This window comes from Hyperoodon ampullatus (assembly GCF_949752795.1).
Source record: "Hyperoodon ampullatus genome assembly, chromosome: 1".
Lineage (NCBI taxonomy): Eukaryota > Metazoa > Chordata > Mammalia > Artiodactyla > Ziphiidae > Hyperoodon > Hyperoodon ampullatus.
In genome coordinates, this window is record NC_136914.1 from 93068164 (window position 1) to 93140252 (window position 72089).

Here is a 72089-nt window from a genome sequence, read left to right on the forward strand (position 1 = left end):
CATAAAGAAGCAATCAGAAGCTCTCTACATACAACACTGAAAATACAACCATGGAGAAAGTTGTTACAAAACTAGTTTCTCTAGTAAGAAAAGGATATCATTGTTTACTAGTATTCAAGGTTGAACACTTGTTGATTTTAGGCTAAAATTACATGTTTATATTTTAAATGGATGAAACCTAGTCATTAAAAAGTCTTAAAAAAGCATCTGATGACCATTTGATATAGGTGAAGTTGTGAGAGAAGGGCATATCTACCTGAAAAGCTAAATGTGTCACTTCAGTTTTACTGTAGTCATTAGGTTTTGGAGTACATATTTTAACCCAGGTATATAAAAGTCATGTACTAAAATATAATAAAATTTGCAAAGTACATTATTTGATAAAGGAATGTTTCTACAAAGGGATACTGGACTAATTGTAAAATGCCAGTAATATATGAACAAAGATCATAAGTATAATCTAAACATTAGATTTTCTGCTAATACCTTTCCTTGGCCAGTTTTACAGGTACTATGGTTCATGTCTCACAAACTTTAAGTCAGAAAACAGAAACTAAAGATCATCATTTAAAACACTTTCTTTGGACTAATGTTCATATAACACAGGCATCTCTGACATTCCTAATTTCCAGTAACATGGGCACTTAAATTCATGATTCAAGAAAGGGTAAACCAGAGGGCTTACACTGAGGGGTACTAATGAAAACCCAAGCGTGAAAATCTAACTCCTCAAAGCATCACTGGCTTATGGTAATGCCACATACTAAGCATTCACAGCTCTTTTCTATATATTCATTAGAAATATAAGAGTGCCCATTTCTAGGGAATCTTTAAGCAACTGACATGTTGATACTTCTCAATAAAATTAGGAAAGTTTTTAAAAATCCTATACTTAATATTATCAAGTATGAAAACTACCTTACTGTTAACAATATTCTTATGGGAATATAATAATGTCAAAATTATAATATATAGAAGAATAATAGGAGAAAAAAATATGCCTAAATAGGTATAGTTCTTCCTATAAAGCTGATTAATATGGTGCTTTACAAATTTACAAAATTTTAGATTTGGAAAACTGTGTTGCATAGTCTACACAGTCATCATATTTTTCTGTTCTTTCGGAATCCTGAGGCAGAATTAGCATTCTCCATTCAATAATCTGTCACAGGGAAACCACAGAGGAATACTAGAGTTTCCGAACAGCATTACCTTTTAATTTGCACTACTTTAAGGTGATAGGACACATCGAAGACACAAGGTAAATAAAGTGAGAAGTGTATGAATCCTTTGTACTTTGAGCTTTTCATAGGAAAAGTGTTTTATAAATTCAAGTTGGTGTTTTTGGAGGCAAAGAAAACAAATAAATCTCAGACCAAAAAAAAAATCCTAGTTTTTAAGACAGTTCCTAATGTCCAATATAGGATATAAGATACTGGCATTCAACTATCCAAATTTACATAGAATAGTAGTACTTTGGAGAAATATAAATAAATACTTTTTAAAAATACAGGTATATAAATTAATGAAACTGGTATTTAAAAGATTTAATACAAGGAAAAAAAAGTATTATATAGTGGTACCAATTCTTAATACAAATTAAGCATAGTTTATATAATTTCAAAAGTTATTCACATTATTGCTCGATACCACAGTTGTACGGAACAAGTTCTTGACACACACAAAACTTGTATAATTTCAGGTTTATAAAAACAAAAATTTATACATAGGCCATTCAGAAATTTAGAAAGTTTTAAAATGCATGGAGATATGTACAACCAAAAGGAGAAAAAAATGTATGTCTGTACATATTTGAAAGAAACAAAGTGATCTGACTCAAACTTGTATGTCACACTCTCAATCAAAAAAGTATACATAACTGGACTGAAAGCAAACTAGTGGACTAAAACAGTACTAAATATGCCCTTCATTTCTTAGTAATAATCTGTTTTAAATATTAATGGGGTATTAAACACCAGCTTACTTTAATTCTACAACTTTTGCTTTCTTTCAAAAACTTTTCAGAAACACATATCCATTCTACAATTGTGTTAGACTGGGACAAATATTTTCCTTAGAAATTTTTTAAAGGAGTATTTCTATACTTTTGTATACAAGATTTGATAAACAATAAAAAATAATCCAAATAAGGCCATTATTAATATCATCTTGATCAAAAATATACAGATTGTAATGCTACTATATTTTGTGATCCTGAGCTCTAGTAACCATTAGATGCATGCATACCATTCAGGGATTTGTCTATTCTAATGAAAATAATTTAATCCTGCCTTACTACTTTTGAAGACAGAAATACCTTCAAAACTTTTTGATACGTCTTCATAATGTTACAGATATTTCTGCTGTAAACAGAGCATTAGGAATTGTATGAGAAAATATGTTAGGGTTCAAAAAGCTATGAAAGAAAATTTACTATTTTAAAATAATGACAATAAATTTAAAAAGCAAGAAAAATAATACAAAGAGGGTACTTGCTAGAACAGATAAGTAGAGTCTTACAAAGCTCTTTTTCTATATTAAGGAATTAATAAATAAAGGACTGTGTGTACCTTGGTGGTAAAATAAAAAAGGCTGGCCACTTTTTATGCTAAGTTCAAATGTATTTTTTTGATAATACAAAAAAGTAATCCTTGAAAATCAGAATACATAACATAAAAGAGCACAATAACTTAAGTATTAAACATCTGTATGAAATAACTGTTGCAAAGTCTGACAAAAATGCACACTTAGAACATGCGGCTATTTAAAAAAACAAAAACGGAAAAAACACCACACGATTCTGTAGAACCAATGTTATGTCACCACCAGGAGAGCACCAAGCAAGGCACCATTGGAAAGACAACATACTTGGAAAGTCTCTATAAATAAAGTAAATGCTAATCTGGTCGAAAAATCGGTGTCTTTGGTAAAAATTCTATGAGGATGACCTGTAGAAGGAGAAAAAAAAGTTTTAAAAAGATTTAAAAAAATTTTTATCTTAAAAAAACTTCAGTTATATTCCATCACTTAAAATGATTTTGATAGTGCCTCTGATAGACAGAAGGAGAGTACATGCATGAATGAATGAGAAAAGGAAGCTAGCATTTACTGAGAACTAACTACACACCAAGTGTTTCACACCATATGGATCTATTTAATCCCAACAATTTTCTGTGAGGCAAGTATTGTCATACTCATTTTATAGATGAGAAAACTGATGATCCGAGAAGTGTAACACCATGGATTGTGGAGTCAGTATTTGAACAAAGGACTGTCTTAACTCCAAAGCCTTGCCCTTTCTACTGCCCTATGGTGGCTGTAGCTGACCCAATATTCACTTCCTCGGGCTTCCTCCCTTTTACCTAGAGTTGTTCTCATTTTATTGTACCAGGATATGTGATCTCTAGAAAAAGAGTTGGTCCTCTTTCTCTTAATTTTTTTAAAAGTCTTTTCTTTTTAGGTTAGCAAAATTAAAGGTTAAAATTTGTTCCAAAAGACTTTTTACAAGAAAACTAAAGGAAAATCAACAAATACAAAACACAGTAACACAGAAAGACACAAGTTGACCAGAGCTGATTTTTATTCTAAACTTGGAACTGTCTTAAATTACAATCAATTCTTCCTCTTGTTCCAACTCTATATGGAATAGATGCTAAACAAAAAATTATTTGAACAGTTTCCAAGTTTGATGAACTCCTCATTCTTTTTCAGAAACTGTGTCTTGATATGACCTCCAGGTTTGGATACTCTTCTACATTTAGCCACCTGGGCCAGAAACCTTCATTTTCACTCTTCAGTTCTGGCTTTTGATCTGTCTCAATAAGGAAGGTATTTCTATACGTGGCTCCAAAATATTCCTCTCCTAGTTGACTTATCCTTTGGTGCCCCCTGGGTCACTCTCCTGACTTGTTATTTGCCTACAAAATGTTTATTAGCTTCCTATCCAGCTTCTTTATTTGAGCTAGATTCCTCTGTTTCTCAGTTTCCTCATCTATGAAATAAAGGGATTGGAGAGATGACAAGATTCTTTGTAGCTCTAAAATTTGATGATTAAATTACATTTTACAGTATATACTACATAATGAATAATAAAAGCTATCTTTGACTATACTTGAATTATTACTAGTTTTTAAAGAATATATCTTACAAACTTTTCCCTTCAGAAACCACACATAAAAATTAACCACTTGTCTCATTTCTTCTAGATCATACTGCTCTGCCATATCTGAATTAAAAAAAGTTGGTATTTTTCATAGATTTACTCCAATATTCAAAATATAATCGAGGAGAATTACTTCCCTTTAACTAACAAATGAAATTTCTGTAAGTTAAATAAAATCTGAGGTCAAATAGATATACATGGTAGATTACTGTTTTAACCTTTCAAAACTATTTTTAGGGGGTTTTTAAAATTATGTTTTTCCCCCATTCAACTATCACAAACATATACATATACATACACACACACACTCTCTCTCTCCAAGAAAACTTAGAAAAATACATTTTTTAAGCAATTTCTATTGTTTTTTAAATGACTCTTCTTAGTAGAAGTGTTTATCTAAAAATTTATGATAATTAAAGGAAACTATTTTACAAACACAGCACATAAGTTCAGAATGTTTTGGAAGGTTAAATTAAATTATTTTATTTTAAGTAATAATAGAACATCATAAAAATAAACATGAATATAATATGCATATTTTATGAATGAATGACATTCTTATAGTTCTATCTGGATATAATAGTATTGGGAATAACTTTTATGTTTTGCTTTCCAAAGTAAATTTAGAAATGTGCAAAATAAATAAACAAATAAATAAAAAGCTCCACTTTAAGCTTAGTGTTTGGGTTTATAAATATAGCAAATATTTTTTTCACAAAATCCTTTAAATCTCTTACATATCCATCCCTCCTCACAAAATACATAAACTCTCTCACCATCTATGATGAAAATATAAGACTAGCATATTCATAGGTCAATCTCAAAACAAGTTATTTGAATGTGCTTTTATTATTATAAAGAAGTATCAAGTGCCTTTTTATCATCATAAATTAACATGCTTAATATAATAGATAATGATAAAATCTACATTATTTGGTTCACTGAATAGAGATATTCTATGAAAGAAGAGACATTTTAAAGATATCTTTTATGTTCAAGGCTAGAAATGGGACTTGATTGTGTGCTAATGAAAGAAGGAGAAAATGCTACAGAGAAAAAAATTTTATGACAATTTCCAACTATTTCCAGTATCTAAGCACTGTTTTCATCAATCTTTTATACATACACACACACACACACACACACATACACATACACAAACACAAAACCTATGATGTCTATAATGTTTCAAAGAATAGACAAAATCTGTCAGAATGATGTGTCAGGTACTTAACTCTTTCTCAGATCTTTTTATTTTTGTATATTACCTTTCCATATTTAAAATAAAACACCCAAGCTCGAGGGAGAATAAATAAAGATTCATAATTTTCTATAGTATTCTGAACTTTTCAGAAGGAGAAAAACTGTTCAAGTAAATCAAGTAGTCAGTAAATTAAATCCCATTCTAAGCTCTAAAATTCATTGTATATACATGCCCATTAGACATCCTTTAAAGAATAAACACAGGATGAGCAACATCTCATCTCTTGTTTACTTTTAAGATAATTTTTACAAAATAATATTCCAATAACACTTTAAAAGACTCTTTAAAGGCCACTGAGGTATGGGCAGTTAAAATCTATAAAGGCTAAAGGTTTCTTAAGCTCCAGCGGCTTGACTGAAAGGTTTTCTTCCATACTTGGAAACCTGATTAGCATTATATAAAAAAGCCATATCTGACTTGCTGCGTAACCAAAGTTGTGGTTATTCTTTATACAGCATCTAAAATTTCACACTCCATCAACACATGTTCAGCCTATTTTATCTTGGCAATTAATTTATTATTTTTCAGAACACAGTGAAGCGTTGTTTTCAAGTCATTCATAACTTTATAAATCAGTCTTGCACATGAAACCATGCATCTGTGAACCGTAGAAAATCCTTGCGCTCAGGAGATTAAGCTCCTGACACCTTTGCTGATTAATAATCATGGAAAGAATAAGATCAGAAGCAAAATAAATGATCATTTAATAGAGAAACTCACAAAACAGCCCTTTAACTTACATATTCCATCATGTTATTCGTTTCACATTTCCTTTTGCTCAGTCTCCAGTGCAAGCACAGCTAGACAAGAAGGAGAGTAAAAGAAGAAAAATGAGCTCTATTTTATTGCAGCACACAGGCTAACCCATTTGTCCACCTTTCATATTTTTAGTTCAACAAAAGCATCTGTTTCCATACTGTGCGATTCAGATCCCAACGGTACGAAGCTGCTCCCTGTGGTACTCACCTTGTGGTATAACCTATTGTTTTCCCATTCTAATAACTTCTCAATCGATCTTCGTGTCTGGAAGACAAATGAGAAAAAAGTTTACTCTTGACTGGTTTTAGAAAAACTTTGTTTTGCAGCTGCTTTTTGTGTGAAAAGGAAAGAGGTATAAGACAGTGACAGAGTATAGGGTGGTCTATAACACTATCAATATGCAAGCATTAAATTGTAGCCTGAACAGAAATAGTATTCTATTTTGATAAAGATATGGTTTTGTTTTTTGGCATTGTATTTTTTAACTGTTTCGAACTTGCTAGCCTCTGATTAAAACCATCAGTCTAAACAGCTAATGTTATCTACCAAATGACACAAATTTAAATCCCCATTTCTTTCAAAAATATTTTTGTAATACTTAAGTAGTAAAACAAGAATACCTTAACATATATATTTTAAAACAAAGGTTATTTACACATTAGTTAACGAAATGAAAAGGGCCTTTATAGTAAATTTAAAAAGGAAATAATTAAAAGTTAATAAAAAAATCAATTTGCTAACAAATCAAACTAATTTTTACCTCATACTTAAAAATAATGTCCAAATTTAAAAGCTAGTTTATTAGTCCACAGATAAAGATTTTCAAACACAGGCAAAACTGCATTTAAACCAATCATTTTTGTTGGTTTTCAAACAAAATTGTGGGGTTTTTTTGAAAATCAAACTCTTTATTCAATACTACTGTTAAAGGAATCAACTAAGAAATTTATATTTAAGATCACTTGATTTTTGCAATATATACTATGCAGCATGAAATGTTTCTTGCTTGGGAGGAATAAAGGGGAGGATAATTCATGGTGCCAGGTGTTAGGATGAGACTGACACAGCTGCAGGTGCAAACAGGACAGTGTTGCCACAAGAAGCAACTGCAACTTGCTGCAGCTGCAGCTTCCTTGCAAGGAAAGGAAAAAAGCATACAGCTCCATTAATGTGGCACAACTAAATAAGTACTAATCATCAAATATGAAAATCTTCATGTCAAACAAGGATGAGCTAGGTGAAAAACTGTTAGGATCAAGCTGGTTTTGAATACTTGAATGTTACATAATAAAATGTTTAATATTTATTTCAAGTACCTACTATAAGCTAGTTACCATATTACCTCTTAGCATGTTAAACATGCTAAAGACACACCACAGTCACAGAGGTGCCAATTATAATTCATAACTACTACTTACTGCCTTACATTTCTAAGCGTATGTCATAAAAATCAGAAAATCAACTAACTCCCTGGATAATAATATGCCAATGACTAATTTATTACATTACTTTTTTTGAACAGTTTTTTGGCAAGAATTTTAAAGGAAAAAAGTGCCCTTGTTAACAATGATCAGCAAACCTCACTTGTTTCTTTGTAAAGATAGCCTTTTAGAGGCAGCTCTCCTTTTAAATGAAAATAGGGCAGCAGTTATGGTCACACTTTTTGTTAATTTAGTTGCCAGTCAGCCCCAAATCAAAAGAAAATAAGGCTGCAGAGTGTAATTAACATTCAGTTCAGTCGTTTTGTCCCTTGTCTAGCCCCCAAGCTTTGTTAAAATTGCCATCTGAATGCTGAAGGCTGTAGGGAAATCGATTTGATTCTAATCGCACCATGAAAAGAACATGATCTAACTGCTTTCAGCCCTCCGTAAATCTGTACTAGGTCTTTAGCACAATGCAACTTCCAATTTAAAAAGCACTGAATGTCTCGTCAATGACTTTGTGAAGAAAAAAGAACAAGGAGCAGACATAAAAATTCCAATAGTTGTTTAAGCATTAAAGTTCATTTGCATCACAGCGAACCTGAAAAGGGCTGACCTCTCAAACCGCCTCTCAGGTCTATGAAGTTGTAGCCTTGACAAGCTCACATTGACAGAGCTCATTGACTCTGAAAGGCTACTCTATCAATGGTGAAAAATGGCAATAGGTTCTACTCTGAGCAGGCATCTGCCTGCCCACCCGCTGCTAAACCAATGGCAAAACCGATTCAAAACCTGAATCTACCTTGTAATCTTCCTTTCTAGGACCTTTTAATAATAGATTAAGATTACTATACAATTTGAGGTTTTACTTTTTACTGATGGTTTACAAGGGGGGCAGGGGGTATGAAAGAAGTAAGGTGGGGAGAACAAGCTTTCCAAGTCTCTTGTTTCATATTAATGTATAAAAATTAAAAGTTTAACATTACATTCTGCAAATATTCATTACTCACAGAAAAAAGTGTAGCTACCACAATCATCGTTTCATCACAAATTTAAACCCATACTATATTATAACAAGAACAAATCTCATTATGAATGGATCTCATGGTGTATGATACATACACACACACATAAATTTAGAAACTTAAATATTTACTTTAAATAAATCAATTACCAGTATTTGAATAAAAGGTAATTATAAAGTATGAACCTTAAATTCCAAAATATTTATGTAGGAATTCTGAATTTATCCTTTGCCTCTAATTGGAAGTTTAATGACAAGGTTTGATATAATAATTATATCTTACAATATTTAAGAATTCTAAACCAAACAAATGGTGGTACGCCATATTCTAAGTAAGCATCTAAATATAAAATATTTTTACACACTTGACAGTCTGGAGTAATAGCTGTGAATTAGCACCATCTAATCTTGCTATAAGACTTCTTTCCTGCTTGACAGGTGAAAAAAAAAGCACTTGCACGTGCAGCTTAATTAATCATTGCACTTGACATCTCAATGATTTACAGTGAGGAGCAGGTGAGAACATACAAAACCAGAAAGGAACCCTTCATCTGAGTGGAACATTTCTAGCACACTAAGGTGACAAGTATATAGATTGTAACAGTCATTAAAAAAAAAAAAAAAGAAAGAAAAGAAAGAAAGAAAAGAAACTGTGCCACAAATTATTTGTTAGTAACAACAAAAGCTCAAATTAAATGGGGGAAAAAAAGCTTTAACTACTGAGAATGTTTAATACTTTGTAATTATTTTAGTTAACAAAATCAAAATATATTTTCACAATTAAATACAATACCAATTTGGCAGATATTAAAAAAATATATGACACTTCAGCATTTATAAAAGCTATTTAAAGCCTTTAAACATGAAAAGAAAGTACCTTATTATTGCAGTAATCTAGAAATAAAAGTTAAGAGTTTATGTCCACAGGGTTGTCAGATAGCTATTTCTAATGAAATATAAGATTTAACATTGCCAAACTCTGTAATTACTACTGGACAAACTTAACCATATAAAAATCTGTCCTTGATTTTTAAAAGTTTGTATCGATCACCAAATTCAACATAAATTAAAGCAAACTAATATGCGTCAGAAAAAAACCAATATGTATAGGGTCTGTCAACATGAAGTACCAAAAAATAAAATCATCTTTCAGTATTCTAGGCCAGTGGATCTAAAAATAAGTCATCTTAATTTTCTTAAAAGAATTTGGTGCTTGTGAAAAGCACCAGATTGACAGTCATGGGAACTAAAAACCTTCTGTTTAACTGAAAGAACAGGGGAAAGGGCAGTGCAGGCTTCAGTGCAAGCTCCCTACAGTGGGCCTTAATCCTTTTCAGTGCTCACACCCTGGGGGCGAGAGGACAGGTTAGTGGTTCTTAACCAATGAATCCTCAGTCCTTCTGCATAAGATGATCAATAAGAAATCTAATTTTATCATGGATTCTTATCCTTAATTAAAAGCACCAAGACCATCAACTCATACCATGTAATCAAAACAAGTTTTTTATGAGAATAACATCATGTCAACCAACCTGGTTGGGAAAAGGACTGCTCCAAGCATCTGGACTCCTACCCATCTCCCTCATCAGAGCTCTCACTTTAACTTCTTTTTTTTTTTTACACATTTCCTCATTTCAGCACCTTGCTAATTATATTTTTCTCACTGGTGAACTAGTTCTAATATAGCTGTTCAGCAATGTTAAAGCAAAAAATAATAGAGGTTTAAAAACATCATTACAATTATAAATAGACTTATTTATTAAATAGACTCAACTTGAGTAGTAAGTAGTAATAACAGGAGGATAGAAATTTTGGCTTCTACTCCTTTGGTTCCTTTACATTTTTGGTAGAATTGTGGAAATAAGTCAAAACATGCAAACTGCAAAAGAGGTAAAATAGCCTGGATAATTCACATAGGAGGCTAATTAAATAATGATTAATCAACAATTAATATTAGGTATGATATAGCCTTATCAATTTCCAAAGAAGCATCTAGAGTAAGCTTACAATAGAAAAATACATATGAAACACCTAGATAAAGTTAAGTTACTGCAATTGAAAATTAGGATTTCCTGAAAATTCAAATTTGACTTATTATTAGAAGAAACATTTTTGTAATTTTTTTCTAATATCATACTTTCTAAGGAATATGTTATTATTCCCTTTAAACAAATTATGTGCCACTAGATATAAATAAGTCTTTCAGGACAGCAAGATATCATTTAGAAAATCTTCAATGTATTACTTCCCTACTTTGTTACCACTATTACTTATCAGCATACTCATTACCAATGATTCATTTACTCACAATCGTTTGAAAAAACGGTTTTTCAAAGAAGTAGTTTTCTAGAACTTGCTAATAAAATCAACAGAAATCTCATAGATTTTAAAGTACTTAAAACCAAAGGAAAAATGTTTAATGTGGAAGCTGTAACAAAATTTCTCTGAATTTTTCTCAAAGAAATGGCATTCTTATCAGTCTTTAGAACATAAGATGCTAAGATATGTTAACAAAACGTATAAATAGGGTAGCTCACTAATAACTATTTGTAAAAGTTCAACTACTTAAAATTAAAGCTTATTTGAATAGGACTTATTCATAACATCACAGAAGGTCAAAGTGCAATTTCAAATGTTCAATGTCTTATTTAAAACAAGTTTTAGTTTTAAACTCCTAAGTTTATAATGCATTAATTAAGCTTTAGCTAGAATAATGCTTTGAATGTATTCATAATTTTTTAAACTTTTAAGTATTTTCAAATAAGAACTATACTTATCTTTTGACATCTGTGCAAATTCAAATCATTAAAATAAGTAAAACAAAAATGTTCTTAGTTATAAGTCATTAGAAAGAAACCATACAAAATTTTAAATAATTATTTTAACTTAAGAGAAAATTACTTGATTCACCTCTGTCTGTTCTGGATTAATATAAATCTTATACTGCAGTTATGTGCAGAAAATTAAATGGCATATCTCAGTATTATGATACATGAAAAATCTATATTCACCAAAAGACAAGCTAGAATATGATTAGATTCCTCAAAAGGATTTTTAAACAAATTCCCTTCCCGTACTTAAAGGCCGCTTTTAAAATTTTTATGTGAATATTAACTTTTAAGTAACCTAGATAAACTAAATATCCACTAAAGTATATTCAGAACAATCTTTTTCATACTGTTTGTTAAAAGTACTATTTTTAGGGCCTCCCTGGTGGCGCAGTGGTTGAGAGTCCGCCTGCCGATGCAGGGGATACGGGTTCGTGCCCCGGTCTGGGAGGATCCCATATGCCGCGGAGCGGCTGGGCCCGTGAGCCATGGCCGCTGAGCCTGCGCATCCGGAGCCTGTGCTCCGCAACGGGAGAGGCCACAACAGTGAGAGGCCCGCGTACCGCAAAAAAAAAAAAAAAAAAAAAGTACTATTTTTAGATGAAGATAAACTAAACAACTGCAAATATTTTGTGTATCAAAAATGCCCTTTTAACTTAGTACTGAGCAGTGACTTACAGGTACTAATCTTAAACAAGGTATGCTTAAATACAATTTAATCAAGAGTATATGGCTAGGGCTTCCCTGGTGGCGCAGTGGTTGAGAGTCCGCCTGCTGATGCAGGGGACACGGGTTCGAGCCCTGGTCCGGGAAGATCCCACACGCCTCGGAGCAACTAAGCCCGTGTACCACAACTACTGAGCCTGCGCTCTAGAGCCCACGAGCCACAACTACTGAAGCCCGAGAGCCTAGAGCCCGTGCTCCGCAACAAGAGAAGCCACCGCAATGAGAAGCCCTCACACCCCAATGAAGAGTAGCCCCCGCTCGCCGCAACTAGAGAAAGCCCGTGTGCAGCAAGAAGACCCAACACAGCCAAAAATAAATAAATTTATATTTTTAAAAGAAAGAGTGTATGACTAGGCCTGTGGTTCTTAACTTTTTAAGGTTACTCTGACTACTTTGTGAATGATAAAAAAGGCACTTATGCAGCAATATGTAAAATGTTGCACACAATTTTAAGGGGTTATCCACAAACCTCTGATAACTTTTCAGAAAATACTGATAACATCTCAAAAAACTAAAACTGAGTTTCAATTGACAGCAGAAAATTAGAAAAATTATTCATAAGACAAATGAATTTCACTAAGCTAATACAGTCAAATGTATTACTATGAGGGATTTAAAAAATCTATATAACTACACAAGGAAGAATCACTGGCTAGAACCAACAGGTGGGGTAAAAAAATATTACTGCTGATTAATTATAATGGACAACTGGAGAAACAGAAACAAAAAGGAGTAAGGAATAGTATTTGCTGATCCTCACTTTGGATGTGACCCCATGCCATGTGTCTTCCCTTTGTTACCTTATTTTTTTTTTTTTTTTTTGTGGTACGCGGGCCTCTCACTGTTGTGGCCTCTCCTGTTGCGGAGCACAGGCTCTGGATGCGCAGGCCCAGCGGCCATGGCTCACGGGCCCAGCCGCCCTGCGGCATGTGGGATCTTCCCGGACCGGGGCACGAACCCGTGTCCCCTGCATCGGCAGGCGGACTCTCAACCACTGCGCCACCAGGGAAGCCCCTTTGTTACCTTATTTAATCTTCACAGTAAACCTAGAAGGCAGCTTGTATAACTTTTATTTTACATATGAAAACTGTGTCTTAGTGGGGTTAAGAAACTTAAAGCTACACTAGGAAATGGTGGAGCTGCGATTTGAAACTGGGATTGTATGGCTTTCAACATCATGCTCCCTCCATTATTCAACGAACTATGAATTTGTAAAGAATTTGTAACTTGTTGAATAACATGTCTATGACACGCAAGGTATCTTAAGCCACTAACTAGGCTATCGGCCTTGAACAGCCACCTTAATCTAAAACTAAATTTTCTCCAGCTCTAAGGTCTAGACGTACTCATTCTACTTTATTCTTAAGTCTCAATGAGATTTATCCAAAATGTATTTTGTTTTTGTTTATATCTTGCTTTGTGCAACAAAACATGAACTGAGGTATATTATTATTTTATAGATTAAGTACACAGGCTTAAAGAAGTTAAATAGTTTGCCCAAGGTCACACAACCAGTAAGGGTAATGACAGGATTCAAACTCAGATCTCTAAACTTTAAACCCAACATTCTTTTTACTTGGGATCAGCAAGCATAACTATTTTTACTTGCAACTGAATTAAGAGACATCAATTTACAAATACTCCCATTCAAGGCACAAACATAAAATGAATACAATGTCCTTAAAATACGATTTCTTCAATTCCAAATATGAAGAAATTTCAAACAAAATGTTAAAAAACAAGATAGTGATAATCACACCATTCTTTCCTTCCCAACATGCAAACAGCATAATCTTTATGTAAAGTCAAGGTAACTAGAGACTTATATTTCTGTGTAGGATGTCAAACTCAAGCCAACACTCCCATCACAAATAGAAATGGATAAATTGAAGAAGAAAAAAAAAACATTATTTTTAAAACATCAGAAAATTCTGGAAGCAACAAGGACTAGATGAAATAAAATCCAGAGAAGGAAAGAGCCCTTTCTAAATCATGTGATGATTACGTACTGGCCATTTTCTTTGTTGATTAGAGAGGTCAGCTGAGGATTAGGCTTGGCACCAGTGGGACTCTACTAGGGAAAAGGGAAATCAACAGAGCTTTTGTAGGTTGTACAGCCTGGCCCAATGGACTGGAAATTAGATGAACCCTAAAGTGCAAAGCCAGTTTTCCCTAGAGACACTACTGAATTCCGGGGCAGCATGGAAGGATGGGGGACCAAGACAAAAAGGCAAAGAAAAATTACTCACAGTCTCCTAGTATTTAGGAGACAAAATTCTGCTAGATGGAGAAGGATCTGCAACAAACTCATGATTGGTCTCCCCCTCAAAACACCTGAACCTGCATAAGATGGAAAGCTAAACTCAAAATATCCAAAGGATACAACCTTCTGAGAAGAGGAGACAAAGACCTGCCAGGCCTCAATCAAAAGTCTGAAAGGGTCATACCCAAGAAATAGAAAACCAGAGATGGACTGAATCTACTAAACTTGCAACCCAGCCCAAACCACCTCAATCTCTGATTAGATCAAAGTGATCGTTCTCCTCAAGCTATCTGCCTAATACAAGACAGATGGGACCCTTGATTTTGGAAGATTTTTTCTGGAGTTTCTACTTCATTCTGTTTATAACATCTAGCATAAAATTAAAAACTTTAAGAGCCAGGAAAAAATGACCAACAATCAAAACAAAAAACCCACAGAAACAGATCCACAGATAATCCAAGTACTGGTATTAGTTGACAGGAATTTAAATTAACTATGATTAGTATGTTCAATTAAGTAGAGGGAAAAGATGGACAAAATGGGTGAAAAGATGAAGAATTTCAAAAGAGGACTAGCCTTTATGAAAACATCAAATGGACCTTCTAGAACTGAAAAATATACTATCTGAAATTAAGAACTCATGGCACGGGGTAACAGCAGACTGGACACTGAAGAAGATGAGGAAATCTTTCTATAAACCACCACACCAATACTATGTTCTAAATATTCAGAGGGAACTGAATGTCAGTCAGCTCTAGGCAAAACACATTTTAAAAGGAGCCTAACATATCTTTAAAGTCCCAGTGCCATCTCTGCGCATTTAAGACTCAAAGTTTACACTTCTTTCTTGCATATCCTCTTTCATAATGAGAATTTAATTTAGTAACATGTTTTTACTCCAGTTAAAAACAAATCGTCAGTGCCATTCACACTAACGGCAGTAATTTATTTAGCTTATGTAAGAATCAGTTTTCTAAGTTTCAAGCCTAAAGTATTCTTTAAAATGAAACAGCAATAAACATATTCTTCTGGTCCTAAGAAATTTTTTTACATGAGATCCCCTTTCCACAGCAATTGAAGTAAGATTTCAAAGAGGTTAAACCTATTTCTTTACCCTTATAATGTGGGAGATACTAAAGAAGAGGCAAGAAACTGCAAACCGAACACTTAAGGATAAATGGGTGTTAGAATACCCGACTCTACCTTCAGTGCAAGTCCCTGTCCCTCCTACTTTGCATTAACTCCTTACATGACATTCTCAGTCTCTCTAAGAGTAAATACACAAGTTTTAAGGAAGGGTGTAATATTATAAAAAAAAAAAAAACTTTACCAGAAATAATGTGTACTTATTTATTAGGGAGTGAGAACCTGAATTTTTCAGACAGGGATGTTGATTTTTGTTTTTATAAAAGTAAAATAGAAGCAAAAGCAATATATCAACTCTTAGTTGTCCAACTGGAACTTTGTATAAAATCTGATTAAAATATACTGTTTTCCTGCATCTTTACCTCCTTTATGGCCTCCTTCCTTTACTGTTAGTTTGCATTTTCAAGAAATACATGTTTGTTTAAATATTAGGGAAAAAATAATTGGAAAGCTAAGTCTGCTGAAAAACTAAAGTACTGCAAAAGCTAATATAAAATGCTTGAACATTGTTACCATTTATAAATCAACTGGATAAACTTACAACACTCAATGGGCCTGGATCTCCTATCTGTGAAATAATGATCTTTTAAGTTTCTTCCAAACCTCTAAAATCCCCCTGCTTCCAGGTATAAAATTAAATTATGATAAGTAATAAAAAACAGCTTGATTTTGTATCTTTATCAAAGAGTGAAAAAAAAAGCATATCTGAGGCTTTAAGCCTGGGGTTCAAATTATGGCCTACTTTGTAGACTGTGGGATCTCAAATAGATTACTTAACTTCTGAGCCTCAGTTTTCTCATCCTTAAAATAGGAATAATATGAATGCCTACTCTTGGAATTTGGGGAAGATTGAATGACACAATACAAGTAAATTGATTAACTCAATGACCCTGGCATAAAGTGAACACTCAAGATTAGAAGAGAACGTATGGGTTTTGCAATATATATGTGTATCAGATCATCATGTTGTACACTTTAAACTTAAGCAATGTTATGTGTCAATTACATCTCAGTAAAGCTGGGGGTGGGGGAAGAATGCATGGGGTAGATCTTACGTTAAATATTCTTGTCACACCTACACACACAAAAAAAGAAGGAGGAAAGGAGTGAATTAATTAGAGGTGATGGTTGGGTTTACGGCATCGCTTATAATGTTGGTTTCACAGACGTATACTTATCTTGAACATATGAAAGCCCCTATAAATATGTTATATTTATAGGAATAAAGCAATTGGATAGCATTCGTTAAAAAAAGTTAGCACTGGTTTTTCTATACTTTCTATTAATAATAATGACTGTCATAAGAATACATTTAATTCATCATCTCTTGTTTACCAGAAACTTTTCAAGATCGCCCTTCACTAAAATTTCATTATGATGTTTTTAAGTTTGTTTTGCTTTCATTACCTGAAACATGTTAGAGGCATTTTTCTTTATCTAATTCTTCATCCAAATGTTCACTGACATTCTCATCTTATGATTTAGAGTTACTGAATACAAGTGCTCAAATCCCAAACACAGAGTAAATTAGAGTTCTAAAAGTTTTGGGTAACTTTTAATACTGTTAGTATAACTGAGTAAGTATACTTCAAATTCCTCTCATATACAAATATTTGCAGTTCTTTGGTATGATTGTCCTAGGTTCACTTTCCCTTGATTTTTTTTAAGTCTTACACGGCTGCATTCTCACTCAAAACCCTCTACTCTTGACCTCTTCCATTTGGATTTTCCACCCCTTCTATACCCCAACCAAAGTAACTCACAATTATTGGATAACTAAACTTGAGGTTGAGAGAAAAGATATCTAGAAGTAAATCTAAGCATACTACAACTTAAAGTAAAAGAAATACAGTTAAATGAGATACAGGCCTTTTTTTAAAAAATCAAAGTTTCAAAACTAAATAGCAATTATCCAAAAAAACTCAGATAAGCCAAAAAAGTAAAAGAAAAACTAAAAAAAAAAAGAAAGAAAGAAAATATTTTACTAAAATGTTAAATCTTTAGATTTGAAATAAAAATCAATATTGAGAACTTCTTCACTTAGAGCTTGGAAATAGCGATGTTTTGTAGACCTACACAGCTCAATTTTCAAAGGATTATAGATTTTTAGGGCTGGAGAGTACCTAGATAGATCAGTCAGCCTCTCTTCTTCTGAGATTAAAAGAAAAAGAAGGTGTGGGGGGGATGATGGTGAAAGTCCAGGCTCAGAGAGGTTTTAAGCGACTCTCTCAAAGTCACTCAGCTTCAAACACTAATTTACTATTGTTTATACTTTTTTTTTTTTTTTTTTTTTTTTTTTTTTTTTTTTGCGGTAGGCGGGCCTCTCACTGTTGTGGCCTCTCCCCTTGCGGAGCACAGGCTCCGGAGCACAGGCTCAGTGGCCATGGCTCACGGGCCCAGCCGCTCCGCGGCATGTGGGATCTTCCCAGACCGGGGCACGAACCCGTGTCCCCTGCATCGGCAGGCGGACTCTCAACCACTGCGCCACCAGGGAAGCCCTACTATTGTTTATACTTTATCACACTGCTCCTGCAGGAAAAAAAAAAAAATGTTATTTACTCTAAAAGACAAGATGTTTTTATTTACTTAGGAATCTTATTTTGAATAGTGAGGACTATATCTTCTAAAATGTTACGTTCTTACTACTCAAGAATTTCAAAAGCCAAAAGGCACATTCATTCAGCAAATAATTATTGAACATAAAGTAGATGAGAGGCACTGTGAGAGGCACTGGGGATATAGTAGTTAGCAAGACAGACACTGGGAAGAATAATAATAAAATGATATTAATAGCAACTGCCGTTAACTAAGCACACACTATAGCCAAAATACTATACTAAGTACTCTACATGCACTTGCTCTAATTTTTAAAACAACACTGCAAAGAAGAGATTAATGCCATCTTAGAGAGGTAAAAACTGAGGTTTAGAGACAGTGAACTGATCAGTCATTCTGAGTAAGTACCACTTTCCAAACCAGTTCCTCTAGCACCAAAGTGTAGGTCCCAGCTACCACATGTTGCAGCCTATTTCCCTATTCCTAAAGAAATGATTCCCTGATATAGGACGACATACAAATAAAAGTATAAAGGGAATGAAAATATACACTATTTACAACAAATCCATATAGAGAGCACTTTTAGAAAGCCACACAATTTTGGTCATCATATGTAAGAGAGAGATTAAAGCACTAAAAAAAGGAGGTAAGACAACTCATAAGATTAAGAAATTGGTGTATAAACATTCTAAAACTTAAGAGTTCTTCAGTCAGAAAGGATAATGGCTGAGAGCATATATAAACAAAGTCTATAAAACCACTAAATGTGGGATATTTTATATATATATGCAAAATCTTAGAAGACTGAAACTAACAGTTACTTTAGGATGGAAAACAAACTAAAACAAAAAATACTGTAACACAATGTACAGTAGAATTATGAAACTTGTTTCCTCAATAAATGAGCCAGGCTGAAAGCAAAACAAGTCATAAAGAGTTCACTTACTTAGACATCAATTTTCAAAACTATAATATTACAATTAAGGCACAATCAAAAAGCAAAGTATAATCACAAGTATCAACAAAAATAAGCTTTTGCAAAGTAAAGGTCATAAAATCTATTTAATGAAGCTGAAGCATTTTATTTGCTTGTAAGCCCCTCAAGCTCTTACAAAGAACACCAGAAGGCTGAGGTTTTCTGTTTTATTGTCTTCCAAGCACTTATCACTATTTGTAATTATCTCATTGCTTTCTGTCTACTTTTTAAGTCTACAAGAGGAAACATATAACCTCTAAACAGTATCTAAACAGCATCTTAAACAGTACCAAGCCCACAGTGCAGCTTTAGAAATATTAATTGAATTAATGAATAAGTAACTTCCAGAGAATGGCATACTAGCAGCATAAAGAAGTAGTAGCTAAAACCAGCAATTTCATAAGACAGATATGCTTATATTCTAAGAGTATCAACTTTATTCAATAAGTCATTTTAAACATTTTCTATTAAAACAAATATATGTTATGTAATAGAACGTAAAATTCAGATGAGTGTCTGAGATGTAACACAAGACTTCAAACATATTTTGTGATTGCAGGTGGCTACTTCATATTTCTAGACCCTAAGGACATATATTTATTGTCTTTTGTTATTAGAGCTACTTCATGAAAAACATGACAAGTACTTACAAACTTAAACTACCTCTGCACTCATCTAGCCAATTCTCCAAATAGACTACATGCTCTTTGAGTATAGCGTTAATATAAATCTTTCAATCCGCAGCACAGTAGTTATTTGTCAAAACACTTCTATAAAAAGAGGACATTCAGACTTTCATTTTCAGCAACAATGCAGCAATAGGCACCAGATTTACCCTCTGGCCTGAAACCACCAAAACAAACAAACAAAAAACCAAAATACCCCTCAAAGCATATGAAATTGTTTTCAAGACAATGGACAACAGACAACGGAAAGACCAAAATTCCTGGGGGACAGAGACAAATGGGAAAGGCTCTATGATTTCCCATGATCACTGATGTCAGAGAGCTTCCAGGCCACAGTGAATGAAGGGAGAGCCCAGACAACGCCTGGCAACTCCGAGTTAAGGAGACTGAGCTGAAAATCTGAGGAAACCAAGGCAGCTAGAAGCCACAGAACAGAGTACCAGAGAGGAAAGTGCTGCAAAGAACTCCAAAGATCTGCAGATAGTCCCTACAGAGTATTAAGGTGAGTGCTGAGCAGCACATGTGGGTAAGGAAACTACCAAAGGTAGAGCAAAGAACTACTAGAAAGGATTACAGGAAGAGTATCCAAAACTGACGAATATCCAGCACAAAGCCTCTTTCCATGAGCCAGACTAGAGAACATCACAATTAACAAGCTATTGAGTAAAGTAACCAGGAAGGTCTTGCCTCACTAGTGCTCAGCCCTCGACTAAACACTGCTCTGATTCCTCGAGAAGTTAAGCACAAATTGTGATATATATGCATAATGGGATATTATTCAACCATAAAAAAGAATGGAGAATTGATACACATTACAACACAGAGGAAGCTTGATGAATGCTCCTAAAATTTAAGGAAGAAATAATGCATATTCTGCACAAACTCATCCAGAAAACTGAAGAGGAGGGAACACTTCCCAACTCATTTTGTGAGGCTATCACTACCCCAATGCCAAAACCAGACATTACGAGAAAAGACTACAGAAAAATATCCCTCATGAACACAGATATAAGACTTCTAAACAAACTTATAGTCTATCAAATCCAACAAAAATATTAAAAGAAAAACAGACATGACCAAGTGAGGTTCATTCCAGGAATGCAAGGTTGGTTTAACATCCAAAAATCCAATCAATTCCACATATTTCTAAACTAAAAACAAAAAACCATATAGCCACTCTAAAGAAGCAGAAAAGGTATCTGACAAAATCCAACATCTATTCCTGATAAAAACTCTCCACAAACTAGTAGAATAAAACTTACTCAGATGATAAAGGACATCTACAAAACCCTGTAATTAATATGATATGGAATGATGAAAATGAGAATGAATTCCCCCTAATATCAGGAGCAAGACAAGGACATATGTTCTCACTGCTTCTAATCAGTGTTTTTCTGGAGAGTCTAGTCAGTGCAGTTAGAAATAAATGAACAAATTAAATCCAAAGCAAGGAGAAGAAATAATAAAAATAAGAGCAAAAAATCAGTGAAATTGAAAACAGAAAAATAGAGAAAATCAGGCCTAAAGGAGTCCACTCTCATCACTCCTTAGAAATCCTACTCAGTGAAAAAAGAGAAAAAGAAATAAAAGGTATACAGATTAGAAATCAAGAAATAAAACAACATGGTTATCTATGTAGAAAATCCCATAGAATGTACAATAACATTCCTGAAATATAATAAGATCACAGGACACAATGTCAATATACAAAAATCAATTGTATTTTTTATGTACTAGCAATGAACAACTGGAAATCAAAAATTTTAAAATACCATTAATAGCACCAAAACCAAAGAAATAAATACATATAAAGCTAACAAAATATGTGCATGATCTGTATGCTATGAAAAAAATTACAAAATACTGATGAAAAAGAAATCAAAGAAGACCTAAATAAATAGAGGTATGCCACATTAATGGTTTAGAAGACTTGTTGTTAAGATGTCAATTTTCTCCATATTGATCTATAATTTCAATCCATCAAAATCCCAGCATATATTTTTAGACACAACAATCTGATTCTAAAACATATACGAAAAATGAAAGAAATTAGAATAGCCAAAACAATCCTGAAAAAGAAGAATGAAGTTTGGAAGACTTGCCCTACCTGATTTCCACACTTACTATGAAGCTATAAGGTACTAAACTATACATATATATATATATATATATGTATATATATATATATACACACACACACACACACACACACATATATGTATATATATACACACACTAGATACTATATATACATATATATAAATGTATCTTGTATATAGTACTTTATAGTTTTATAGTAGGTACTACAGCACTATAGCATATATATATATACTATATACTATACAGCTATAAAATATTATAAATAAGACCACATGGTATTGAAATCAAGATGGACACATAGAAGTCAATAGAACAGAACAGAGTCCAGAAATAGATCCACATAAATATGGTTGATTGACTTTTGACAATGTACCAATACAATGGCAATTTACTGGAAAAAGGATAGTCTTTTCAACAAATCATCCTGGAAAACTTGAAGTCATATGCAAAAAATGAACTTTGATCTACTCATACCTATACAAATACTGACTCAAAATGGGTGATAGATCTAAAAGTAAAATGCATTAGAGATCATAGGAGAAAAATGTTGTGACCCTAATTTAGGCAAAGAATTCTTAGATATGACACCAAATGCACAATCAATTTTTAAAAAATTAACAAATTGGACTTAAGCAAAATAAAAAACTTTTGCTCTGCCAAAGACAATAAGAGGATGAAAAGACAATTACAGACTGCAAAAATATATTTGCAAATTATATATCTGACAAGGGATGTCCTTCAATTGGTGAATGGATAAACAACTTGTGATACATCCATACAACAGAATGCTACTCAGCAATAAAAAAAAATAAACTATTGATACATGAAACAAAATAGATGACTCTAAAATGCACTACCTGAATGAAAGAAGCCAGATTCAAGTGGCTATATACACTGTATACTTCCATTCATACAACATTCTAGAAAAGGCAGAACCATAGGGATAGAGAACAGATCAGTGTTGCCAGGGTTTAAGAACTGAAGAGGGTGTGACTGCAGTGGGACAGAAAAAGGAAGTTTTTTGAAGTGAAAGAACTGTAATGTATCTTGATTGTGGCAGTAGTTACACAACTCTATGCATTTGTCAAAAATCATAGAACTGTACATCAAAAAGAGAAAATTTTACTGTATATTAAATAATTTTCAAACATAAGCTAAGGTAGTTTTTTTAAAAGGAAAAGGCAGACTTCCCTGGTGGTACAGTGGCTGAGAATCTGCCTGCCAGTGCAGGGGACACGGGTTCAAGCCCTGGTCCAGGAAGATCCCACATGCCCCGGAGCAACTAAGCCCGTGCACCACAACTACTGAGCCTACACTATAGAGCCCGCAAGCCACAACTACTGAGCCCACACACCTAGAGCCCATGCTCTGCAACAAGAGAAGCCACTGCAACGAGAAGTCCGTGCACCACAATGAAGAGTAGTCCCCACTCGCTGCAACTAGAGGAAGCCTGCACGCGGCAACGAAGACCCAACGCAGCCAAAAAATAAATTAATAAAAAAAATTAATTAAAAGGAAAAGGCAATTTGGAAGATCTAAAAATAATAATAATAGGACAGATTAAAAACCAGGTCTCTGGAACATGGCCAGGTCATAAAAAGGATCACTCATTTGGGGGTGGGATTCAAAGGCAAGGCAGAAATCTAGTTATTCAAACTATTAAGTAATGTTAGGAAGGTGAAAACAGTAAGCTGCATGCGGAGTATGCCTTTGGTCCTGATTTGCCTTAGAGTGAGACAATTCTAACCGTATGAGACGATTCCACATCACAAATGAGGACAAAGCAGAGGTTCAGAGGCTGGCAATCAGGCTGGGTTTTAGCTTTTATTTATACTAGTACCTCTAAATCAAGGGTTCTTAACAGGGAATACCTAGATAGAATTCCAGCAGTCTGTGAAAGTGGACAGAACAAAAATTCATCTTTAATTTCACTAACCTCTAACTGAAATGTAGTATATTTCCTTAGGCTATGAATGCATACAACTAACTGTGGTAGTTTAAATAGGACCTGTATATTTATCACTCATAGAAATCACAAATTTTTCCTATCACATCATACTACCATGAGTCCCCTGCTATCTTATTTTGCATGCATTAATAAATATTTATAAATCACACATTTGAGGGGTTTTAGTATTTTGATAACTATGTAATTGGTTTCCTGAATAATCCAATATATTTGATTTTACACATTTAAGATACATTAAATCTTTCCAAATACAAATAAAACATTATTCTAAGAAAGGGTTCATAGGCTTCCCCAGACTCTCAAAGGGGTCTATGATAAATAAAAGGTTAAAAATCCCTGCTCCAAATCATCCTGCCCCCATCTTACAAAGCACCCCTTTTTCAGGGCCTCTAATACTATTCATACATGCATGAAGGGTCCCTCTCTCCAATTATATAATAGTTTAAACCCTTGACAGGGAAATGCACAGTTTTTTAAGCAGTAGACAAATTTTTTATGCCCACTGGACAGTAGAGTCCATATAAAATTAAATCATATAAATACAAGAAAGACCTTATATGTAATAATACACAGTTGAATGAAATGTACTTTCTGAAACTACAGACTGAAACAACCTAAAAAAGTCAATCTACCTTATGTCTCAAATAGGAAGGAATTTAATGAAAGCATCTGAAATATGATCTTCTTACTAAGAATTCATGGAGGAGGGTAGGAAGTTTACTTTTGTTTTCTAAATCCTACACTGTGTGCACATTGCAATATCTTGTTTACTCATTTAAGAAGTAAAAAACAGAATCTCAAAACCTCAAAAAAATAAAAATAACTAGGTCACAAAGGTTTCTACAGTAATAAAACTCTCTGATTCCTTGGGTTAAATAACAGCAAATGGCCAACCAAGTAAGATATAGCAGTCACTTAAACAATGGAAATGCCTAAACAGTAGGAGGGAGTGAGAGGCTCTAAACTATAAGAGCTACAAATTCAACTGTGGATGCAGGGACAACCATATATTTTTTTTTCCTTTTAATCTATCGTAGGAAGATGATCTGGTGAGAACTATGGGGGGAAAAAAGAAATATTCTTGGAATATAAAAAAGTAAATATTACAGTAAATATTACAATAGTAATTTTATTACGAAGGCAATATCTACTTCCTATTAATAAAATGCACTAGTTAAATATTTTTCCAGTAGAAATATACATCTTATTATGTAAAACAAAAAAGGACAAATAAAATTTGCTTTTCCATATTTCCTATCATTTGATGACAAAATGAAATGTAGCCACACAAAACTATACATTCAATTTCAATGTAATGGTATTTCATTTTTATACATTTAATTACCACAATTTTTTAAAGCTTTTTAACAAAAATATAACACATTCAATCTATACTAATTTGCCTTATCTCTACCCACATCTTGGAAATTTTTTATTATAAGCAGTCAAAATTATTACACTTTAGATCATTTTTTTCAGATTACAGGATTACTATGTACTCATCACAGGAAACTTGTAAAATAACAAAAAAAATTTCTTTAAATAAAAAAAGAAAACAGAATTCCCCATAATTTCACCAAATAAAAATAAGCACTATTACCATTTTATTTCTTCTATGGGTACTATCTTACATATCAGTAATAATGCTATTAATTAATATATATTAGACTCTTACTCTGAGCTATTCAACTAAAAGCTTTACAAACACTATTTTATTTTATCCTTGTAACAGTGCTATTCAAGTAGGGAGGTTAATATTGCCATTTTACAAATATGTCAACTACAGTTTAAAGAGGTTAGGAAGGGACTTTCCTGGTGGTGCAATGGTTAAGAATCCACCTGCCAATGCAGGGGACATGGGTTCAAGCCCTGGTCCGGGAAGATCCCGCATGCCACAGAGCAAATAAGCCCGTGCGCCACAACTACTGAGCCTGTGCTCTAGAGCCCGCGAGCCACAACTACTGAGCCCACGTGCCACAACTACTGAAGCCCGCGTGCCTAGAGCCCGTGCTCTGCAACAAGAGAAAGCCACCACAATGAGAAGCCTGAGCTTTGCAACAAAGAGTAGCCCCCGCTCACCACAACTGGAGAAAGCCTGCACACAGCAACAAAGACCCAATGCACTAATAAATAAACAAACAAACAAATAAATAAATAGGTTAGGAAACATGCCTAGAAGGTGAGAGATAAGTGGCAGACCTGAACCCAAATTTTCAATTACCACCACAATGTATACATAGAGAATGCTATATTCTACTCTAACGTCATGTCCTACATCATAAAAAGTATAATTTTTAGATTGCTATTTAATATAACAGCATGTGGACGTAACTTAATCACTCCTCTATTGGATCAAATTATTTCTGTGTAGTATTCAGAATAGTGTGACGCATTCAATACAAAAAATAAAAACTAGGTAAATGCAAGATTTGGCTTGTCAACTTCTATATTTAAATTAAAATATATAATTCAACTTACTCTTTTACTGAGGCAAATAACTGGCCACATACTGCAACCTAGTGTGCAGCAGCAACAAAGGCAGCCACAAAGTAGCCAACGTACATTAACAGGAAGGTTCTTCTTAAGACAACTGTTAACTCTGTTGATGCTGGCTTTAAATTCTTCAGGAGCTACCTAAAGAAAAATTTTAAGAAATAACAACACTGCAATATTAATGTCAATAAACATGTCTCATTAGCATAAATTTTTCTAATTTTTTAGGAAAAGACTTTAGTTTTGAGGCATATAAATAATACCTAAATAAATGACACTCACTTTTCCAGTTAATGAAGAAGGGAATTCTGATTCAAATTTGTTGCTCAGTCCAAATCTATTTTTTAAAAAAAGAAAAATATGTTATTACATGTCATTGTTGCAACAAATACACCATTTAACTTAATCAAAGGTCAAGTAAATAGAGTGTAACTTTATACACAGAATAACAATGGAAGTTTGAGACACACTGTCATCAGCAATTTATGAAATGTAACAAGCAATTTTAGCAGCTGAATCAAAACTTTTATACAAGAGGCTGAGAATATACAAAGACATGACTTCTTTGGAGCTATCTTTGTGAGCCAAATAGTAATGTGGAAAACAACACAACTGTCCAATTTTGTCAAAATTACTAAGATTCTTCCAATTAAGTAACAGAAAGCTAAAATCTCTGCTATTAATTACTCTTTAGGTCAAGAGCATTTTGTTAACTCTCAAAAAAGTGATAACATGTCTAAGAATGCAAATTACATTTTCTGAGATCAGCATATCTACACTGCTATTACAGCTACAGAATGTTAAAAACACCTGGAACAAAACGGCTACTTCGACTTTCAAATACCAAGACATTTGCTACACATACCCCCAAAGAAATGAAACCAAGGTAGTGCATTTTAACATCTTTAAGCTTTTAAGTGTCTTCAAAGATCATGAGGATTGACTGGGCACTTGACTATTTCTTTGCATAAGTTAGTGGGAAAGAATAAAACATTCATAGACAACATTGGTAATAGCAGATTGCACCCTGGAAATAAAATTGAGATGCTTACATATGATGACTTTTAGTGGACTCTGGAGCCAAATTTTTTTTCTGGTTTTATTGAGGTCTACTTGACATTTAACACTGCATTAATTTAAGGTGTACAACCTTAAATGATCTGATACATGCATGCATTGTGAAATGATTACCACAGTAAGTTTAGTTCACATCCATCACCTCACAGTTACATTTTCTTTTTTCCTGTGAAGAAAATGCTTAAAATTCACTCTCTCAGCAACCCTTGAATACACAATACTGCATCTTGGGTAGCTGGCACTGGTAAGAGGGATCCCCTAAGATATTCTGTATGAAACAGCTGGCCAGGTCAAGGGTTTCTAACTCAACCATCAGTGGAGCTAGAGAGAGAAATCAAATAAGGTAGGCTGTGTGAAGTCAATAAGGAGTGGTGGAGACCAGCCAAGTAGAGGTATACAATTTGTGTGTGTGTGAATGTAATGAGTCAGAACCAGCTGATTACTGTCACACTAGAATGCAGGCCCACTTTGACAGGTTGTATTTTTCTTCTTCTAAGAGGAGCTGGCAAACCAGATTTCTCTGCAAAATTTCCCACCTTTATAATACTGTGCAAGTCAATCACAACACTTCTGTGGGTCAGGTTGTCATTTGCATCATGATCTAGACTTCCTTACAACATGGAGATGGTGGCATCTGAGACCATTTTGTCATCATCTTAAAGTACTTTCAAAAATTACTTAATAGCAGCATTGAAATAACATCAATATGTCTTTATAAACAATGGATACTATTTATGAAAAAAGTTTTGACACTAAACGTAAATTGGCAACCACTACTGTTTTTTTTTTTTTTTTAACAAAACAAAAGACACTTTAATGGCTCTCATCAAAGAAAACTCCAGGAACAGTGGTGGAAGACCAAACATATGTTTCTCATTATCAATCACAATACCATGACATCCATTTATCTCTCTCTGCTGACACTACTTTCGTTCTGGCCCTCCTGATCTCTCCATGAATCACCATAACAGCATCCTCATCTCCCACGTTGAATTTAGTCTTGTTGCCTTTACCTGGCCTCCAGAGACGTCTCTCTGAAACACAGACCTATCTCTGTAACTCATTTACTTGAAACTCTAATTGTCTCTCATTCTACTTACCATAACATCTAAAATATTTGGTGTGTTCTACAAACTTGGCAAAGTCTGGCCTCTGCTTATCCTACTGAAGTGGGTGCTGCGGCATGCTGGCCAAATCTACCCTTCAGGATAAGGAGACTCATTCCCTCAGTTGTGTGGGTGTTGCCGCTAACAGCTCAGAGCTGAGTCCTTCTCCAGGCCGTGTCCTCAGCCCTACTGTTTAATATAATTCTGGCATTGGTGATATTCTCTTTCTAAGACTCTGAGCTAAACCTGTTTTTTTCTGTGGGGGCCTCAGAGCAATGTGGTTCTACTTGAAAATGCCCCTACAGATAACTCACCTACAACTGTAAAGGCCCTAGCATGAGGAAGAGGTATGCAGTGCTCACTGACAGTTCTATGAGGTCTCTAGATAATGCACTCCCTTTTCATCTATTTCGCTTAGAGGAGATACCATTCAACAAATGTTTATAGAATACTGGACCTTCCAGATTACACACTTCCATCTCTTGTGTTATCTCCCTTGGTCTGAAGATCTTCTCCTTCAAGCAATAGGTTTCATTTCAACCATGTTTATTATTGCAATTAACCATCTCCTCCCAACTGGTCCTCAAAGTTTTTTAGAAAAGCAACAACCAGATACCTCCAAGTCTCCTAAAGATAAGTATCTTCCCCTTCCATCTTCAGCCATTAAATATTTGGAGCAGATGTTATCAAATACCTATAGTTTGTCAGTAATATGCTAATTTAGAGGGAGCAATCCAGTATGAGTATAAACCTTAATTTCCTTTCTTTTCCAAGCCTAAACACTTCCTTATAATAAGGCTGAGTGTTGATGCTTTGCCCAGGGAGCACTACCAGCTAATTGCCCTGCTGTTCCTGCAAGTCAGGGCTCCTTTTAAGTCAGGCTAGCAGTTATTCTTCTGAGTAAGAACTAGGAGTTCCAAGGACATTCTTTAGGCACTCTCCTCTTCAGTCATAATTTTGTTGTGTCTTAACAACAGACAGTAATCCTTTCTCTTTCTTCATCTCACCCCCAAAAGAATGACATGGTTGGGCTTCCCTGGTAGTGCAGTGGTTGAAAGTCCGCCTGCCGATGCAGGAGACATGGGTTCGTGCCCCAGTCTGGGAAGATCCCACATGCCGCGGAGCGGCTGGGCCCGTGAGCCATGGCCGTTGGGCCTGCGCGTCCGGAGCCTGTGCTCCGCAACGGGAGAGGCCACAACAGTGAGAGGCCCGCGTACCGCAAAAAAAAAAAAAAGAATGACATGGTTCACAATAGATGCGTGTGCTTAAGCTTTGCCACCAGCCTTCCCTTCTTCCCTCCTTTCTTTCTTCCTTTATTTATTTATGGCTGCACTGGGTCTTCGTTGCTGTGCGGGGGCTTTCTCTAGTTGCGGCGAGCGGGGGCTACTCTTTGTTGCGGTGCAAGGGCGTCTCACTTTGGTGGCTTCTCTTGTTGCGGAGCACAGGCTCTAGGTGTGCGAGCTTCAGTAGTTGTGGCACGCAGGCTTCAGTAGTTGTGGCTCGCGGGCTCTAGAGCGCAGCCTCAGTAGCTGTGGCGCACGGGCTCAGCTGCTCCACGGCACGTGGGATCTTCCCGGACCAGGGCTCAAACCTGTGTCCCCTGCATTAGCAGGTGGATTCTCAACCACTGCGCCACCAAGGAAGCCCCATTTCCCCTCATTTCTGTTTCCCACCTGCTGAACAAGAATACCTGTAAAGAGGGGCAAGAAGATGTTGCTGTTGAAGGCCTTGGAGTCTCCCCAGCCCACAGGAGTGAACCCCAACTGCAATCTGCTTTCACTTTAAAAATGTTTAAAGACATTTTATATTCAAATCAAGTACTTCATGATTACAGGCAGATTGAGCCATGATACCCAGGCACCCTTTCCTCATTTCCATTTGGAATATAGTACTCTACTATATTCAAACATTTGGGTGAACAAGGGGTGTTCAAACATTTGGTGTCAGGTCTTCTTTGGTCTCTTAAATCCTTGAGGACCTCAGTGAGCTTAAGTTTATGTGATTTAGATTTATCACTATTTCAGATTATACATTAGAACTGAGACATCTAAAACATTTAAAATTTTTATTCATAAATGAGCCCAAAATGCTCATTTTTATGCTAACAAAAATAATGTTTTTATGAGAAATATTTTTCAAAACAAAAAAACTTTAGTGAGATTTTCACACATCTCTTTAATGTCAGACAATGGAAGACAGCTGAATTCTCACATCTCTTTCTGCATTCAATCTGTACTGATATGCTCTTTTGGTTAATGTTTATAAAGGAAATTGAGTTTCACCAGATATGTAGTTGGAAAATTGTGTATATTCTTTGATACTATAACAAAACTTGACAAGTGCTACCTTATTAAGGATTTCTTGTAAGGAGGAAACAAGCTGTATCAATGAACTCTGAATACTCTGTTCAATTAAAATCCACTGTATACCTTGCATTTTAAATGGATTTTTTTTCTTACCCATACCTGATTTTATAACTTCATATATTTGTCCCTTGGAAAATACTGGTAGATTGAGTTATGCAGATTTCCAAATGTTGACACACTTCATCGTGTGGTATCAGAATCATCACATTCATTAATGGGACCACTGATCTCATCGTAAGTATTGAGAACCTGTCAAGCTCACAGAGGCAGATGTAAGTTTTCCCAAATTCCAATTTTCATCTGAAAGCTGGAATTATTGACAACAAATGCTATCAGTTGTTTTACTTGAAATGATAGTCTTGCTTTACTTAAAAAAAAAAAAAAAAGAGGCTGAATGATAACTAACCAGCACTATATGAACAAAAGAAAAAAAATGGTTAATTTGAGCTACCACCTATACCTTAAAACTAACTTCAAAGCATATTATTTTAATATATAGAATGGATAAACAACAAGGTCCTACTGTATAGCACAGGGAATTATATTCAATATCCTGTGATAAACGATAATGGAAAAAAATATGAAAAAGAATGTATATATATGTATAACTGAATCTTTTTGCTGTATAGCAGAAATTAACAAAACATTGTAAATCAACTATACTTCAATAAAATAAATTTTAAAAAAATAGATGAGTTTTTTTTCCTAGCTTTGAATGTTACTAATGGAGATAGGCAATGGTTGTGGATTTTAATAGGTGTCCTTGGTATGCATAAGCAATAAAAGCAGGAGAAGGAAAAATACAGGGAAAAGTTGGAAAGGGGAAGTAGAAGGAAAGAGGGAGAGAAGAAATGAAGAAGAAAGTGAGGGTTGGCGAAGTGCTACCAACAACTGTCTTATTTACCATTCAATACCTATTAACTGTCAGTCCATTAGATGCTTGAAAAATGTAGACATGTGCTACATCTACATCTATTCCTATGACCTGAAAGACCTTGTCCTTAATCACTCTTAAAATACTTGCGGCTTTATAATTGATAAACGATTTAAACTATTTTCAAAGAATGACATATATGACAAGAAGATAAAACACATTAAACAACCTATTTTACTCTTACCTATTACAAGTTTACAAGTCTACTAGTACTTGGAGAAAAAGAGAAATTCATTCAAATCAAACTATTGAGCACCTTCTATGTAACATTTCATGATCACAAAGTCCTACAACAGAAGGCTTATATAGCTTTAAAAAATTTTTTTAAGAAAGAAAGCATGGGACTTCCCTGGCAGTCCAGTGGTTAAGACTCTGCACTCCCAATGCAGGGGGCACAGGTTCAATCCCTGGTCAGGGAACTAGGATCCCACATGCTGCACAGTGCGGCCAAAAAAAAAAAAAAAGAAAAAAAAGAAAGGAAGCAAGCACGTACGAGGCCAATTTTTACTTTTTTTTTTTTTTTTTTTGTGCAGGATCTTAGTCTGCCCACCGGGGACTGAACCTGGGCCCTCAGCAGTGAAAGCGCAGAGTGCTAACCACTGGACCGCCAGGGAATTCTCCCAATTTTTACTTTTATATAAATTGAGGTAATTTTCAAAGCTCTAACACCTGGTAAAGCTCGGCAAAGGGACTGCAACTTTACACCTAAATCTAAATGGAATCTTGAAATAGGCTTGTTTTACTCATATCCCACTTACTTCCATTTCACTGTCACCTCGTTCCTAAATCTATAGCCAAAATTCAAAGAGTAAGCTAATCTGTTACCCTGCACTCTCATCTTCATCTAATTCAGAACCTCCCTTTCCTGATAGATCATTCCCCTTCCAAACCTCTTTTAATATTTAACTTTGGAACCCCTGATCTATTGATCTGCTACCTGGATACCTATTTACATCTTCTCTTTAAAAAAATTTTTTTTTCTTCACTTTAACCAAAAATCCTGTTGAAATGATACTCTTTCCTTAGAAATTCTCAACTATAGCTCATTCCCTGGAGTTCATCTTCCAGACTCCATCTTCCATGTCCTCATAATACTTGACTATATTCTCTCTTGCATAGTCCTTATCATATCTCATTATAATTATGTCATAAGCCTAACTCCCTACCCTGATAGTCAATGAGTTGGTTATAGGTAGGCACGATATCTTAATAATCTTTACATCCTAAATGTCTGGTCCAATGCCTGATAAATATTCATGAAATATTTGCTAAATAATTTCCAAGCAAGAAGAAATGTCTACATTCCACTACCTCCTCATTGCAAACTTCCACACCACTGCTCTCTCTTCCTCTGATGCACATGATTTCCACATTGTTCCAAGCCCAACTGTCATTTTCAGCTTTCCAGGTCACTCCCTCTGTGTTGGGGGTCCCCAAGGCCACCCTCAGGTTTGATGATTCACTAGGAGGACTCACAGGACTCAGCATACAGTTCTGTGAGTATAAATCTATACTCACAGCTAGATTTACTACAGCAAAAGGATACAAAGCAAAATCGGCAAAGGGATAAGGCATATGGGGTGAAATCCAGAGGAAATCAGAAGCAAGCGTGCAAGAGTCTCTTCTCAGTGAAGAACACAGGATGTGCTTAATTCCTCCAGCAACTAGTTTTCACAACATGTGTATAATGTTGTCTACCAGGAAAGCTCATTAGAGAGTCAGTGCCAAAGCTTTTACCATGGACTAGTCACGTAGGCCCCCTCTACTTAGCATGTACCAAAATTCCAGACTCCCAGAAGGAAAGCAGGTGTTCAGTATACACCATACTGTTTGTACAAACAGTTTAGGCACAGTGAGCCATTCTTATCAATTCTGGGCATACTGGGAACGCTTCCAAAGTCCAAGTTCTCAGACAACCAACCAAAAGCCGACACAGCAAGCAAGGCTTTTTAAGGATAGCAGTCTCAAGTCTGCTGTGCTCTTTTTGGCACAACCTCACACTCTCTAATGACACAGACATTCACATCACAGTTTTTTTCTTTCTACAAGAACTCTTGTCTTCATCCCAAATAATTCAATACTCAGCACCAAAACCTAACTGATTAACTGACCTCATCTATCTGAGGAAATTCACCTCTATTTAATTCAGCAACCCACGCCATCATCTGGAACTGTATCACCTCTGAAATTTTGAACTGTACATTTCTCCTCTTACCACTACCATCAATCATTTCATTTCTCCCACCCTATCAAATTTGCTTTTTTGTCTCTGGTTGTAACCTACTCCTTACCACTCCTCCTTGCTTTTCTACTCCAAATCTGCTCCCTATGACTCCACTTCCTCCTTTACCTGCCAGAACTACACAATCAATCATTTAACCATACTCCAACAAAACCCTTTATTTTCTGCACCTCTAGAGTGTCTCTTGCCAATCCAATTCAATTGAAACGTTTACTTTCTTCAATTCCCACTGCCTGGAGCTACAATAGAAAAAAAATCACACAAATTATTTCCAACTTCACTTAGATTAATGCTATAGCAATCTTTATTCATTCCTCATCAACTCCCTTTTCCATACTTCACAAATGCTCCTCTATGTGCTCAGCCTTATCCTCCCAACACACTTTTTTGCAGATAACCATGGTTCTTTAACTCCAACCAGAGGAAAACAGATCAAGAACATAAACTGCTTTGCCTTCTCTCCCTTTCATTTTTAGATTTACCTATGTCTTCAGTATCTTTACCATCTTTCTCAATGGAGGCAAACTAATCATTTGCTCCTGGTTGCATCGCCTTCAGTCTCCTCTGCAATCCACTCGTTTCTCCCTCTCTCTGGCTCCTTACACATAGCTTACAATCCTGCATACGTCTACCCAGCCTGAGAATCTGAACCCCTATTTTCTTCTCCCTCAAGGTATGATGGCATCCATCTCTTCTCCTTCCTCATCCAGGGTCTTGAAAGAGTCTTCCACATTCACCTCTTTATCTCACCTCCCATTCATTATTCAAACCACTACAATCCAGGGTTTAATTCACATTTCTTTACAGATGAGACTGCTCTCAACAGAACAGTCGAAAACACTCTCTTCAGCGAGTCCCACTTCATATAGCATGCTTTCTCCTAGCAAAGAGCTTGAGTACCAGAGTGGCAAATCTTTTACTTGTTATCGGCTACAGCAAACACCTCCTTTGCTGTGCCAACCAAACAATACTGTCAGATAAAGTTTTAACAAAACCATCCTTTTTTATTAAATGGATAAGAAAAGCCACACACTTCATGTTTGTTGATATAACTACAAAATATCATCTTTGATGGTTTTTTTGTGTGTGTGTGTGGTACACGGGCCTCTCACTGTTGTGGCCTCTCCCGTTGCGGAGCACAGGCTCCGGACGCGCAGGCTCAGCGGCCATGGCTCATGGGCCCAGCTGCTCCGCGGCATGTGGGATCTTCCCGGACCGGGGCACGAACCCGCGTCCCCTGCACCGGCAGGCGGACCCTCGACCACTGCGCCACCAGGGAAGCCCTTTGATAGTTTTGACGTGACATAAGTTACTTAGTTTTGATACTACCTTAGTTCCAGTTTGGGGGGTGGTGGTGCTGGTTTTGTTTTTTTAAGTTTGGCGGGAGGTGGGGTTTGTTAGCAATGAAAATGAGAGGTATGTTTCAGTTTAACTGGACAGCATTATAAATTACTCCTTTTAACCATTATGTTCCTTCAAGTTTAAAGTTTTAAAATATAATAATAATAATTTAGTTTATTCTAAGTCAAAGTACAGTTGGCCCTGGACAGTAATGGAAAGGCCAAATTTCTTAAAATAATAATTCGATATGCTGGAATTATAAACTCCCTTCAAACCTAATAACCTAACATTCTATTAATCCAAAAAACTAGAAGTAGCACTTAATAATTTTAAAAGATATAATTCAAGACGGGTGGCATCTTAGTTATCTACAAAGACTAATAAATGAAATAAATATAAAAAAACAGGGCTTCCCTGGTGGCGCAGTGGTTGAGAGTCCGCCTGCCGATGCAGGGGACGTGGGTTCGTGCCCCGGTCCGGGAAGATCCCACATGCCGCAGAGCGGCTGGGCCCGTGAGCCATGGCCACTGAGCCTGCGCATCCGGAGCCTGTGCTCTGCAATGGGAGAGGCCACAACAGTGAGAGGCCCGCGTACCACAAAAAAAATTAAAATAAAAATAAAAAATAAAAAACACTTTATGTTGGCAAGAAGGTCTTAAGATGGAAAATATCATGTACTGTCGGTGGAACTATAAATTATTACAACCATTCCAGAAATCAATTTGGCATTAAAAATGTTTATACCTTTGGCACAGTAATTTCTCCTTTAGGGATCCTGCCTAAAAACTAATCTGAAAAGTGAATAAAAATATATGCATAAACAAGTTCCCTCAAACTTTATTCACAATAGAGAAGAATAAAATAAAATAATGGGAATGTTAAGTAAATTACAGTATCTCAACATAATAGAATATTAGACAACTATTAAAAATGAAGTTTGCAAACTAATAACATGGAAAGTACATATAATATACTGTTAAATAAAAAGAAAACACAAAAACGTACATGTAACATATGATCTAGAATGTAAAGGAAAAAAACTTACAAAATGAAAGACCCTTCAAGCACACAATTTGACAGTATGTAAAAAGAGTCTTAAAAAAAATTCATACCTTTTGACCTAATAATTCTACTTCTAGAAATGTATTAGAAGAAAATAATTACAGTGACACAGATATGTTCACGAATAATCGAGTATTCTGCAGTGTTATTTTGGTGAGGGAGTATTAAAGACATTTTGTTTCATTTGTTGTTTCTTAAAATAGGATCTGTTTTTCAGCAGATGTACAGTAATTGCTAAGCAAACACATTTTATAAGATACAATAATAACATCAATATAATTTTTTTCTACTTGAATCTTTTATTTGGCATTAACTAGGTATGTTATCATAAGTAAACAAGTTTGGGGTTCACTAATCAATAGCTTTCCTGAATGCATTTCAACCTTTTCTATAGTTCTAGTCTACATAATCCCCAAACCTTTTTTTTTTTTAACATCGATTTTTAATTCTCCTGTGTTCCTTGTATCTCCTCATATTAATGTCTCTTAGAATTCACTAATGCATTGTTATTTTGAATTAAAATATGTTTTGAACTCATGGTAAATTTTGTCTTTTAAATACAAAAGTACAAGAATCTGATTTCTTCAACTTTGTTTTGTGCTATGTTTATTTTCCTTGTTTCTGAGTTGCAGTGCTATTTTTAACAGTGAAGGTTTTAAAACAATAGAAAGACTACAATTGTACAAAATTAATTATGATATACCAATTTGAAAGATACTACACAGCTCAAAACCATGTACACTAGAGAGTAGCCTGTTACTCTGCATGCCTGACTAGGAGCTCCCTAAGCTCTGGTGAATTAGACCACAAACAGGCATCTGCTTTAAGAACAGCTAATTACTGGGCTGGCTAGCAGCATATGGGATGGCAGGGCCTACCCAACTTGGACAACATTAACTAACTCAATCTGATCCTCTTTCTTGAAGTATCTGAATAAGAGACAATAGCTGGTAACATGAAGCTTAAGCGGAAGTGGAGATATAGTAAAGTCATGAATAAGTAGAGGTTAAAAAGAATTTAAAAAAAAAACAATAAGCTGAAGCCAACAGTAAGCAGAAACTATGAGACAGAGGGAAAAAGCAGTCTGCCAGTTCACGACTGCAACAGCAGAAGCTAGAACTGAAAGAAGGTAAGTCGCTGTGACAGACCACTAGACCAAAGGACACATGCTGCTGAGAAAAATGACAGAATAACTTCATCACCAGAGCTGCACTCAATTATCCAAAATAATAATATTCCAGTCTCCTTGAAGTCTGGCTATACAATGGCAAAGTTTCCTGTCTTCTTTAGTCTCCATGCATTCTTACAAAAAACGTGCACTGCTTAAAGCCCCCTGGGTGGTTCTGTTCTTTGAAATCTAACAGAGCCTAATGTTTCAGACTATGTAAGAACCTGTAATAATACTGGCAAATGCTCCCAATGTTAAATGAAAAATGCAGAGTACAAAATACTTTATAAGTATGGTCTCAATTTTTAATAAAAATATTTATATATACACAGAAAAACAGAAAAAGTTTATCCATCAAAATACTAATAGTGGCTAACCCTAGGCAAAAATACTATGGGTGACGTTTTCGTTTTCATAATTTCATGTTTTCCAAATTTTCAATAATTACGTATATTAGTATTTTAAACTAAACAAAATATTTTAATAAGGACTAGGAACAAACACACCAAAATATTAAATGACCTTTTCCTCTTGGTGATTATAGATGGTTTATTTTCTGCTTCACTGGGAAGTACTACTTTCCAATTTTTAATAATCTTTATGTTTTTCATTATAATTAGAAAAAGCATTAAACCTGAAGAAAAAGTAGATGATTAAAGGAGTTTTGTTTTTACTTTTAACTCAGCCTAAGGAAATATATGTGCAATTGACATGTCTAGATTTCAAGATAATTCTACTAGTTTTAAAGTATATTTTAGTGTATATTTTAAGGATTTTTAAAGTATATTTAAATATATATTAAGTATACTGTAAAGAATTTTAAAATTAAATAGAAAAAAATAATTCCTAATTCCACAACAGAATCTCAGAATCTGAGAGCTAGAAAGGACCACAACTATCATTTAGTCCAAACGTTTAATTTTACAGATGAAGAAATTGATGCATAAAAGGCAAACAGCTTGGGTCTCATAGCTAATTAATATGTAGGATCTAGCCTAGAGCCTTATTCTCCTGAACCCAAGCCCGGGGCAATTTCTACTACAGGACAATGCCTCTAATAACTTTCTCTGTAAGCATAGAAAATGTTTATCTCCTTGAATTAAAACTCTAAATTGAGAAAATATTTGAGAATTGGAGGGAAAAAAACTTTTTCCATCAAACAGAAATTATAAAACTAACACATAACAAATGTTAAAATTCTCATATGGATCTAGGGGAAAAAAATCTGTTTTTGAGCTTTTCACATTTGTATCTAAAATCCCAAAATGTATAGGATTTTGTTATAAGTGTTTCTGTTGATGAATAATATAGAGAATGCTTAAGTTTGTTGCTCTGGTTCAATAAAATAAAAGCAATTAAGCAAACAATACCCTGGAGCCAGAATGCCTTGATAGAAATCTTGATACTGCCTTTTCTAGATGTGTCACTTTGAGCAAGTTTACCTTTTCTGAGCCCCAGTTTCCCTATTTATATACCAGGGATAATAATCACCCCTAATTCATTAAATGATTTCATATACATAAAGCACCAACAGTGCACAGCATAAACTCTGTATGTTTAACTGCTCTCATTATTATAAAACAATGTAAATGTATGCTTAGTTTTTATTACAGTTATCATCCTTCTAATAAAGTTGGCAATGTTATCATTTAATGTCCACTATAGATAATGCTAAATTAGAGAATGTCCAGATCTCAATGACTTCACAAATATCCTCTTCAAATAGCTTAGCAAATAGAATAGCCAATGATAAAACTGGCTACTGTTAACTGTCAAAGATATTCCAACTTTCTGCCAACCTCTTCAAGGTCGGGGTAATGTGGAGGAAACAGGGTACATAGAGAGGTGCTGGGTTCAGGAAAGCCAGGCAAAATTAAACAGTTGTACCCATCATGGGCAAGCATGAGGCCAGGAATCCAGGCAGGTGAGACAAAGTTTGAAAAGCACAAAGAAGTTACTGTGGTAAAAATATAAGAGCAACACAATGCAGAGACAGAATGCCTGAATTCTAACCCTGGTTCAGGTATCAACTAGGTATATTATCTCAACAAAGCAAATCTACCTTCTGGTTTTATTTGCCTCGGGTAAGACAACACACTTCTCAGGGTCATTTATGGCCCGAAAGTCAAATGCAGTCTCAAAGTTTTTAAGAAAAAAAAAAAAAAAAAAAAAAGCAATATTTTCTGGGTCCACATTTTATAGGTGGAACAGCTGCTGTAAAAAAGGAAGAAAGTTTTAAACCTTTATTCTTGTCAAAAAAGTTTGAGAGTTTTCCTCTTTGCAAGAGAAGGTTGTCTAAAGTTTGCCCTCTACCAAGCCTGGCTCACCTCACGTTCTGACAGAGGAAGCACTATGAAAAAAGAGAAAGCACAGAGTAAGGGTAAGTAGAGGAGTTTTCATTTTAAGTAGAAAGTAGGGTAGGATGCATTAAGATAATTGTGAAAGATTTGAAGGTGAAGGAGTTAGCCATTTGGGTATCTGGGGGGGAATATTCCAGAAAGTGGAACCAGCCAGTGCAAAGCCCTAGCCAGAAGTGTGCCTATAATAACTCAGGGAATGGAGAGGAGGCTTGTGTGTCTAGACTGGGGTAAACAAGTGAAAGAATGGTAGAAGTCAGAGGAGTGGGCCAGACCAGGTCGGGTCTTACAGGCCATTAAAAGGAACTTTAATTCTGAAGATGGGGAGCTTCAGGGAGCCTTGATACAGAAAAGAGACGTGATCTGACTTATGTTTTAAAAGAATCACTGTGGCAGATGTACCAAAGAGACTGTAAGGGTTGAGAAGCAAAGGTGGGAGCAGGGGGAAGAAAAGTATTGAGGCAGAGGCAGAAGAGAGAAAATGATAACTCACACCAGCAGTACAGATGGTAAAAAGTGGTCAGATTTTGGATATATTTTGAAGACGGAGCCAAGAGATTGATTTCTTGACAGATTAGAGGCAGTGAAAGAGAAACAGGGACATCAAGAATGTGTCAAAAATTTTTTAGTCTAAGCAAATAGGATGCCAGGTCTGTCATCAACTGAAAATGGGAAGGCTGCACTTGAAGCTGATTTGGGGGGAAGATTATAAATTCAGTTTTGGATATTTTGGACTCTGAGACACTTGACCTGTACAAATCTATAGACTAAGAGAACTTTATCTTCCTGTCGATATGACAACAAATATGAACTAGAAATTTCAGATCCAACCTGAACACATGGGTTATACAAATGGCAAGTGAAGACAACACTTATTTCCTAATGCTGAATTCTGAGCTCAATGGAATCAGCTTTTTCACTATTTTGGGAGATTAAGTCATAACCATAGAAGAAATTAACAGATTTCAATGCATAAAAATCACGCTTTAAATTCATCTGGCTGCCTTAATACACATCTGAATATCAATGTGGCTCATGGAAGGATAGAACTGAAAGTGCACTATATTTACCCAAAAGATACAGAACCCCTGGAGTTGGAGACATATATATGTCTCATAATATAACTCTAAAAATTTTAACTGTGTGACCAAATTCTATACATTTGGGTTCAACCAGCTCTGTGAAAGTATAATCTCATTCATAAACTAGTGAAATCAAAAATTTATTTAAATCATGTATTACAATCACTCCATCATAACCTCATAATTATACACAATTCTATAATATCCTAGCATTAGAATTTTACTAATTTTCAATTATTAAGCTATTTTCAACTATTAAGAGACAATTACATACGTTAAGCAATAATGTTAAGTAAATGTATACTGATTAAACTTCATGGTATTAACGTCTGATGATATAGAGATTCAACTAATCCAACTCAACTACTTTACATTATCTGTACCAGACCAAGGAAAAAAGACTTTATATATCTAATTTATATACATTCTAGAATATTCTTCATATTTATATAAATACTATGAGCAATACAATGATAAATTATGTTCATTTAAGAAATAATATATAGTTGAATTGGTTTATAGTACAGACTACCAACATATCAATTTCAAGTAACATTTATAATTGAATAGTTTAGAAAGGGCAGAGAAAGAAGGCTGGATACACAGGAACTCCTTCACTGCACTAATCAAGGACTCCTTTGTAATTATCAATACAATGCAAGATCAAAGAGAATAAAACAAGGTGCTCTTGCAGGAAGCATACAGACAGACAAGACAGATAGACAAATAGAGATACACACAAACATTCACTTCTTATCAATCAAAAGAACAAAGGTAAGTTAACACAAAGTCCAACCAACTCTACCCTAAGTAAACTTCACTTACTAGATGTAGGATGGAAAAGAGCCCAAGAAGAAGAAAATCATTTTTCCAGATCTTTGAGAAAATTTCAATCCTTATGTAGACAATTCAGTTTTAAGTGTAAAAATGTAAAAAGCACAGTGTTTTCCTCAAATCTAATGAACAGATCATTGTCAAACATCACACATCTTGTAGCTAAAGGGTACAAAGGTCCTCACTTCAAAATCCACGATCTTGTGGGAAAGCCCCTCTCCACTTCTGGCGCATGCTGTTCTCTTGGCATACTAGCTGCCCTGTGGCAGCAGAACAGGAAATGTAGGTATGTCATCAAGACAGTCTCTAGTCAACAGTAAGGGCAGACACAGTTCTTTGACCTCACTCTCCACTAAGCCAAAACAAAACCCAAAAACAAAACAAAAAATACCACAACTGGGGAATGAGATGGCAAAAGTGGCCAATGCAAGTTCTGCCATACCTCATAGCAAAGTTGCTAAATTTGATGGTTTACAGCCAGAACTGAAATACATCCTTTAGCTAAAGTCCATCACCCTAGACCAGGCCACTATCATCTCATCTTTACTGTTCCAAGAGCTCCTAACTACTCTTCCCAGCTTCACTCTAATCTCTCTGCAATCCTTTCTGGCCCCTACCTGAGTTCGCCAATCTCATTTCAAGACACTATCTCCTTTGTTTCCTACAGTCTAGCCACAATACAGTAGTATCCTTTCAGTTCCTCAGGGAAGCCACTTATTTTGCTGTTCTCCAGACCTGCAATGCTCTTCACAGGACTCTTTCACCCTTCCTAAATGTTTCCTTCTCAGAGGGGTTCTCCCTAATCACATTATTTTCTATCAGAGACTCTAATGGTCTCCTTCACAGCAATTTTCTCAGACATAATTTGTCTATTAGTTGTAAGCTCCAGGAGGGCAGAGGAACTATACATGTTTCATTCATAACTATATACCCAGAGCTTCACATGATACTTAGCATAAAATTTAATAAATACTTGTTAAATTACTTATCAGGAAACCTCAATAAGACAGTTGATAATGAAGGATTAGTCAAAAATACTCTGAGCAAACAAGTATCTTAAAACACAAGTATTAAAATTCAAGCATCTAAATCTAGCACTCAGAACCAACTTCTCTTACTTTACACATAGCTCTAATAAGGTTGGTTGTCTCATTTCCAACCTACAGCTGATCAATTAGAAAGAAGAACGTAAACAGAAAGCAAAATCTCTCACATGTGAAATTCAAAAGAAAGTGCCATTTAGAGAAGATCCTCAAACCCCAAAATACCTCAACAGCCTCGAAGAACATCACTGTGTACCAATCTGTTAATATCTTCTTTTGATTAAATGTTTCCCCTACTCAATCAGATAATTCTGATTTATGCTCAGGATCTTGCTTTAAAGCAGGAAAGCATATGTCACATTTTAGACTGATTTCCAAGAAAACAGTAAAGATTAACCAAAAAATATGCATGAAGGGATAAATATCAAAATATATGGTAATCATTTGCTGAATGCCTACTATGGGTCCAGGTAATCAGATAAATTATTTCTGACTGTCACACCTAATCTCTGAGGTAGATATCCCTTTTGCAGATGAGAAAACTAAAGTTCAGAAAGGTTAATGGTTACAGTTAGGAAGTTTCTGAGAACTGAAATCAATCTGCCTGACATCCAAGACCACACTCTTTCCACAGTACCATCTATTGTTTTCCAAATACATCTGATATAAGAATCACCCAAGGTCTTATTAAAAATAAAAATTCCTAGTCTTCCCCTAAAGATTCTGACTGGGGATGTCTTGGGTAAGAACCTGAAATGTATATTTTTTAAAATGTCCTTAGTGATTCTGATAATCAGGCAAGTTTAAAAAATATTGTACTGGGATTAAGCTAGACTGAATGAACATGGAAACACTGGTATAAGATCTGATTTTACAAGTGGATTCTGAAACAAATTATGAAAAGTCACTAACAAATCTTATACAGAAGATACTGGAGTAAGGATACCTAACAGCATCTGTTTCTGTTATATTTTAAAGCTTAATTTTATTGAGAATGAAATCTTAAGTAGCTTTATAACAGATTTGAAAGCTAAGCCAGACATAGATACTAGAGAGACTTAAAAGATTCTCTTCTGGGGTTTCCCTGGTGGTGCAGTGGTTAAGAATCCGCCTGCCAATGCAGGGGACATGGGTTCAAGCCCTGGGCCGGGAAGATCCCACATGCCGCGGAGCAACTAAGCCCGTGTGCCACAACTATTGAGCCTGTGCTCTAGAGCCTGCGTGCCACAACTACTGAGCACACGTGCCACAACTACTGAAGCCTGCACGCCTAGAGCCTGTGCTCTGCAACAAGAGAAGCCACCACAATGAGAAGCCTGAGCACTGCAACGAAGAGTAGCCCCCGCTCACTACCACTAAAAAGAAAGCCCACATGCAGCAACGAAGACCCAAGGCAGCCAAAAATAAATAAATAGATAAATAAATTAAAAAAAAAAAAGATTCCCTTCTGAGTATATAGTTAGTCTAATATCCTAGGTGTTTAACCTGCTAGGAATATAAACTCAAGTTGGAATTCAAGAGCAGCTCTCATATAACATTATTATTTAGAGTAATGTTATTTAGAATAATAATATTTAGTATTTGATTATTTACCGTCATAAATAATTTCATATCATTTACGTCCCACTATTTAGTTCCCATATTCCACTTAGCTAGACACATAAAATCTTAAGTACTAGTTAATTTCACATCTGTTGGCAGGCAGAAATCCCACATTCAACTGTTTGGACTGGAATATCATGTGAATTTCAAATTCAAATACAGTAAAAATTTTGAAACTTCAGTTTACTACCATATTTCTCATTTCTTCAAGAAAGTTTACCCATTGAGAATTTTTGGCAGTTAATCCAGTTAGAACATTTAGCATTTTTTTCTTCATATTATCAGAGATACATTCAATGTTATGTTTTTTGTTTTTTTTTACCCCACACTTGATTTTCCCTTTTATTTATATGTCACATTAGTATAGTACATTTGTTACAATTAAACCATTGTTACATTAACTAAAGTCCATATTGTATTCATATTTCCTTAGTCAGTGCTATGTTCTAAATCAAACTAATTTCCTCTCAAATTATAAGGAGTAAGAAAATTCTCTGGGAAAAAAATATCTACTTTAAGTTGACAATTTCCTCACATTCACCAAACTTTGTTTTTTAAGAAAAGACATCAGCCTGCCCTGTGAATCATGTGGAGCAAATAGAAGCCCAGACTTAGGCATTAACCCCTATTCTTCTCTGCCTTTGGTATCCTGGCTTCTCAATTCCCTGGCATTCTTATTTTATTGTTATTTTAAAATGATAGGTACATGACACGGGAATTAATTTCCTTTTATTCCTATTTACATTGCTCCTATTTTCTTCCTCTCCTCTTAGGCAATCAATTAAATGTATTTAACATGTATCTTTTCATTTGTATGTGTTTTTACAAAAATTAATATATTTGTGCATGGATTTTTAATAAACGAATATATACAATAAAAAAAAAAAGATAAGCCGGAGAATTTCCTGGCAGTGCAGTGATTAAGACTCTGTGCTTTCACTGCCGAGGGCATGGGTTCAATCCCTGGTCAGGGAACTAAGCTCCTGCAAGCGGCACAGCACAGCCAATAAATAAATAAATAAAATAAGACAGGCCACTTATTTTATCAATGTGATTTCATAAGAGTTCTATTGTAAAATATTGTTTGCCTTCATTAGTAGGTACAGAAAAAAGAAGAAAACAGTTATTCCTTTGACAATTCTAACAAGATCCAAAGATGTATGCAATCACCTCATTTATTTAGAGAACATTTCAGGACCTACAACATTCCAGACACTATATTAAGCAATGGAGAAATAAAAAACAAGAAGCATAATTCCTGCCCTCAAAGAACTATCCAGCTTTGTGCAGAAATATCAGTAAGATCTTCAAAAATCTCCAAACAAAAAATTTAATCTTTAAAAATTGAATAATTATGTTGGGTGGAAGAAAGGAGGTGGGAGTTATAAAGTTTAAAACAAACTGTTAAACTAAAGTGAATCTGTTATTTGGGCAAATCATGTTCAGGTCTCTTGTTGCTAACCACAGCATCTAGTAGCAGTCTTGGTCCAATACATTTCAAGACAATTTTTTTTTTAACTCTACCATCTGAAAGGTCAGTATACACTAAAGTGTTCCTGTGATGTCTCCTATGCAAAGATCCTATTGTATCCCAAAGAGTTTCCATATTTTTTCAAGTCACATTTCTAAATCTTTCCATTTTCCACAGCTTACCTGAGACGAAGACAAAGAGTGTGATGTCCCACAGCCATTGATAAAAACTGGTAAAGGATGAGGAATTATTTGTGGACATGACAGGAAGATTATACCTCAGAAGAAAGTACCCGAAGACACAATAATTTAGTGAAATTAGAAACAAACCCCAGTAAAATAAGTTGGCTCTATGACAGGGCTTATGTTAGAAATCAAAGATTATACATGCCCTATGAAAGCTCCAAGTTTGATTCTGATATGGGAGGGCATGAAATGAGACAGGAACTAATGTCAGTTATAATGATAGTTTAGATAGGAAATACTGGCCTAAAACTAGTTTTAAATTCTAATTTTTATATTAACACATTGCTATCATCATTGTGAAAAACCAAACTCTTCAACAAATGATCATTATATTTTACACAAATTTATTCTAAGGGGCAAAGAACGTCATAATTTAAAAATATTAACCAATTTGGCCAATACCACCTAATAAGTTAATCACTTTTTTCCCCTCATCTTCATTACATAATAAAAAGAGAAATACACACACACACACACACACACACACACACAGAGGAAATCTACTTTTAATTGAAGTGGGAGTTCAAGTCTTTTAAATTACATGTACATAAACATTATGCAATAACAGGAACTTATCATTTCCCTCTCTTCCTTCAAATGCCACTTTCCTCAAAATATGCTTCTGCACAAGATTTCTTCCTGTTGGAGCTGCCACCTTGTTTCATATTGCTACATGCAAATCCAAAAATGAAGGAAACTATTATACTCATCTAGAAGAATATCAAGAAAGAATACTGATCTTAATGGAGGTACAGTTTAAGCCTGATTTGGGGTCAACATGAAAATATTTTATTAGAAACTACATTAAAGCAGGTTTCATCTAGGCAAATTATACATTTTAAATACTTATGTTCCCAAAATCTGATTATGCCACAAAACTAACCAAGGCCTGCCTGTGTAGTAGAAAACGGAAGGTGACTTAATTTCTCACGTCACTAAAATGACGTGCCAAATTACGTCATATGAGAATATAGTGATGTCTAAAATGAGAGTAATATTATAATATGATGTAGTAAATCATAGGGGGAAAAAGAGTAGAAATATTCAACTATAAGGGTCTACTCAAAAGTGAAATCTGTGAAAAACACATATGGATGGATCTGTATCTTTTCCGACTGATCTGTATTACAGATGATTCTATACATTACACTATAATTGACTTTCAAGGGAAAAGGGCTCTGAACAGTTCCTTAGTTTAAATAAATGGGTAGGGGGTAGGGCAGCTGCAGTGATAAGCTTAACCAGTCTTATTATAACTATTTTAATAGCTCTTCCCATTTATACTTAAGATTTTTTTTTTGATGTGGACCATTTTTCAAGTCTTTATTGAATTTGTTACAATATTGCTTCTATTTTATGTTTTGGTTTTTTGGCCGCGAGGCATATGGGATCTTAGCTCCCCAACCAGGGATCGAACCCACACCCCCTGCATTGGAAGGCAAAGTCTTAACCACTGGACCGCCAGAGAAGTCCCCCCATTTATACTTAAAGGCAAGAAAAACTGAATATGCTCAACAGGTATAGCAACCCATAAACACCAATTTCAAAAATCTTTATAGGTGTTAACTGGGTTCCTATTGGCACAGTAAGCCTGTGAATTATGTATGACAGAGTCATGTAAAAAAAGTTTTGCATTACTGTTACTATATTTATATATGGCACCACAAAACAGGATTAGGTTTTCAATGCAGAAAGATTCTTATTAATCCTCACTGAAACATTTCACACAATAATCTAACCTCATACAAATTGTCTAGAAATGGAAAAACAAGACTAAAGTGAATCACTATTAGGTTTGAAAATGGCAGTTCAGATTTCTTAGTACTGTGTTTTACACCTATGTTTCTCAAAGTGGAACACTGTGTGTGTGAATGATAATAAAGGCTAATATCTATTGAGCACAGTACCATACAATGTGATGAATTCTTTGCATGTATTTTCTCAATTAATCCTTAATAATTTTAACAGTGAGGAACTATAACTATCCCCATCTTAAATGAAGAGTCTTAGATAAATAATTTACCCAAAAAGTGGCAGAGGATAGATCTGAACCCAGAGCCTAGAACCAAGGTAACAGGAAAGAAAGGGAAGTTGCTGAGGGAGATCGCAGAAAAATTAACTCCCCTCATAGAAAGGCATACTGTTTACTGGTGGCATATAGTTCCTCTTATACTCTGGAATAGTGGTTTTCAATCCTGGGTACATATTTGAATCACCTGTGAAACTTTTTAAACAAGCTATGCAAGCCTGGGACACTCACTCAGATAACTGGCTTTCAACTGGGGCAAAGACAAGGCTTTTTTTTTTTTTTTTTTTAAGCTCCCCAGGTGATTCTAATGGGCAACTAACATTGAGAACCACTAATAATTCTCTCCACTCTGTTAACCTCTCTAAGCAGCCAACTAAAATCAAATTTACTAATCACCTATTTGGTTCTGAGCACTTTGCCTATTATATTTTCCATCATGCCCAAGAAAGTACTTAGCTTTTCTTTTCCTTAAACAGAGGAAACATTATAACTATAGTTGCACCTTTTCAAATAAAATATTGCCAGCTTTTTTTTTGACAAGAGGAAGGTAAGGGGCAGGGTGGCCAGACAACATGATAAAGTTTGAGAACTCTTCTTTAAGCACTCCTTAGGTTTAAAAGAATGTAAAAAGGGCCTAATAGTCAAACAAATCTTAAATGGCAGGCTCTAAAGACTTAAAAATTTGTGATATATGTTAAAAAAAGATTTAATATCCCACTATATTTGGTTATATTTCTTAATTCTGCTGGTGATAACAGTTAAAATACTAAGTAACTGTTACTGTGGTGATGAATTCCATTGTCTTCTCATGGCACTATGACAGCACTTAGGCAGAGTTTTCACCCTGGTTAAGTCACCTGAATATAAACTAACAGGTGCTAAAGAAATCAAAGCATTACAGAAGCACACCCAAACAACAATATGGCTGGTCACATCATGTATTGAGAAATGCAAGGGTTTTGCTGACGATCTTATATGAAAAGTCTTACTGTTTCACTAAAAGTTATTCACTGCAAGACCCACTCACCCTAAACCAAAAATATAATGAAAAGTGTTCCAGGCAGTCTCAGACTTGCTGGCCCTTTTATTATACTAAAAAGGTGAAGTGGGGAGATATCTGACAAGCCTGAAGTTTGACCTAGGATTTGAACAGAGATCTAAAATGAAAAACAGTATAAATACTTCAAGTTGTACAAAACTCTGGACTTCGCAGAGAAACATTACAAAACTTCCTGCTTCCGGACAGCTCATTATTTGGTTCAAGTCTTCACATTCCTTTATTAGTCATGACCTTTCAGAAAGCTCTCCTTCCTTATTGTTTGAATAATATTGCGCTTTTAAAATGTTGCCAGTTGGACTTACAGGAACCCTTATCAAATGAAGAAGCCATCCCAGAGTTCATGCCCAAAGGAGGGACTTAGATTACTGAGAACCCTCAGTAAACTGAGCGGTGTGTGCCCATCACATAGATTTTTTTTAAAAATTATGTGTAAGCATACATCGTTCGGCATCTTAAATATATATGTTCATCTATACGTGTTTTTTAATCATATACAATTACAGGAACTTGCACTAGTTCCGCAGAAACTGACTCTGCAAGAACTGGGAAGACCTGTGGGTGTGTGAAATACACAAGAACAGGGAACCACTCATTACCGATCATCACTGGGGTCTCACCGGGCCCAGATCTGGCCTCTCTGAGCCATATGTCACTAGCCTCAAAGGCACAGACGAGGAGACAGCAGCACAGGGTTAACTGGATGAGAAAACAGGGGGAGACACCTCAGAAATGCGTATTTCCACCCTAAAGCTGAAGGGGTGGCCGGAAGGGCAGACCCTGAAGAATAACCTTCCTTCTGGGATCCGTCAAGGCGCCCAGGCCCGAAGGGCCTACTAAGAGGGGTGCGGGGGGAGGGAGGGCAGCGTCTGTCCCCACTTCAGAACCCGAAACCAATGAAAATAAAGCAAGTTTTCACTTCCTGGTCGCCTACTCCTCCCGCAGGCCTCCGACACCAGACGCACACCGGGGCGAGAGAGCCCCCGCGGAGTAAGGGGCCCGCCCCAGCCCTGCACCTCCCGTCCTCGCCCTCGCCCTCCTCCGGGCCTTACACGGTGACGTGACCGGAGCCGCGGACCACCACTGGGTCCGGCGAGTACTTGAGCAGCTGCTCCTCCAAGGCCCGCTCCTCGTCCTCCTCCTCCTCATAGATCTCGTCGAAATCCGCCATCCTGAGCCTCCGAGGCCCCCTGCCCGAAGGGGCCTGTCCAGGGGCTGAGACCGGGATACGGGCTGGCAAGGCGGCGGAGGCTGAGGGGAGTCGCTGCCGCGGGCTCCGAGGCCGCGGAGTTCACTCTAGGCTGTCTCGGCGTCGGCTACAGAGGAGATGGGGTCCCGGCCGTCGTCGCCGCCATTACCGTCAACAATAACAACAACACAATGTCAACATCCGCCCAAGAGCCGACACCTCCACCAGCGCCGCCGCCGCAGCAGCAGCAACTCAGGCAACCACAGCAACAGCCTGCGCCTCCTGCAACGGGAGCACCGGTCTACGGCATCGCGAGACTTCCCGGGAGGGCGCGCGGGCGCGCGAGCACGCGAGCACGCGAGCACGCGGGCTGGATGGCGGGAGCGCGCACGTGAGACCTCGCTCGCTCCCCCAGGTCGCTTTCGTTCCTCCACTTCCAGCCGCCGACGGCTCCTCGGACACGCGCTCCCGCAGGCGCGGCACCGCCCCCCAGCAGAGGGGTCGCGGACCCACAGGGGGGAGTGTCTCTGGGATCTGGTGGCGTTGACCCCGACTCAAAGAACAGATCTCTGAGTGTCCAGTGAGGCACTTAGTTCCCCAGAGTAATGTCTAACCGAAACAACAACAAAAAAAACCCTGGTTGGAATAGAGAATTTATTGTGTATGTGGTTGCCAGTTTATCTAATAATCGAATCTCACTTTTCGTCAGTTTTTTTTAGTCTGTGATGAGAACCAGAGTCTGTACTTTTCCAATTTGAGGAACCCAACAGACACTGCAAATATGTTTTGTCCACTATAATACAGGATTTTTAAAAACAATGTCTAAAATCAAACATCTTGTCCCATTATCCCCTTAAATATAGTCCAGTAGATGAGGCCAATTATGCTGATTTTTTTTTCCTACAAGAAAAGTCATGCCATGAAGCAAAATTGACAAATTCTCTGGATTCCAGATTAGAAGAAGTTTCCTGCCCCAACTTCCTCACCAGCCATAACCTCTTTTCTCCCTTAAGAACTTAGGGATTCCCTAAGTTCTTAAGCTCCTCCCAGGAAAGGAAAAGTGAAGGAAGGAGAGGGGAGGTACAGTTTAATGGATTCCCCTTACCAGTCTAGACTACCAGTAAAGGCTTAAGGTTCACACTGGGCACTTGGCTTCATAGTCAAGAACCTGCCCAGGCAAATAGTTCAGGGGCAGGAGTGGGCTCCGGAGAGAGTCCAGGACAAGGAACATACACTGTGCGGGCAGGAAAGGGTAGTCATACCCAGTGCTGGTGAGAATATTCTCCAAGTACAGTGTTCACTTCTACCAGTTTAGGTGGGTCGTTGTTAAAGTTGAGAAAGTGCAGGGGAGGGCAATTAGGACAGTGAGTGAGAAATGCCAAAGAACCTCCTACTGGTAATGGCTGAAGAAAATGAGCATAGTTAGCCAAGAAAAGATGAAGGAAAGACATAGTAGATAGTATCAGACTTGCTATGTATCTCTCCTGAGTACATTTATTCATTCGACAAACATTTACTGAGCTCCAACCATGTGTCAGGCACTGTCGGGTGTGTGTGTGTGTGTGTAATGAGGTACAGTTCCTGCCTTCCAGTAGCTTATTTATCACTAAGGCAAGCAATCATAATCCTATCGAGTGCTCCCAGAGGAGTATCAGAGGGTGGTAATACAGCACACAGGAGGCAGCTTGGTTTGGTGATTAACTGCCTGCCTGCCTGCCTCTCTTTGAATCTCAGCTCTGCTACTTACAATGTGACACTGGACAAGTCATTTAACTTCTCTGTTCCTCATGTGTAAGATGAGGATAATAATAGTACTACCCCACTGGGCTGCTCTGCAGATTAAACAGATTACTACACGTGAAATGCGTAGAAGAAAGCCAGGCACACAGTAAATATTGGATGGCAATAGGAGATCTCTAAGGCCCCATCCAACTAATCAACTCTATGAGGATCAGCACAATTTTTTGCATTATGTAATGCTTTACTGTTTATGAAGCACATACATATTATTTAATATTCCCCAAGAACTCTGTGAGGTAATCTAGGATGTAATTGATTCCTTAGTTTCAAAGATGCTATGTGACTGCCCCACAGCCAAATGGCTATGTAAGAGTCAAACTCAGGGCTTCAATTCAGTGCACTGGGTAGGCCAAGCTCCTGAATTTCTTTCTTGGCAGGAACTAGGAGGCCAAGTGGCTGCGCTCAGTTAAAGGAATGGCTGCAAATGGGAGGGTGAGAGAAGGGAACCAGAGAAAGAAAGGTCAGTATGTTCCAGACATGGCCCACAACCTGTGTGCCGTGACTGAGAATTCACCTTTCTGTAGAAATAGTGGCAAAGATAAGGGGTTGGTGCCCCAAAGTTTCTAAATCATCACACAGCTGACAATTTCCCAAGGGCAGGGGAAGTCACCCACGGCCCTTTAAATCTCCAGCACTTTCCATAGCTCCTGCTTCAGAGAAGGAGCTCAATAAATGCTTTCTGAATTGAGATATATTGTTCCTGGTGCTATTTCCAGAACATCATGAGTTAATTAGGCTTTTGAGGACTGTGAGAATCTCACCCTTATCTTAACACTGGTTCTGTGTGGGAGAAATGTTCTTATTCTAAGATCTATTCAACAGAGAGAACTTTGTAACTCCCACTGCCTCAGTGTAAGGCAGGGGCTGCCTTATTTTTGCTCCTCCTATTTTACGCTTCTTTTTCCTGTTCTGAAAAACCTGTCAGAGCCAGCAAAAGGGTGTAGGACCTGGGAACAAGGCCAAGAGGGTAAGGGAAGATGAGTCAAGCATTTTCCTGATGATTGGGCTTCCCTGGTGGCGCAGTGGTTGAGAGTCTGCCTGCCGATGCAGGGGACACGGGTTCGTGTCCCAGTCCAGGAAGATCCCACATGCCACGGAGCGGCTGGGCCCGTGAGCCATGGCCGCTGAGCCTGCGCGTCCGGAGCCTGTGCTCCGCAACGGGAGAGGCCACAACAGTGAGAGGCCCGCGTACCGCAAAAAAAAAAAAAAAAAAAAAAAATTTCCCTGATGATGGTTGACATCATAATCCCAAACTCCATTTCCAGCCCTCCAGGGTCCAGCTTCCTGTCACACTCCTTTTCCAGTCTCTTACTGGGGACAAATCTCCCTTCTTAGTATCTTTTCCCTCAGTATTCAGGTGCTCTCCTGCACTCTGCAGTATGGACTCCCCTCCATTTGAGCTCCCCTTTACATTCCTGCTTCACACACTTTCACATTTACCCTCACACCAAAAGGCTCAAAACCAAACAGGAAGGTGCCTCAGAGGCCTCATGAGGCAGCAAATCTGCAGTTGCTTTTAAGGCAAATATCCCTAGATTTGAAAACTTCCAAGTTCTGTCATTACCTAGCTGAGTGGCCTTGGGTAGTTTCAACTTTCTAAGCTTCCTTTTCTTCATCCTGAAATGGGACCTATGTCATGGGGTTATCAAGGGTCAAATGAGATAATGCATGTGCTATGAGCTGAATCGTGTCTCCCCAAAATTTATATACAGAAGCCCTAACCCCCAAGGGGACGGTATTTGGAGACAGGGCCTTTGGGAGGTAATTAGGTTTAGATGAGATCATGAGGCTGGGGTCCTCAGGACAGGATTAGCGTCCTTATAAGAAGTCACCAGAGAGCTTACTCTCCCCACCACCCTTGCCTTGGTGTGAGGACACAGAAGGAAGACTTCCATCTGCAAGCCAGGAAGCTGGTTCTCACCAGGAACCAAATTGGCGAGCACTATGATCTTTCTGCAGACTTCCAGTGTCTCCAGAACTTGTGAGAAATAAATTTCTGTTGTTTAAGCCACCCAGTCTATGGTATTTTGTTACAGCAGCCTGAGCTAAGACAGCATGTAAACCCTCATTTGTTCACTCATTCCTTCATTAAACAAATATGCACTGAATTACTCCCGTGTGCCATTCTCTGCACCAGGAACTAGGGTTTAGCAATAAGGTAGTGAATGAAACACAGTCCCTGCCTTCATGAAGCATAAAGTCCATGTGGGAAGGGTGACAGACAACTATAAAAATAATTAACTATCAGAATTGTGATCAATCCTGTGGAGAAGTACAGGGGACCATGAGAGCTAATGGACCTAACTTATCCTGAGAAATCAGGAATTCTCCTCTGGGGAAATGACATTTAAGATAATGAGCTAAGCAAAAGTATGAGGGTGGGGAAATAGAAAAGAGGAGAAAGTTCTAAGGCAGTGAAAATGGCATGTTTGTCTTGCTGTCACAGAATACCACAGACTAGGTGGCTTATGAACAACAGAGATTTATTTATCCGCCCTCATGACCTAATCGTCTACCAAAGGCCCCACCTCCTGATACCATCACATTGGGGGGTAAGATTTCAACATAGAAATTTGAGGAGAACACAAACATTATCTATAGCAATACTTAAAGACTCTGAGGCCCTTGCGCCCTTGCGCCCGCCCGATGTATGGGTGATATACTGCAGCGGGTGTCAGGGTGAGGGACGGCCATATTTGCCGGTGCGGCCCGAGCCGTCAACAACAAAAAGTGCACGGGAGCTCGGCGGGCGCACGGACGGGCGCACAGACGCTAGGGCCGCCTCGCCGCCGCCCTCGCGGGCCGGGCCCCGCTGCGCCCTGGCGCACCCCGCGGCTCGGGGGGATGTCTTACAAACCGAACTTGACCGCGCACATGCCCGCCGCCTCCCTCAACGCCGCTGGGAGTGTCCACCCGCCCTCGACCAGTATGGCGACGTCTTCACAGTACCGCCAGCTGCTGAGTGACTACGGGCCGCCATCTCTAGGCTACACCCAGGGAACTGGGAACAGCCAGGTAGGTGCCCCAGAGCAAATACGCTGAGCTGTTGGCCATCATCGAAGAGCTGGGGAAAGAGATCAGACCCACCTATGCGGGCAGCAAGAGCGCGATGGAGAGACTAAAACGAGGCATCATCCACGCTCGAGGATTGGTGCTGGAGTGCTTGGCTGAGACGGAACGGAATGCCAGGTCCTAGCCGCCTTGTGACCCTGGACGGTTTTCCATCTTCTTCGGAGAGAAGAAGTTACAGTTCATCTCCCCTGTTCAGATGAAACTTTTGTTTTCAAAATGGTAACAGTTTGGTTTCTCCTCCCCCTACCCCTCCCATGGTTCACTAGGCTCCGAATCTACAGCCTGTAAGATTGAGGAAAGATTTTGCAGTTGATTGGGAGTTACATTTTAAATATTTAGGAACTACTCAGGTGTTTGTTGTTGTTTTTTAAAGCATTGATTCAAAAGATGCACGTAAAAATTACCTATCTTACAGCAAACTAGTTTGCCTCCAAGATACCAGTGTCTCGCTCTCCTCTTTTGAATACATTTATGTTACCCGGATTGTTCTTTGTTCCTTTTCATAAGCTGATACAACTTGAAGGGTTTTTTTGTAGTGCAGACTTGACAGCACACTTAACTAGTAGCTGGTCCCCTCGTTTCCCATACACTATAGATTCTGCTTAACGTAAATTCTTTTTTGCTTAAGCATTTGCATGACTATTAGTGCTTTGAAGTCGATTTTAAAAATGCACAAGTTATACATACAGAGGAGCAACCTCCCAAACCAAACCCAACAAGGATCCCCGAAATTTTTCCTGAGACTGTATGTAGATTTCAGTTCTGCCTTTCCTGTAAGTTGATCCAAACATCTGGAAGAAAATGGAACTGTTTGCATCTTTGTATTTATTACTCGATGTAATAAAGCTTATTTTCATTAACAAAAAAAAAGACTCTGAGGCAGAAAAGCACATGACCCAAATCAGGTAAAAACCAAAGTGTGGTTGAACCATAGCAAGGAAGGCAGAGCCAAAATGCAATGGGATAAAAGAGGTTTGAGAGAAACTTGAAGACCTTGATAAAGAGCCAGAAGTTCATCCTAAAAGTAAGGAAGATACACTGGGGATGTGAAGCCAAGCCATGACATTATCAGATGTGCATTTTAAAATCCCCAAATGGGAGACCAGTAGTCCAACTTACCCAGCATGTATACCCTACTTCTTCTGAAAACAGCACTCATCCTCCCCTCCCCGGACAATTTGTGGTAAATCATATCTCCCCTACTCTCAGTACAGATGATTGGATTAAGCTGAGCACATCCCCAATTCCAAGTGTGCATATGACCTAGGGTGGCAAGTCAGAGAGCATGGGATACCTTGGGGCAGAGTAATTGGTTTGAACAGATACATGATTCAGACAGAACCAATGAGATTCAATACCAGAACTTTTAACATAACTATTGGGAACAGGGGGATCTCTTTTTCTATGAATCTACTAGGAACCATGTTGCTCTTACAGTAGTAGAAACAGTCTAAGAATGATGCAAACACTGGGGGAAGCAGAACCAAGGGATGAAGCAAACATGACTTTTCCTGATGACCATGTCCTGAGTCCCCTGAGTTCAGCTACTCCTAAAAATTTCCCTGGTTTGTAGGAGAGAATAATGGATTTAGTGGACACCAAGTGGAGATGCCCAGTAGAACATAGTTAGATAGACAGGGATATTAGACAGACAGATGGATAGATATGTGGGTAGATGAATGAAGAGATAAATAAGACAGGGAGAAGAGAGAAAGAGGAGAGGGAGAGGCTCAAAAGATAAGTCTTGGCAGGAAATAAAAACATTTGGGACCCATCAACTCATAGATGGTAAAGGCAGCCATAGAAGTGCCCTAGATGGCTCAAAAGCCAAGAGGTGAGGTCCCCGGGAGAGAGTGAGAAGACAAGATGATGTAGGGTGAAGGAATTACAATAAGTAGAGATGGAGACAGGAGGAAGGACTGACAAAGGAAATTGAGAGAAACTAGCCAAAGTGGTGAGAGGCAAACTCAGAGAGTGTGGTGTTACAAGTAAAGGGAGAGAAAAAAGCAAAAGAAGGATGTAGTAGCTGTTCATGTGAGATGCTGCAGAGATAATGTAAGAAACCAGTGTCCACTGTATTAAGGAGAACAGCAAATCCTGAGGAAGGACTCAATTTCTACAACCAGCAATTTGATAGACAGTGCCAACACAGAACCCCTTGATTAAATATAACCATTAAAAAAAAACAGTAATAAAGGGCAGTGTAACTCCCCACTCCTTAAGTGTGGACCATACTTAGAGACTTCCTGCCAAAGCAAAGGGGGGAAAACTAACTTTACAGTGGTGACACCTGACAAACACTGCTGCAGCCAGCTAATCAAAGTCAACATTATGTTGACCATAAATTATGTTGATAGTATGTACCTTTATTATGATATGATGAAAATGGCACTTAACCTTTCTGATCTTCCTCCCCAAAACCCATAAGCCCATTCTAATCATAAGAAAAACATTAGCCAAATTCCAGTAGTGATGCATCCTACAAAATACCTTAACAGTACTCCTGAAGACTGCCTAGGTCATCAAAAACAAGGAAACTCTGACAAACTGTCACAGCCAAGAGGAGCCTAAGAAGACATAACAACTAAAGGTAATGTGGCATCCTGGATGGGATTCTGGAACAGAAAAAGGAACTTAGATAAAAACTAAGAAAATCTGAATAAACTATGGACTTTCGTTAATAATAATGTATCGATGTTGGTTCATTAATTTTAGCAAACATACTGTAACATGCTAATCACAGAGAAAACTTGCATGCAGTAGTGTAGGGAACATTCTGTATTATCTTCTCAATTTTCCTTAAAGTCTAAAATGGCTCTTAAAAAATAAAGCCTAAGTTTTAAAAATTAGTAATATAGTAAATACTGAATTTAAAAGAGAGACAGATAAAGCTTTTTAGTGCCAGAAGCAAAGATGAAGCTTAAAGCTTGAGTGATAGACTCATAGACTACATCATGGGGCTGGGAGGGGAAGGGTTAGGGGGAATTACTGGACCAGAAGTAGGTCCCAGCAGCTAAAGGCAGGAGTTTCAATATGCTGTGATAGGAGACCTGGCCCTGGGCAGGTTCAAGGCAGGACCATGGCATCTAACCAGGAAGGGCAGCAAGAGAGAAACCAGAAGAACTCTGCCCATGGGCCAAGGAAGCAACATGGAAAATTTTTCTCGTGGAATTCTGGGTTGAGGAGATAAAGATCTCTGGTGAAAAATCAAAGCCCCAGGCCTACACCTTGCTTAACTGCCATATCCAAATTTACACCAAACTTGTAATACAGGAATGGCTGACCTAAGAAATTAGTTGAGGGAAGAATCATATCTAGCATATGATTTTCAAAACAGGCACATGGGTTGGGATCTAGAACACAGTGCCTGGAACCTGGTAATCTCACAGAAGATGTTAGCTATTTTTCTTCTTATTACTCTATCTCTGTTACTACCCAAGAAGAGTGATAGGGACAAGAATACTAACGTATGATTTTGTATGTTCTAGAGCCTAATTTATTAATATTTGGATAGGGTAGATATGGTATTAGGGAACATGGCCTTAGGAGCAGAAATGTTTGGTGCCAGCCATGAGTACCATCTTCCTAGGTGAGAGGAAGAATTTTAAATTGCATCAGGAGCGTTTTAAATTGTCTGGAGAAATTCAAATTTCTTGGTCCTCTGGGAAAACAAATAAAATGTCTTACTTAGTCTTTACTCAGAGATATAATTCCAAAAAAGAAGTTAATCTTCTCAACCCACACTGATCATCAGCATTTTTTTTTAATTTATGTATTTTATTTATTTATTTTTCGCTGCATTGGGTCTTTGTTGTGTCTGGGCTTTCTCTAGTTGCATAGAGCGGGGGCTACTCTTCATTGTGGTGTTGCAGAAGCCATTGCAGGCTTCTCATTGTGGTGGCTTCTCTTGCTGTGGCTTCTCTTGCTGCGGAGCACAGGCTCTAGGCATGCAGGCTTCAGTAGTTGTGGCACGTGGGATCTAGAGTGCAGGCTCAGTAGTTGTGGCACACGGGCTTAGTTGCTCCGCGGCATGTGGGACCTTCCTGGACCAGGGCTCAAACCTGTGTCCCCTGCATTGGCAGGTGGATTCTTAACCACTGCGCCATCAGGGAAGCCCCCCCACACTGATCATTTTAAAAATCTTTTTTTAACATAAAATTGACACTATGTGTCCCAATCTTAGAGTTTGTGGTGCTCAGAGTATTACTAGTGAAAAATAGCACTGCTGCTCCAGTGCCCTAGGATTGAGGAAAGGTCGTGTGCAATACAAGTGTGTGAAAGGCCTTTGGGGAGCACCAGTTATCCTCTTCTGCTTCCACAGTCATCTGAACAACTGTGGTGACTGAGGAAGAGAGAAAGAAGGTGATCTAAACTAGAGTGGGAGCTTCCTGAGGGCAGACGCTATTCTATTTGGGAAAAGAAACAAATGCTTATATAGTATATATAGTATTCCAGACACTATTCTAAGCACTTTGCATATATCAACACATTTAGCTTCACAAACATCCCTATAACATAGGTACCACTTTCATTCCTATTTTACACATATGCAAACTGAGGCAAAAGGAAATTAAAGTAACTTGGCCCAAGGCCACACAACTAGGAAATGGTAGAACCAGGATTTGAGCCTAAACAGTATGTTTCCTCACTCCATGATCTTACCACTATGCTCTCCAGTTTTAAACACCAGCAGAGAAATATTCAGATCACTTCCATCTTCCCAACACCTACAACGGTGCCTAGTATACAGTTAGTGCTTTAGAAATATTAGATGACTACAGATATGAACTCATTGTTTTCATTGTTCTTTGATCATTTCACACTGTATATACATATTTAGTTCAATGTCTCCAAATATTTTTATAATAAATCTGTAAAATCCATATGGATTTTCCTAGATTACCCTAGAATAATATCTACAACTGCTCACCTGATTTAAACCAATGCTGTAAATATGACATATAATTTGTACTGGGTTTTCCTCACTGCCATCTTTTAAATTCACAAATGTCTAGAGACTATTCCTAAAATCATAGGCTCATAAGATCAGAATGAAGCCCAGAAGGCATCTTGTCCACACTAACCTCCAAAATCATGCGTCAGTCTAAATCACGTGGTGCTTCCTTCTCTATTGAGCATCTTCGATAATTATATTAAATATCTGTAACCATACTGAGCATAGACAAAAATGCTGTACTGGGCTTCCCTGGTGGCGCAGGGGTTGAGAGTCCGCCTGCCGATGCAGGGGACGCGGGTTCGTGCCCCGGTCTGGGAAGATCCCGCATACCGCGGAGCGGCTGGGCCCGTGAGCCATGGCCGCTGATCCTGTGCGTCCGGAGCCTGTGCTCCGCAACGGGAGAGGTCACAGCAGTGAGAGGCCCGCGTACCACAAAAAAAAAAAAAAAAAATGCTGTACTGTGTTCTTCCACAGCTCTTAAAGACTGGATTCTTTAAGGTCTGGGACTGTGTCTTTGCTATTTTTTTATTCCAAGCCCTTTAATATTGCCTGGAATTCAAGAGTCATTCAATCTATCTTCATCCATTAATTCTCTTTCCAATCTCTGGGGAGACATAAATCAAGTTTACTCTTTCTTCTATGTGACAGTCCTTCAATTAAGTGAAGATATCTCCACCGAAAATTTTTTCTTTGAGCTAAACATGCCCACTTACTTCAATCATTTTTCCTCCAAGAAGGTAGTTTCAAGTTCCTGACTCTTTTCAAAGGCTGTATATGCCTCTTATCAGCTTTGTTGGGTCAATAGCCATTTTATTATTTGGGGCTCAGAACCAGAAATAGTGTGATTTGACTAGTATGATAGCCAGCCTCCAGGATGATCCCTAATGAGCCTCATCATCTGGTATTCACACCCTCCTTTAGTCCCTCCCACATTGAATAGAGCTGACCTGTGCAACCAACAGGATTGTGAAAGTGACAGTATGTGATTTCTGAGGCTAGGTTATAAAAGACATGGCAGTATCCACCTTACTCTCTTAAATCACTCGCTCTGGGGGAAGCTAGTAGCCATGTCATGAAGACACTCAAACAACTCTACAGGAAGGCTCACAAGAGAGGAACTGAGGCCTACCACCACTCCTGTGAGTGAGCCATCCTAGTCAAGCCTTCAGATGGCGGTAACTCCAGCTAACATCCTGACTGCAACAGTGTGAGAGGGCCTGTGCCAGACCACCAATTCCTAATCCACAGAAACTGTCAGAAATAACAATTGTCTACCGTTGTTTTAAGCAACTAAGTTTTGGGGTAATCTGTTATGTTGTAATACATTATTATTACAACCAAGTCAGAAGATAAAGAGACTAACACTTCCTTCTTAACCCTAGTAGAAACTGTAGAAAGACAAAGAAAAACAGATTCAATAGCTTGATTAAACTATTAATTTTTAAATTTTGGGGAAGATGTGTGTGTGTGTGTGTGTGTGTGTGTGTGTGTCCATGTGTAAAAGTTTGGTATCTTTTTTAGTTGTTTTGTTTTACGCCTCTGTACATGGCCATAGTGTCATACTTAACTTATATAGACACTTAGTATACCACTTTTACATTGCTGGGCTTCACCTTTAAGGTTGAGGGACACAACCAACTTTTGCTCCTGAACTGGGGGTATGGTGAAACCTATTCTCTACCCTTTTGGAACTCTCACTGGGAGCCAATGGCCTTCCTACTCACCGACGCTGAGATGTTTCTACACTTCTTTGAACATGGTACAGGGAAGAGTTGGATTTAATAGTTCTAATCGTGCTGGACTTCTCACGTGACTGAGTTTAGGCAGCACCCAGCTTCACATGGGAACTTAGGAGAGAACTTACTTTTGTTCTCTCTCTCTCTCTCTCTCCCTCTCTCTCTCTCTTTCTTGTTGCTCAGCCCCACCCACAGCACACACACAATGGCCTTACAATGCTGTTTTTACTCATACCTACTTTTTTCTTACAATATTTTCTCATATTATTTTCTTTCTGAATATTTGCTTTTTACATTCATACTTTGAAATTTCTTTCTTTTCTACTCTCATTGGCTAGTATGATTCAACCTCTTCTTAAAACCTGAGTTACTTTTATATGGAACTAAAATTGTAAAGAACAAATTCTCTCAAGTAAGTGAAATTTAGGGCTCTAATACCCAAGACATTATGTTGATCCTAGTGATGTTAAGTGCTTAAGGAGATGCATGAATAAGTTTAGGCTTTGGGAAATCATCTAGTAACTCTGTACTTGATATATTTAAAGACACCAATGTGTCCTTTGAAAACATAATGCACTGTGAGGTAACCTGGAGGCTCCAAATATTAAATGCAACTTATCATTGTTGGAATAGCTTGAACCTGGAGGAACAAAATAGTTCTAAGTGAACTTCTTCAGAAATCTTGCTATTATCTTTTGTGTTGTAGTCAATTGCACCATTAGGAAGACATTTGGACATGAACATGTAGAAGAATGCAATGACTTTCTTCAGAAAAATAAGGGAAAAAATGAGGCAAAGAAAAAAGACCACCTATAAGTAGAAACAATATTTATAACAATGTTTCCATAGTGCTTATCATTTTATAAACATTTTCATTTAGAATGTCTCATCTGACCCTCAGAACACTCCAATGAAATAAACAGAGGGATATTATTCCCATTCTATAAATGTCAGAAGAAACTGAAGTTAAATGAGTTACTCAAGTTCAACTGGCTCCTAAAAGGCAGAGATACAACGAAGACCTAAGACTCCTTTTGTTTCTGTGGGTAAGTTTCCACCACAAGGAAGGGAAGATAAGAAGGAAAAAATAAAAACTTAATGAGAAAATGAGACTAACCATTTTTATGCAACTTAATGAGGAATTGCTGAGGGGTTATAAAAAAGCTCTTTACCTCTCCAAACACTTAGCAATCCCAGGATGATATTTAAGAAACAGGAAGCTGGGTTGACTCAATACTTGTTACCCTTATCTGTGCAGTAGAGCTAATTATAGTACTTATTGCACAGAGTTGTTGGGATGATTAAATGAGATAATACATGTAAAGAATGGTAAGTACTCTAAGGGTTAGTTGTTATGATTAATGATGATGATGTTATTTTAATCAGGGTGGAGAGAATACTAGAATAAAGAGTAGGAGATATACATCTTCATGCTGCATTGCAATCAACCTACTCTAAATTATCTTCCTTCAATTCCCTTACCTAGAGAATGAAGATAATACTCCTTTCTAGCTGCCTCTGCAGAAATAATTCACCATGCTGGATCATGGTCTGAGCACCCATAAAGCCCTATAGAAATACAAGAAGATACTGCAACCATTCTTCTCTTCCAGTCTTTCTCCCTCCTTGCCATTCTGAGCAAAGCCATACTGTGGGACAGTGGAGTGGTTTTTGAGTAGTCATCCATTCATACCTACACAGTCGCCTGGCAACTTAAAATTCAGTGGCAGAACTGGAAGGAACAGTCAACTTGACTTTATTGTTTCCTGAGATTCAAGCAAACATCTCACATTACCTACAAGAGGCACATTGAGGAGGCAATGTATGTATCATCTAAGGAATGGACAAATCATTTTGCTGTGGATTAGCATAGTGATTAGCCTGTGAGAGTTTCGTCTACACAGAGATGCTTCCTCCAAATGTCCTTGCTGGGCTGTTGTGGCTCCTGCTCACCTTAGAAGTGATTTCACTTTGGCCCAGAGTCCCACCCTGCCCTCTGTCTGTCAGGTCTCTGTAACTTCATTCCCACAGCAGCCCTCCTGCCACCCACCTCTAACCATGAGGACCTGTTTAAGAGCATGTCACACAAGCAGGGGATCATTCTTGTTAGTATCATAGAACAGCTGATCATTCATGATTAGAGCATGACTGTTGACTAAATCAAGGCCCATTCAGACCCATCTACACTCTAGGGCAGCAGCATGTGGTTCTACCCTGTCCTGCCTGATTTGAGATGCTTTAGAAATGATGTAACTTGGCAAATGAATCCAAAATCAAAAGCTCTTTAGATGGTAATCTCAGATCAACTATGAGTGACACCAACCAACCCATGAATATAATGTCTCTAACATGTTGATTTTATAATTAGTGCTCACTAATCAAGGTTTTCTTGGGTTACTGAAATGAGTTTAAAAACTTTAGGTAGCTCAGGACCCTACCATTACATACACATCAAATGTCATTTTGATAAATGCCATTGCCAAAGGGTCAGATATTACTTTCTGTTCCCATTCCTAAAATGATCAAAAACAACATTTTGACAGTTATACTGAGAAGAGTTGTTCAATCTGATTTAATTGAGTCAGATTAAATTAATATCATTAAAGAATAGTCCTACAATCCTTAATTCCCTTTTTGTTTCTGGATCATAATTAAAGTTACATAGAAACTTTATTAATATAGTTTGAATTATATTTTACTGTATTGAGTCTGCCTTTCATTTTTCTGTCCACTCAATCTTGAGAGTTTATGATTTAGTAACTATTATCTTTATATTTTCCTACATGACATTAGATTATACAAACTTAGAAATTTTACTGTACCCTTTCTCTTCCAGGTTAGCATTAAAACTTCCCTTTGCAGACTTCCCTGGTGGCGCAGTGGTTAAGAATCTGCTTGCCAATGCAGGGGACACGGGTTTGAGCCCTGGTCTGGGAAGATTCCCACATGCCACGGAGCAACTAAGCCCATGGGCCACAACTGCTGAGCCTGCACTCTAGAGCCTGCGAGCCACAACTACCGAAGTCCGCGTGCCTAGAGCCCGTGCTCTGCAACAAGAGAAGCCACCGCAATGAGAAGCCTGCGCACTGCAATGAAGAGTATCTCCTGCTCGCCACAACTAGAGAAAGCCCGCGTGCAACAACGAAGACCCAACACAGCCAAAAATAAATTTATTTATTTATTTTTTAAAAAGTTCCCTTTGCAGAAAATTGATTTTTATCCCTACCTTTTGTTTTCTTCCAACCTTTCTACATTTTCTTTCCCCTGAGATATAGTCTTTCTTTCCTTTGATCATAATCACAGGGACCTCTTTTTTTCCCCTTCTTTCCCTTAACTAATATCTCAGAGATGTTTTAATCACTCACTGAAAAACCATGTTAAAAATTTAAACCACATGCCATTTTTTAAGATCAGCATTTAAGAACATCTCTTTGCACTTAGACTACATAACAGTGGGTATAAAGATACTTCTTAAAACTTGGAGAGATCTTGATCAAAGGGATGCATATTTTATCCTGTCTAGGACTTTGGCTAATAGCCATCAACTGTCAAGATCAGCATTTCCCAATGTTTTACTCTGAGAAAATCTAGTCCTGTGAAATGCTTCTAGAAAAAAACAAAGGGAGAAGATAAGTGTTTTTCTCTTCCTTTCTTCCTTCCTTCCTTCCAAACTGAATTCAAACTGTCTCAATAAGTAGACATTTGTTGACTTCACTGATAAAGTCTAGAGGTGGGGCAGGCAAGGTACAATGTGATCAGGCCTCAAGCTCCATTTCTGGATTCTGTTTACATCTATGTGTTATATTCTTCCTCTTCTCTGCAAAATGACTGCAGCAGATCCAGCCCTCATATTTACACATCACACTCTCCAGAGCATGAGAGAGGATCAGTGTTCTTAAACTCCAACCCCCACCCCACCACCACCAAAGTTCTGAGATTTGCTTTTATTGGATCCTCTCAAGTCACAAGCTGTTTACCAAGCCAATCATTATGCAAGGGATAACATATACTGATTGGCTTACCCTAGATCATATTTCCTCTTTGGAGCCATAGATAGTGTCAGCTTCTCTGGAATTCCAAGGCTGAAACAACAATACTACCAATGATGTAGAAATAACTAACTGCTGTCCACTATAAATAAATTTGGAAAATATTGACTTATACCTACTTCTTAATTCAAGTATAATCTTGAAAATGAAGAAGACTCCAAACCTGGAGAATGAGCATTAAGAAGAGACCAGTCCCATGAGATTTATCAGCATACCCCTAAAACTTAATATAAGGAACTGTTTGAACGTAAGCCCCATTAGGAGAAAACTTTACCTGTTTTCTTTTCCCTGGTGCCATGAAGACTGCTTGACATACAGTAAGCGCTCAATAAATATTTGTTGAGTTAATGAAGGAATTGGTTTCTAATGAAGGGCCTTTTATCTGAACATCAGCAAACTTTGTTCTCAAAGGGAGGAAGGATCCATAAATCTCTAAGTTCCCCTTCTGAGGAAATGGGCATAAGAAGGAATGATTTTTCCAATTCTCCATGAGGTCTGGCTTTGCAGTTGCTGAGACATATCCTACCTTCCTTTACCTCCCTGTCTATCCTTACCAAAACACTCAAGTCAGCTGAGGGAAATTGGGTGTCCATGTGTTCCTGCAACCTTAAAAAAGCCCATTTCATTACAATGTTCAATGCACAGCCCTATACAAGGAGGAATGTAAAGAGATAAAGAAAATACCAGAAACTATTTTTGTCCTTTAAAAAATGAACACTAAAAATATGGTGCTTTGCCAAGATTTTGAACTGCAGAGTCTCAAAGACATGGGTTTGAATCCAGGTTCTGTTCTTTACTAATCATGTGACCTCAGGCAAATTAACCTCTCCGAACTTCAGTTTCCTCATCTGTAAAATGAGGATGATATCCTCTTCACTCAGTCAAATGTAATAACATGGCAAAATGCTTATTCTGGCATAGCAGACACAGTAAATGATAGTTATTATCATTATTATTCTCATCATCTAAGAAACTTCAAATTGACTTAGTTGAATAGTTCATTAACTCAACCATCTCTCTAGATGATGCTGAGGGCTAGTCTATAAGATATTGCTCTTGAAAGATTAGCATCTGCATAAACAGATCCTAAGAAATTATGCCCCAGTATACACTATGTAGAGATAAAACTTAGAGTTACTATATATGTAAACACTGAGGAATTTTAGATGATTTGTGTTTTCACCATTAGGAAGAAAAAGGTAGAAAAACAGGGTAGAAGCACTTTAAGTGGGAAAGATGTCAGTAGGAAGCCCCAGACATGGAGCTCTGTGTGCTGTGGACCACAGACAGGCCTGCCTGCTTAAAGCAGAGATGTTGGTCCAGAATGTACTAGGATGAGGGTAATTAGATAAGTAACGAGGTGATGGATGGAAAATAAATTAAAAGTTATAGCTGATGATAAATGGTGATAATGTATATGCATTGATTTACCATTTCTCCCTGCTTTTTCCATCTACCTGGGGTCTCAAAGATGAGCAACCTCCTTTCTGGAGGTGGATATGACAGACCATTTTGCAAGCACTTGAAGTCATTCACGAAACACAAACATCTTGTGATCTGGAGCAGTCACTTAGGATTGTGACTCACACTGCGAATCTGAGCAATGCTGTTGCTTAGGACCAAGCCATAAACATCTGACTGCCCTACTTGATGAGTCCTTGGCATGCTAAGTTGGCAATAGGCCCTTCAGAGATAAAGTTGTATCAATCAGAAAATGTCTAAGGTCTACATGGAAAAGGAAGTCTTTTGGAAAGGAAACAAGTCAGGGTATCTGAATACTACATTAAGATTTCCCTACTTCACTTTGTTTCTATTAGATGGGTTGGGATGAAGAAAGAGCGCTCAGGCCAACTTTCTAAGGCACCTGGTTGGCTAAAGGAGGCTATTTCGAACTCTAATCCCAAATTCCCACCAAGCCACCTTACAACCTTGATTTGGTTTCCAAATCTACTGTATTCCAGTCCCATTGTCAAGTGGTAAGGACTTGATTACCGCTAGATAGATTGACCAAGAGATTATACAGTTCCTGAGAGCAGGGAAGTGAGACTCTGCAACATAGTCAGCTTTCAACAAATATGTTAAATACTATGTGCCAATTACTCTGGTGGGCACTATACCCAAATACTATGTGCCAATTACTCTGGTGGGCACTATACCCATCAGACCTTGAGGCCTTTTCTGACCACCGTCCTAACCATCACCTCAACCCTCAGTAATTTCATCTTATCTTAATGCTGCAACTATTATGTGAATACAGTTTAAGTACTGTAGACTGATGCCATTTATTTATTTATTTATTTTTGGCTGCATTGGGTCTTGGTTGTTGCGCGCGAGCTTTCTCTAGTTGCGGCGAGTGGGGGTTATGGGGGCTACTCTTGGTTGCATGCATGGGTTTCTCATTGCGGTAGCTTCTCTTGTTGCAGAGCACGGGCTCTAGGCGCGGGGGCTTCAGTAGTTGTGGCACGTGGGCTCAGTAGTTGTGGCTCACAGGCTCTAGAGCACAGGCTCAGTAGTTGTGGCGCACGGGCTTAGTTGCTCTGCGGCACGTGGGATCTTCCCGGACCAGGGCTCGAACCCGTGTCCCCTGCATTGGCAGGCGGACTCTTAACCACTGCGCCACCAGGGAAGTCCAACTGATGCCATTTTTACTTCTAGCCCCAATTTCTCTTAAGTTCAGATCCATTTTTCCAACTCCTACTATACATAAAAAATTTCTCCTTGACTGTTCCAAAAGTACTTACAACTCAAAATGTTTAAAACCAAATACTTTTTCTTCTTCCTCTTCCACCCACTCCATCCACAAGCCCACCTGAAACAATGAAAAACTGCTTATCTTCCATCTGTAACCACTATGTTTGTTAATACCATCATCATTAACACAGATACCTGAGCTAGAAATCCAAATTCCCCACTGACTCATTTCTCTTTCTGTACCCACATTCCATCTAATTAGTAACCAAGGACTGTTGGTGCTCTCTTCCAAATGACTCTTGAATTTACCCTTCCTTCTCCTTTCCTGCCACCACTGATTAATGTGACCCTCTTCATCTCAGGACTGGACTTTAAGACTTTAACTGCCTCTGGTTTCTCTCTTTTCCAATCATTCCTTTACAATGATTACAATACAATCATTGCAATTTTCTGCTTAGCACCTTCAATGACTGTCCATCTAATATAGAGGTATCTCATAGTACTTCACTTGCCACTCAGACCGTTCGCTTTCTAGCGCTCAGCAGCCCTTGCTGTTTCTCCCTGCTGCATGCAGCCATTCCACCTCCACATAACAGACATCTACCTTCTAGGCCTGTGCTCACTAGCAGATCTTTGGCCTAGAAGTCTCTTCTCTCACTGATGTTGTGGTGGTGTTGTGTTGTTTTGAAGCTGAGCATGTCCTACAAACAGTTCAAGGCCCAGTCCCAGAATCCCTGATGCCAGCCAGAACAAAGAATGGCTCTCTTCTCCATGGTTTCATAGATTGTTGCATTCCATTAGAATTCATCAAGGGTTGTGGTTAGATTCTGGCCATCTTTGTTACCCTAGCACCTAGCACAAGTAGGCACTCAGTAAATAATGGTGAATTGAACTGAACTGAATTTTAATAGCAACTGTAGCTCTATTTCCAGAAGTTCCTCTAGCAATATGGCCTAGACCTTATATTTTAAATTGGCCATTATTCTGACATGCTTTGCTTGTGTTTACAACTACATACACCAAGAGTCCTGTCTGGGTAGGGCTCATTCTCCGGCCAATATAATGGTATTGTGATCTTTATTAGTTACATTGTTTGGAACTCCATTAACTTTTCTGATCTCAGAAAAAGCACAGGTAAGAAGCCTCTTTTAGAACAGCAACGATGCAGTTAACTTTGGCTGCCGTTGTTCCTTTCTGAACTATGCCTTCTGCATTCATAATTAACATCTCTGTTGCCGTAGAGCACCTGGAACTGAAAAACAGTGTATAACTGAGACATGTATTAAATTCTAAATGGAGATGGCATGGCGATAACCTGTGAATAACCAAACATTGAATTAATATTTCAATAAACAATTAAATTGTTCTTTTTCTTTTCTTGTCTCGAAATGTTTTAATTTTCCCCATTCACATAAAATAGTAACAATTTATGCCATTCGAGGGATAACAAAGAAGCAACTGTCATTTATTTTACTACAGGTGAACATCTTTGAGGAAAAAGTACTATCTTTAAAAATTTGTTCAGAATTGTTAATTATATTTACATCTATTTTCTGAATCACATTACTTTTTCTTTTACTGATTTTAGAGTTCGATATAATTAACTGTTGCTCTAACACCAGTTATTGATGAATGGCTATTGAGGTATCAATGCTCTCAAAAGGAGATGTCAATTTTTCATAATATCTGGGAAGACAGTGGTGCTGTGTATGCCCAGAGAATGAGGGACATTGTCTTGTTAAATCAGTTTGCAGTCAATGAGCTCATCAGCTAAATCTGATGGACTGACAGAGAAACCAAACATGAGGAAGGAACTATAATACACTGACTAAGACAGTATGTTGGTTTGCCCAGAGCAAGTCAGACAAGGTAGGGCATCCAGCCAAGTCCAGAGATTCAGGGCAGACTCCAAATGAGCTCGAGCTAACAAGACAATATCTCTTGTTTTCAACCCTGTGCAAATTATAAACACAAGAGGATGTGGCCATTGTGTTATGTTCCCCCAAGCACCACTCATTTAGCTGGGGCTTGAGCAGCTACATAATACTAAAGACAGACAGTAGAGGGAGGACCCCAGCCTTCATCCTGGGGCCAGATTTTAGAGGGACCCACAGTGAACCAGTAACCTATTAGTTTTCCTCATTGAGCCAAGTGTCTCCCACCCAAAAAGACACTCTGATTTAGATCCTAGTCCTGGATCTGATTTGGACAAGTCCTTTAACCTGTGAATACCTCACTGTGGAAATAACTGTTGGAAAAAAAAAATCCTGTCTAGCTTATATTAATTGTGAGATCCAATGACACAACATATTTAAGACATACTTACAACATATTCTTTGTAAACTCCAAAATGCTATGTAGAGGTAAGATAGAGTTGTGGTTAGGCATCTACCCAGAACACTGGCATTCTTCTTTCAATCCTGTACTTAGTACTGATTGAGCACCTACTGTTCTCAGTGACCCCAACGGACATAAATATCCTCCGGGAGCTTTCAGTCTAGCAGGGAGATTCTGACAATAAACACACAAACACAGTACACATTATACATTATAGAGTATGCTGGAAAGTGATAAGTGCTATGGGAGAACAAAACACAGCATGGTGAGGGGGTTGGGAGTACAGAGGGCACAGTAGGGGCTTTGGTATTTTTAAAATAGTGAGAAAATGACATTTGAGGGAAGACCAGAAGGTGAGGAAGTGAGCTTGTGGGGAAGAATTCTCACCAGAGGGGAAGGCCAGTGCAAGAGCGGGCCAGACAAGCAAGGAAAGTAGAGCAAGCGAGTAGGTCAATAGAAGAGGGGGTCAGAGAGATGGACACGGCCAGATAATGGAGGGCCTTTTTGGCCATTGTAATATATTCGGTTTTTGCTCTGACCTGATTTGACTTCTGTTTTTAGAGGATCTTCTAGCTGCTGGGTTGAGAACAGACTATAGAGGCAAGTATAGGAGGAAAAAGCCCAGTCAGGAGACTAGACTGTGATGTGGCCAGTGTGACAGTTTTGGGAGTGTCGAGAGTGGTCAAGTTCTGGATATTTTTAAAGGTAGAGCCATCAGGACTTTCCAATGGAGTAAATGTACAGAGGGAAAGAGAGGAGTCAGGAGGAGTCCAAAAGTTTGGTTCTGACCCACCAGAAGATAGAGCTGCCAGCAACAGAGATGTGCCCATATGGAAGGGAGCTGGAACTCCTCTTCATTTTTCCCTCCT

The 72089-nt window shown here is 37.4% G+C and overlaps 1 protein-coding gene and 1 pseudogene across 2 annotated transcripts; one reads left to right on the top strand and one right to left on the bottom strand.

Annotated features, from left to right (window-relative positions):
- Positions 1–2897: 2897 nt before the first annotated feature.
- Positions 2898–50560, bottom strand: CHIC2 (cysteine rich hydrophobic domain 2; the record flags this gene model as incomplete). Its single annotated transcript, XM_079709708.1, has 6 exons — positions 2898–2948; positions 6167–6226; positions 6393–6449; positions 26359–26514; positions 26656–26710; positions 50442–50560. The coding sequence occupies 6 exons, from the start codon at positions 50558–50560 to the stop codon at positions 2898–2900; spliced, it is 498 nt and encodes a 165-aa protein (XP_079565834.1).
- Positions 50561–55222: 4662 nt separating this feature from the next.
- Positions 55223–55574, top strand: LOC307054330 (cyclin-dependent kinase 2-associated protein 1-like; annotated as a pseudogene). The gene has a single exon. The product of its transcript is annotated as a cyclin-dependent kinase 2-associated protein 1-like (transcript).
- Positions 55575–72089: the final 16515 nt, after the last annotated feature.